At 41.1% G+C, this 72,089-nt stretch overlaps 2 protein-coding genes across 4 annotated transcripts in view; one reads left to right on the forward strand and one right to left on the reverse strand.

The window, feature by feature from the left end:
* The first annotated feature begins 19,462 nt into the window (after positions 1-19,462).
* LOC129095960 (glycine receptor subunit beta-like) lies at positions 19,463-54,723 on the forward strand. Its single transcript, XM_054604578.1, has 11 exons — positions 19,463-19,527; positions 23,856-23,979; positions 41,070-41,176; positions 42,839-42,906; positions 43,150-43,376; positions 44,026-44,108; positions 47,687-47,824; positions 48,400-48,552; positions 51,273-51,421; positions 53,263-53,421; positions 53,956-54,723. The coding sequence occupies exons 1-11, from the start codon at positions 19,509-19,511 to the stop codon at positions 54,247-54,249; spliced, it is 1,521 nt and encodes a 506-aa protein (XP_054460553.1). The 5' UTR covers positions 19,463-19,508; the 3' UTR covers positions 54,250-54,723.
* A 14,585-nt stretch (positions 54,724-69,308) lies between these two features.
* The window catches only part of si:dkey-117m1.4 (uncharacterized), a 17,470-nt gene continuing 14,689 nt past the window's right edge, over positions 69,309-72,089 (reverse strand). For 2 of the 3 annotated variants that reach the window (XM_054605090.1, XM_054605092.1), the window contains exons 7-9: positions 71,917-72,089; positions 71,466-71,726; positions 69,309-69,582 (exon numbers count right to left, since the gene is read on the reverse strand). The exon at positions 71,917-72,089 is cut by the window's right edge and continues 657 nt beyond it. In XM_054605090.1, coding sequence (XP_054461065.1) covers positions 69,329-69,582; positions 71,466-71,726; positions 71,917-72,089 — 688 coding nt within the window. In that variant the 3' untranslated portion in view covers positions 69,309-69,328. The remainder of the gene's footprint in view (positions 69,583-71,465; positions 71,727-71,916) is intronic. The other variant, XM_054605091.1, reaches the window with a different exon arrangement.

Here is a 72,089-nt window from a genome sequence, read left to right on the forward strand (position 1 = left end):
AAGAACGCCTTCACCTGCTTCTTAGTCCTGGGTTGCGGCCAGGCCCGTATGGCGGCTACCTTGCCTTCCTGCGGCCGCACTGTCCCTCTCCCGACCCGGTACCCCAGGTACGTCGTCTCCTCTCTCCCGAGGCGACATTTGGCCGGTTTAGCGGTGAGGCCCGCCTTCCGCAGCTCTCCCAGCACGGCCCTTAGCTGGCGGACGTGGATATCCCAGCTGGGGCTGTAAATAATAATGTCATCGATGTATGCCGCCGCGTAATCCTGGTGGGGCCTCAGGAGCTGGTCCATCATCCGCTGGAATGTGGCGGGGGCGCCGTGTACCCCGAAAGGGAGGACGGTGTACTGGTACAGTCCCCCGGGGTGGAGAACGCCGTCTTTTCCCGGGCCGCACGGGTCAACGGCACCTGCCAGTACCCCTTGGTCAGGTCCAGGGTCGACAGGTACCGCGCCGGGCCCAGGCGCTCGATAAGTTCGTCGACCCGGGGCATGGGGTAGGCGTCGAACTCCGATGCCTCGTTCAGCCGCCTGAAGTCGTTGCAGAACCTAAATGTACCATCTGGCTTGGGCACCAGGACCACCGGGCTGCACCAGGCGCTGCGTGACTCCTCTATCACGCCGAGCTGCAGCATTCGGCGCACCTCGGTCCGTATGGCCTCCCTCCGGGCCTCTGGGATCCTATAGGGCGGAACCCTTACCCTTATGCCGGGCGCCGTCCGGATGTCGTGGTGGGTGGCGGCAGTCCTCCCCGGCAGGTCGGAGAACACGTCCCGATGCTGGAGGATGATCTCGTCCAGGTCGTGCCTCTGGGCCGGGCTGAGGTCCTCCCCCACCGGGACCTCCGGGATCTCCTGCCGGGCCGCCAGGGACAAGGGAGCGGGGTCGGCGGGTGCCTGCTCCCCCTCCACTGCTTCAGGAGGTTGATGTGGTATAAGTTCGTCGGCTTCCGCCTCCCTGGCTGGCGGACCCGGTAGTTCACCTCGCCCACGCGTTCCACCACCTCGTAGGGCCCCTGCCACTTGGCCAGGAACCGGCACTCCGCCGTGGGGACCAGGACCAGGACCAGTTCCCCTGGCTGAAAGGTCCTCAGCTGGGCTCCTCGATTATAGACCCTCGCCTGGGCCTGCTGCGCTTGCTGGAGGTGCCCCCGGACGATGGGCCACACCCGGGCCATGCGGTCACGCACCTGCTCCACGTGGTCCACGGTGGTGCGGTGGGGGACGGCTGGCTCTCCCAGGCCTCCTTGGCGATGTCCAGGATCCCGCGGGGCCTCCGCCCGTACAGCAGCTCAAAGGGGAGAACCCGGTGGACGCCTGGGGGACCTCCCGTACTGCGAACAGTACGTGGGGTAGCAGTTGGTCCCAGTTCTTCCCGTCGGCTTGCATGGCCTTCTTGAGCATCTGCTTCAGGGTTTTGTTGAAACGCTCGACCAGGCCGTCCGTCTGGGGGTGGTACACCGAGGTCCGGAGCTGCTTCACCTGCAGGAGCCTGAGGACCTCCTTCATCACCCGGGACATGAAGCACGACCCCTGATCGGTGAGCACCTCCTTCGCTATCCCCACCCGGCTGAAGAGGAGCATGAGTTCACGGGCGACTGCCTTGGCGGTGGCGGCGCGCAGGGGAAGGGCCTCGGGGTACCGGGTGGCGTAGTCCACTAGCACCAGGATATAGCGGTGGCCCCGGCTGGTCTTGGGAAGGGGGCCCACGATGTCTAAGGCCAAACGCTCGAAGGGGGTCTCAATGATGGGCATGGGAATGAGGGGGTGTCTAGCGGTGGCCCGGGGGGCTACCCGCTGGCACTCGGGGCACCCCTGGCAGTGGCGCTCAACATCCCGCTTAACCCCCGGCCAATAGAACCTGGCTAGGACCCGCTCCCGGGTCTTGTCCATGCCCAGGTGGGCCCCCAGGAGGTGGGTGTGGGCCATAAAGCACTTTACTGACGTAGGACCGGGGCACCACTAGCTGTTCCCTCACTCCCCCCCCCCGGAGGCTACTCGATACAACAGACCCCCTGGTGCTGAAGTGCGGGTGTGGTGTGTGACTCACTGAGTCTCGGGCCTGCCCGTCATGAACCAGGACGTGGCTCCAGGCGTGCTTGAGGGCCTCATCCTGGAGCTGAGCGGTGGCGAACTGGCCGGGTCGGGACGAGCCTTCCCCTCCCTCTGGTAAGAAGTCCGAAAACTCAGTAAGGGGGGAGCTCTCCGGGTCTTCCGGTGGGTCTGGTTGCTCGGAGGCTGTGAGGGTCTCCGGGGTGTCGGGGGTAGGTTCCGGTGTCTCGCTCCGGACGGGTCCTCTCGCCGTGCGCGCCGGGGTCCCCGGTGGGGAAGGTCCGTTCCCCTCAGATCCCTCGTCCTCCGCCGTCAGCTCTCCCGGGGACGATGGACGCCGGGTGGCCCCGTAGGCCTGCCGAACCCCCGCGTCCCTCTGCGGGGAGGGCCTCTCCAGCTCCGTAGCTCCCGCGTCGGGTCCCACAACCGGTGGAAAATCGGGCAGTCCCTCCCGATTAACACGGGGACCGGTAGGTGGGGGACAATCCCCGCCCGGATCGTGAATACCCCGTGTGTGGTGCGGACTACCACGTGGCACGTGGGGTATATCCGGGTGTCCCCGTGGACGCAGGCCACCTCCATCGGGTCCCCTGCCTTCCCGCCCGCCAGGTCGGGGCGGAGGAGGGTAACCGCACTGCCGGTGTCCAAGAGGGCCTGCGTGTCCTGGTTCATCACCCGCACCGGGATGGTCGGACTACCCGACGTTCCCTGCGTCCAGCAGGTCGCCAACATGCACGTGTGGTCCGCCCCGGGTCCGCGTACGCTGACGGCATCGACACATCACGTCCCCTCGGGCAATAGCGAGCGATGTGGCCGGGCTGGCCGCACCCAAAGCAGCGCCGCACCTCCCGGTTCTCCGGTACTCCGCTCAGTGGGGTGACGCCGGGAGCTGGGTTGCCGATGGGGGTCCCCTCGGGGCTTGGCGGGTCTCGGCGCGCCGTGGGGCTGGGGCGGGTCTGGCGTTCAGGAGCTGGGCCACCTGCCAGTTCTCCAGCTGAAGGACCAGGTCGTCCACGGTGGCAGGATGATGGTGGGCCAGCACGCGGCGGGCGTCCAGCGGGAGTCGCCGCAGGGTGTGGTCAATAATCACCCGGTCGATCGGGCTGGGGCCCTCTCCCGTTGTCAGCCACCGCTTCACCAGCCGGCTGTGCTGGGCGATCTGGGTGCGCACAGCTCCCTGCGCGTCAAACCGCCAATCCTGCGCGCGTTGCGCGCGCGCGCGAGGTTGTGGCCATAGTAGGCCAGTATGGCCTGTTTGAGCGCCGGATACTGGCGGGCGACGTCCGCCGGCAGGTCCTGGCTCGCCTGCTGGGCGGGTCCGGTGAGGAACGGCGTCACTATGTGCGCCCACTGCTCCTCTGGCCAGCCTTCCCTCTGTGCGGTCCGCTCGAAGACCTCGAGGTACGCCTCCACGTCGTCTTCCGGTCCCATCTTCGTGAGGCGGCTGGTCGGGGCGGCGGTCGGCGCAGCGCGGATGGCGTGCTGAGTCAGCCGCAGAACAGCTTCGCGGAGCAGGGCGAGGCTCTCGGTGGTCTCCCGCTGGTGTTGCTGGGCAGCCAACGCCGCGGCTCCGTCCGGGTTCGGCATGGTGGGGTAGTAGTCGTGGGAACACTCAAAATGCCCGCCTTCTCCACCATATGTGGTATCCGGGAATGAAGAATGCGCCGGGATTCCGAGAAAACACGAGGCAATGGTTTGTTTAAGCCGACTTCGGCGTTTATTTTAGTAATCAGACAGGACAAGGGTATGCTTGGGTCTCCGTGAGCCTCTAGCCTCTGCAGTCCATGCGTGTCTCTGCCTCCTCGCTCCATGCGTGTCTCTGCCTCTCTTATAGTGGCTCCGGGCCTTCCTCCTCCCAGCCGCCAGGTGTTCCCCATCCCGCTGATTGGGGGGAAGGACCCGGTGCTCTCCGTCGCCGGCTGGTGGGTGGGGGTGGTACACCCCGTCCTTCACGGTCCCACGGGACCGTTCAGGCCGAGGCTTCAGGGGCTGCACAAGTGATGGAGAAACGGATCGCTTTATAAAGCAATAGCTCCAGCTGGCATCCCACCGAGATTGAGGGAGAAGAGAGCGAGACTTAAGGGAAACTGCCTGCGAGCCACATTCTCACCTTCAACCGTCAAATACCGCAGTCAGTGCTCTCTCTATGTTCCCCCTCCTGCAAAAAATGTATATGGAAAAGAAGCACAGAGAAGACATTTACAAAAAAAAAATATCTCCTCTGCTCTTTTACATTTTTTTGCCAAGTAAGACATACAAGGAATGTCTCTTGGTGATTTGGTGCATCACATAAAAACAGTAAAAAAGTATAAAGAAACAATATTAAATAGGTAATCTGAGATTGTTTCTTTCAAGGGAGCCAAGCTTCCCCTACCACCGGCCTGAGCAAGTTAGTGACTGGTGCTAACTAATCAAAGCTACTGTTACACAACCAAGCATAGGAATACGTTTGTTTTTTTGTTCTAAACTGGTTTTTTTCACTTCCTCATGTGTGCCCTCAGGGGAGTCCATCAAGTAAATCTACACAGACTCAATAGAGCATCAATGCACATAAACTCGTATGGATCATTGAGCTCAACAAGCTCAATAAGCTGGTGAGGAAAGCCAGCTCTGTGGTGGGTCTGGAGCTGGACAGTCTGGAGTCAGTGGGTGAGAGGAGGATGAAGGCCAAACTCGGAGCCATCCTGGACAATCCCTCTCACCCTCTCCATGAGGAACTGTGGCAGCTGGGCAGCTCTTTTAGCCATCGGCTGATTCTGCCAAAGAGCAGGACGGAGCTTCAGACGCTCATTTGTGCCCACTGCCATCAGACTGTACAACAACAGCGGAGACCACAGTCTGTCAACATGCTGACCAGCCCCCCCCATGTGGATATACTGTACATTTTTTATTTGTATTCTTATTTTTTATTTTATTCTATTTTTATTTTTATTTTATTGTATAATATGTGTATTTATTATCTGTTTCTGTGTAGTTGAGCTGCTGCAACACTTGAATTTCCCCCATGGGGATCAATAAAGGAATATAATAATAGTGCAGCATGCCAATGTTATCAGACAAATGGTGCTAAATAAGCAGTAACTTCAATAACATAAAAATGGCAGATCCCCCTGCTTCTAAGTTTAAAGTTGGGTCAGAGTCAGACGATAAAGATCAATCCTTTGCTTCAGCTTTGAAGAGACTCTTGCTGTGTAATGTTACTGATCCAAGTTGAGATTTTTTTTTTTCTGTTTTTGTGATCTTCAGTAAAGAATCCTTTATCCGTAAACACACAGTTTATCCACTGTGTGTTTACATCCTCGGATGACGGGAGTAAGTTGCTTAAAGACTTTTCTGTTGGTTCTTGCAGCCAACAACAGAACAAGCATTCTTTGCTTGGGATGTATTATCAGGGCCGTGATAGCAAGAGAATCACAGTGGCGGACAGTAGTGATTTCTTCAGCTTATCAAAATGGTTCTTCTATATCACCAGGAAACCCATGTATGGCATGGGTCTTCAAATGAAGTAAAAGCAGGACACTATTTTGAATCATCTCATCTTTACGCAGGTTTGTTCAAATAAATGGAGCAGGATAAAAAGATAGAGCATGGTGTTTTTGAAACTTTAGGGTTCTGTTGACACACAGAGGACACGCATTTATGTTTAAAAGTCATGAAAATATGCATTTTGCATTTTATGGGACCTTTTAAAGTAAAAAAAAAAAAAGTGTAACATTAAGGGGGATTTATTGGCAGAAAAGCAATGTTAAATTCATACTTGTTCATTAGTGCATAATGACCTGAAACTAAGAATCTTTTCTACGTTTTCTTTAACATAATTTATATCTACATGGGGAGCAGGCCCTCTTCCACAGGGTCCGCCATGTTGCACAGTAGCTCAGAACGGACAAATTGACCATTGGCTGTATCAAGTTACCTGCAGTGAACCAGGTGCAGTGACGATCAATCATACATCTGTTCAACCTATGGACGTATAAAACAAAAATTGAAACCTAATTAAATTGTCTCTGTCCCCAGTCTCTTATTCACTGCCACTATGTTTACACAGGCACAGCCGGCACTCAAACGTTTTTGTGTTTATTTTTACAAACAAGTTAAAACAAAAACTGTCTTTGTAGTATAACTGTTTAACTTTGTTTGTTCTTGTAAACTTGTAAATTATAAATAACTTTTGGATTTTTAAAAGCAATTACTTTATCATGAAAAAATTACTCAGTATTAATGAGAGTAGCTCCTTGTAATAATACAATGCTAAACAGTGCTCACACATTAAAACCTCATTATAAAAATGTTGTAACTGTAATAAACCTTGATTGACGCTGCCATGTTGGGTCCTTGTGCTTGTCCTGGAAAGTCTTCAAATTAGTTTTTTAAAAACTTCACAGTCAGAAGTAAGATTTTTATTTTTTTCACCTTAATGCATAAAATTTGAGTATACTTGTTTTTTAAATGATTTATTGTTTTGTTAAATTTGTATTTAGACATGTAAGTGTCATGTAATTTAAATTTAAGTTATTGGTGGCCACATACTTTCAGATGCTGCATGGGAAGGCATACTGCTCTGATGCAGCATGGGAATGCCAGTTTTGTACATATGAAGCCAACATTTTTTTCATTAAATGTAATCCTGTGTTTGCATGCATCCAGAGGGAGGACGCTCCTCAGGTTTCATAGAGACCCTTGGCGAGGATTGAGGTAGGGAATGATGCTCTGCCTTGGACACCCAATACAATCTGGTGTATGATCAATACAATCAGTGAAAAGATTTCACTGCTCATTCATAAATATGTTGAGTTGTTAGCCTTTTCATAGTCTAGGTTGCATGGAATTAACACATTTAAATGACACAGATGGCAATTTAGGTTAATTCAATCTGTGTGTGTGTTAATACTTAAAAAAACTAAACAAAAATTAATACACATGAGCAATGATTCTGTATCAATATGTAAATGTCTATTTCTGCTGCTGATGATTTAGTTGCTGAATGCCCTTTTCCCTTTATCGTTGGTTCCCTTAATTAATTAGTCAGGACTGCCTATATTATCTTTTCGGGGCAATATTTTTTGGAATTGTTTGTTTGTTTTACAGGCAGAATTTTTTTTCACGTTTGTAGAATTTAAATAATAATTGTTAATAATTGTGAAACAATGTAAAGACACATGGTTTTATTTTGTTTATGCAGTTACTTTTTTGCTTTTCTAGTTGGAGGCAGCACTCAGTGTGGAGGTGTCTGTAAGGTCATCATGAACCGATGCTTTGAAAGTGGCTGTGCAGGAGGGGTTGGTGATTTTCATTGTTAATGCATTATAAACAACAATTTAAAACCACATGTAGTTTGAGTTGGTAGCTTTTTAATAGTCTAGGTTGCATCACGTGTAATCATTTAAATGTTTATCTGCAGAGAAGCGCGATAAACATTTTATTGGTCAATATCTCTATTGGTCAACCATAAGAAGTTACAGCCTTGGAAAGTCAAACTTTTAATGCCTTCATGAACAAACCTCAAAGGTTGATTAATATCTTACCAAGATTGTGGCATTTTTTTTTGTTAATTTATACTTCATATTATGTACCTAAATTTACCTAAATTTACCAAAGTCCAGGTACAGCCACGATTTATGGAAACCTGCGAGGCGAGAAAGCAAAAGGCTCCAGGGTAGAAGCAAAGCCAATAAGCGTTATAGTACAGGAAATAATACTAGTAATGTGACTAATAATAATAGTGGTAGTAGCTGTGGGTGTCAGCAGGGCCACAGCAGGAGGCACTACGACAGTCCAGATATAACCCCGATTCATGGAAACCTGCGAGGCGAGAAAGCACTCCGGGGAAGAACATAAATCTGCATAAATAGGAGATTAATACATAAAGATGGAGGGAGAGAAGAGGAGAGAGGAGCTCAGCGTATCCTAGGTAGTACCCCGGCTGTCTAGGCATATAGCAGCATATCTAGGGGCTGGACCAAGGCGAACCTGAACCAGCCCTAACTATAAGCGCTATCAAAAAGGAAGGTCTTAAGCCTGCTCTTGAAAGTGGTGAGTGTGTCTGCCCCCCAGACTGAAACTGGAACCTGGTTCCACAGAAGAGGAGCCTGATAACTGCCTCTGGCTCCCATCCTACTTTTATATACTCTAGGAACCACAAGTAACCCTGCATTGATGGAGCGCAGCGTAGTTGGGTAGTATGGAACTATAAGTTCCTTAAGATAAGACGGTGCCTGGCCAGTTAGAGTTTTGTAGGTGAGTAGAAGAATTTTAAATTCTATTCTTGATTTAACAGGGAGCCAGTGCAGAGAAGCTAATAACGGAGTAATATGATCTCTTTTCTTGGTTTTTGTCAGAACACGTGCTGCAGCATTCTGGATCAACTGTAAAGATCTAAGAGACCTATTAGAGCAGCCTGATAGTAAGGAGTTACAGTAATCTAGTCTAGAGGTAACAAATGCATGATCTAGTTTTTCTGCATCGCTTTGAGACAGGATACAAACTGAGATCGGTCTGATAAATACGACTTAAACCAGCTAAGTGCGGTTCCTTTAATGCCTATTAGATGCTCCAGTCTCTGTAATAAGATTTGATGGTCAATGGTGTCGAACGCAGCACTAAGGTCTTACAATAAAAGTACAGCGACAAGTCCTTTGTCTGATGCAATTAGAAGGTCATTGGTAATTTTCACCAGTGTTGTCTTTGTGCTATGATTCACTCTAAATCCTGACTGAAAATCCTCAAATAAACTATTGTTATGCAGAAAGTCACACAGCTGATTTGCTACTGCTTTCTCAAGGATCTTAGAGAGGAACGGAAGGTTAGATATAGGTCTATAGTTAGCCAACACCTCTGGATCAAGAGTGGGTTTCTTAAGAAAAGGTTTAATTACAGCTAGTTTGAAGGCCTGTGGTACATGGCCCGTTAGTAAAGACAGATTGATAATTTCTAATAAAAACTCCTTTCTTTTATTATCTTCTTTTTTAGAGGAGCTATAGAGTCTAGTGTCATTCGCAGTGAGCATGCAGCACTATCGACAAGATGGTCAATCTGGGACGGACTAAAGTTAGCGTAGGAGTCCTCTGTTATATTGAGCAATGGTAATGAATTAAAAGCTAATGAAATCGCTTCTTTAAATTTAGCTACAGCACTATCAGATAGACATCTAGTGTAGAAAACTTTTGCCTAATGGTGTACACTCTGGTAGTAAAAATTCAAAAGTTTTTAGATAATGGTCTGATAAAAGAGAGTTCTGTTGAGAAACAATTACATTTTCTATTTCAATACCATATACCAGAACAAGGTCGAAGGTATGGTTAAAACAGTGAGTCGGTTTATGTACACACTGACAGAAGCCAATCAAATCTAATAATGAAATAAACACAGTACTAAGGCTATCATTTAGTGTGCCCACTAAACGCTGACAGCTTCCCCCTTCTGTGCGCTCCATACTCTTCGCTCACGTCATTTCCCCTTGCCCTAACCCCCCTGTCTTAATTGCCTCCATCCCTGAGGGCAACTAAGGGCCAAGTACAGCAGTGGGTGACCATGAGGAGTAGGAAGAAGAGGACAAGAGCGAGAAGGAGAGAGAGAAATGATGAGCTGCTGGAGCTAATGATGGAGGACATGAGGTTGCAGCAGAGGAGAGGATAGGAGAGGAGAGCACAGCTGTGCGGGGAGAGGCTGGACGGGGTCTTTTCTCTACTAGAGGAATTTATATATTTATATATATACTTTTCTTTTGAATAAAATAAAGTTATTGTTAAATACATAGGGTTCTTTATTTACGAGAAGTATGCAGGTAGAGTGGTCTGTGGTGGAGCCCGATGGAGACGATGAAGCGGCCCTGACGGTCATAAACAGCCTACAGGGTGATGGAAGCGAAGAGGCTCCTGTCCTTGTAGCAGATACCTTCAGGGCTGCTTGGTGGCTAGATTTGGACAAAGCAGCCGTTGATTTTTACAGCAGCTTTCCTGAAAGCTAGGTGTCTAGTCAGCCCTGCAAACCCAGGAGAGACTGCCTACAGGTCATATCGGGGGCATCCCAAACACTCTGGAGACCCCATCTCCAGATTGTGGCACCCCATCCTTGTCTCCGTTCCTGGTTGAGAAAGTCGATAAGCAGTGCCAAGGCCTCCCTGCTAAGGTGAAAGTCTGGCCTTTGGTGTCAGTTGCTTTAGCTGAATAATGACGGTCTGATTTTTAGTAAGTAAAGTGTCACAGCCCGACTCAGAGACTGCAACAAAACAGGGAGTCGGGTGAGCTGGCTGCCAAGAAAGGCATTTTTATTTTACAACTAACATAACGGAAACAATACAAAGTGCCGGTATCAGTTGTCAGTCCTGAGGTGCGTATGGGTGTGTGTAGCAGTGTATATTAATAAACAGAATACTAAATCCAAAAGAACACTGTCATGCAAATGGCAGAAAGGATGTCCTCTCCAGGAGCCCGAGCCTGCCAAATGAGGAAGGTATTTACGGCAGAGCCACAACGGCTCAGGTGTGGCTCATCCAGCTGATGACCCTCCAATCAGCACCTGCAATACACACACACACACACACACACACACACACACACACACACACACACACACACACACACACACACACACATATAAATATATATATATATATATATATATATCATGTCTATATGGTATATCAGTCTTTATCAGTTTGTATAATTAACCTTGGTTATGTGACGTTACCACCACAGGTCAGACGTCTAGCAAAAAGTGAGCTAATATTGACTGATACACCATTTCAATAACAAAGTTACAAAACTGTTGCTTGAATCACTCTCAATACTGGGACGTTTGTGGGTTTCCACTCATAGGTAGTGTAATGACTTGTATTTTATTTGAAGCAAATACTGCCACCTAGTGTAAAGTGTAGATGATGCAGTGTTCAACTACTAAAGTGTGGCGCATGTGACAGGAAGTAGTGTTATTTCCTTTTCCTCTTTTTGTGACAAGATGGCTCTGTTCTACGAGTGACTCCAATGTTATCAATATCCATCCTGCATTTTCTGGCCCTCTGAGTGGCAATGCCAGTAAGTATAATTTACTTTTATAGGTTAAGTTTATTTCTGAGAGTTTATTTTGTTAGTTTGTTTTAAATAGAAAGTCTTTGATGACATGTGCAACATGTAACTGATTGAATATGAGTCGATGGTACAGGAATGTATGTTTCATTATTTTGTATGACATATTGAAATTTAGTGATGATTTGTAAATCACAACACATTCTTTAGTGTGGTGAAAAGTAATTATTGTTTATATATCTTTTGCCTGTTTTCTAGTTTCACACAATACAGGACACAGAGTCGACATTAGGTCTGAGCAGAACAATGAAATGGCAGCACTCTGCGAGGGACTAGAAGTCAATAACAGTTAGCAACAGCTTAAGGTTAAATTAAGTTTTCCAAACAAATGCTTAATCTTCCTTTATGTCAGTTTATCCGACACCACAGAAAACATGGAGAGCACAGAGATTACAGAACAAGAAAGAGAGGAGACCAGGTCACTCGATGCTCACTCTACAAAATCTTCCAAATCTTCAGGAAAGCCAAGTACTAGATAATCAGTGAGGTCATCAGCATCAACCAGGGCTAGTATGGTAGCAGCCCAGGCAAGAGCAGAAGCACAAGCTGCTAAAACAAGAGTGGCATTCGTGCAGAAAGAAATGGAAGTTGAAGCTGCTAGTGCAAAAGCAGAGGTAATGGAATCTAGGTTTCGATCTTTTACCTATGGAAACAAACTCGATGCAGAAGGTTAGTGAATATGTAGCTCTGCACTCCAACATGGAGCCTGCTGATAAAAGGAGAGATATGCATGTGCCGCATGATGATGTTACAGCTTCACACCAGCATTGGAAGACAATGAGGCAGTTCACGCCAACTCATCCTAGTGGATTAGAGGGACAGTTTGACTTTTCACCAGCAGGGGATGTTAAAGCAATACTTAAGAATGATGATACAGGTAAACAGCAACACTGTTATTCACCTTATGGTTCACATCCTCAACAGATACACAATCCACAATTTACTGCCAATAACGCTACCACTGAGCTTGCAAGGTTTCTAACAAAGAGCCAACTGGTAACAGAAGTTCTAACTAAGTTTGATGACAAACCTGAAAACTATCTCAGCCGGAAGTCCACCTTTCAGAACATTGTAACAGAACTGGGTCACACAGCCAGCGAAGAAGTGAGTCTGCTTATTAAATGGCTGGGCCCAGAGTCAGTGGAGTATGCTCGGCGAATTAGGAGAGTCAACAGTCGTCAGCCATCTGTTGGGTTGAAAATGATCTGGTCCAGACTAGAAGAATGCTATGGTTCTCCTGAAACTGGAGAATTTCCCAAAACTAAGCAGCAAAGACCATCTTAAGCTCTGTGAACTGGGAGATTTGCTACTTGAAGATCTGAGTAAGATGTGCCCCATGAATCACAAGCCGCATCCACTGAAAAAATGCAAGGGTTTCAGAAACATGCTTCTGGAGGGCAGAAAGAAGTTTATTAAAGAAAATGACATCTGCTACCGCTGTCTTGCGTCTTCTACTCACCAGGCAAAAAAACTGTGACGCTACCATCAAGTGCCTTGAATGTGGGAGTGGCAGACACTTATCTGCTCTTCATCCAGGTCCGCCATTGCAGTCACTCAGCACCTTCTGCCCCCCTAAACAGTATGGCGGGGAGGCACGGAAGTCTGTGGAAGTCTGTGCACGGAAGTCTGTGGAAGTAGTTTCTCAGGAAAATCCTGCTCTAAGATATGCCTTGTTCAAGTTTTCCAGCAGGACCAGCGACAGAACATCAAAAGGGTGTATGTAATCTTGGATGAACAAAGCAATGTTTCACTCGCAAGAGCTGAGTTTTTTGACAATGTCGATAACACACCTGAACCATACACTCTGAAAACCTGTGCTGGAGTAGTGAAACATCAGGCAGAAGAGCACACGGCTTCATTGTAGAAGCCATTAATAAGACAATTAGTCTCTCTCTTCCCACACTTACTGAGTGCAGTGTTATTCCTAACAACCGGGAGGAAATACCTACTCCTGAAGCGACATGGCATCACCAACATCTGAGGCCTTTGGTTGAACAGATACCACCCTTAGACCCAGAAGCAGAAATCCTTCTGCTCATCGGGCGTGACCTACTGAGAGTTCACAAGGTGAGGAAGCAGATAAATGCGAAACACAATGAACCATATGCACAGAAACTGGACTTGGGTTGGGTCATTGTAGGTGACGTGTGTCTTGGTAGCGGAAGTTAATGAAAACACACATCTTAGACAGTGGACGCCCTAGCCTTGCTGTAATTTCTCTGTTACAAAGACAACAACCTCAGCAAGGATGTGGTTGACTACCGCATGAGAGTGCATGTCTTCGGTAACCGACCTTCTCCAGCTGTAGCAATTTTTGGACTGAGAAAGGCAGCAAGGGAAACAGAAGGGCAGTATGGTAGTGATGCAGTGCAGTTCATAGAAAGGATAGAACATAGATTTCTATGTTGACGATGCTCTGAAGTCTTTTCCGACTGAAGCTGAAGCAGTTGATGTTTTGCAAAGAGCTCAAAAAATGCTTGCCCAATCCAACATTCGTCTTCACAAGATGGCATCCAACCGACTGGAGGTGATGAATGCCTTCTCTGTTGAAAATCATGCTAAGGACATTAAAGACTTGGATCTGTCGGAGGATGAGATCCCAGTACAGCGTAGCTTGGGAGCCAGCTGGAATGTCAGTTCTGACACATTCAACTTCCAAGTTCCACAGAATCAGAAGCCCTTCACACGTCGTGGAGTGCTTTCGGCAATCAATAGCCTGTTTGACACGTTAGGTTTCCTGGCCCCTGTGACAATAAAAGGAAGACTTCTTCTCAGGGAGCTCAGCAGCAGTGCCCTTGGGTGGGACAGCCCCTTGCCTCAGGACATGTACAGCGAATGGTGAAGATGGCAAGATTCTCTGCAAGATCTTAAAGAGCAGTTTGTGCCTCGTACATATGTATCATTCTCCATAACACAAGCCAAGTACAGCGAGCTCTCAGACGCTTCTGTAAAAGCAATAGCTGCTGTAGCTTACCTGAAGGTCACCCACGAGAGTGGTCGCAGTGAAGTTGGTTTTGTTTTGGGTAAGGCCAAGCTAGCTCCTGCACCAGAGCCTACTGTTCCCAGACTCAAACTCTGTGCTGCAGTACTTGCTGTGGAGATGTCTGAGATTATTGTGCGAGAACTTGACATGCATATTGACAGAGTCACCTTCTACACTGACAGCAAGGTTGTGCTCCGATACATTCATAATAAAAACAGACAATTCTATGTATACGTGAACAGAGCAGAGACTAAAACAGTCTTCTCAGGCAGAGCAGTGGAAGCACATTCCCAGTGAGCACAATCCAGCTGACCATGGTTCTCGAGCAGTGGCTGCATGTAACCTACCTAGTACTAATTGGCTGTCTGGTCTTGCCTTCCTGCTGAAAAATGAGAATACTACAAATGAAGAAGGGGCTCAATTCAAGCTCATCAACCCAGAGTCGGACGTTGAAATAAGCCCTAAAGTGACCACGCTGACTTTGTTGCTCATTTGTCACCACCACACATCAATACAGCATCAAGGAAGGCACATCACTGAGGGAGCAGTGAGATCTAGTGCCTTATGGATTGTAGGAGGCAAGAGAAGTATCGGTAGCGTAATACATAAATGTGTATTTTGCAAAATTCACTCTCAATACTGGGACGTTTGTGGGTTTCCACTCATAGGTAGTGTAATGACTTGTATTTTATTTGAAGCAAATACTGCCACCTAGTGTAAAGTGTAGATGATGCAGTGTTCAATTACTAAATGTGTGGCGCATGTGACAGGAAGTAGTGTTATTTCCTTTTCCTGTTTTTGTGACAAGATAGCTCTGTTCTACGAGTGACTCCAATGTTATCAATATCTGTCTGTGCAACAAAGTGGCAACCACTGGTTTTGAAGTAAACGCAATAGAATGGGGGAAAGAGAGTGTGATCTAGTGGCTATTTGTAATCAATGTTATCAATTGCGCCTTTACTAATATTCAGTAGTGCTAATGTTAGCCAGCTATTTTGATATTGTTTCCTTTTATTGTCAGGAGATGGTCGCTTATTGACAAATTTTATATGCATCTATAAATATTGACCTTTAAACCGGTACTTAGAAAATTACAAAATTGAAATAACCATTACTCCTTTTTTCCTTCTTTGCACTGCTTTCCGTATTCCCCCCAAAAAAATGTCCAGAAGAGTGAGTTTAGCCTAAACATCTCTCCCTTGCTCACCTCCTTCATCAAGACAAAACAGTATAGGCCATCACCGTCGCCACAGTTCTGCTACTCCATTGCCTCCGAGGATATTTGCAGTCTCCTGCCCTCGACCGGACCACTCTGGCATCGCAATCATAACATGGTCGCAGCATCACCAGGCTCTGGCAAGGTCTGCAGACTCAAATATATTCCAAACAGGCTGTTGCTACCCTTAAAGAGTCACAAAGATAAAGTAATTCCATTTCTCAGAACAGAAAACAAAGCAAAAGTTTTCAGCGCTCTCATCTAGCTCCTCAGGTTCACCACCTGTCAACAACAGCTCTCTTCCATGTGCGTCATCACAAACACACCAACAACACAGCGACATCAGCGCACCTGTTAGGACTATTCACTAATTAAACTCATGAGTTTAATGTCAATATTGATGGGCCGACTGATTCTTTTACAGAATCTGGTTGATACATGTTAACTTTGCGGCAACTTCCAGTTCTGAACTGTGAAGCCAATGTTGAAGTGCCTTAAAGGATTGTATAAGAAATGAATACTTCTCACTGTATTTATTACCTCAGTAAACATTGCCACGTACGACATCTCTGCCACGGCAACAGCCAAAATGCCGAACTAGAGGTTTCAAAACCGAAATCTACAAACCAATGGGTGATGTCACGACAACTATATCCCCTTCCTATACACAGTCTATGATGTTATTGAACAACCCTATGAAGTTTTGTTACTTTAGCTATTACGACGCCAGTTACTCCATTACACTCAGATATAATACATGCACGTTAGCTCATGAACAAACAGAAGTCAGAAGAACGACTTCCCAACTCCAGAAATGGGTACATTTTACGAGCACATGAATGCACCTTTCACCTGTTATACCATCTTACTCAACTCAAGTTTCGATTCAGTTGGTCCTCGCTTCAATCAGGACAATTGTTGCAATACCTAACAATATCAACATGTCATCGAAACACTCACTTCAAGCTCATAAATTTACCAAAGTCAAAGGCAGCCTTAGAATACAAACTCAGATCCAGGGTGCCCCCCACAGCAACAAGTTGCCCTAGCCGGGGCACCTGGCACTTGGATGGAAACGCCCCTCCGATGTCTTCTTCTAGCAACCACAGCAGGTTACTGAAGCCGGGGCACCTGGAAGCGGGGCGCTAGTTCCCCAGCTGAGTACTTCCAGCAACAGCACCAGCTTGATCTAGCCAGGGCGCCTTACACCAGGATGCCAGCCCCTGCAGACTACTTCCAGTAACAACAGCAGGTCGCCCTAGCACCTAGCACCGGGATGCCAGTGCCACCGGGATGCCAGTGCCACCGGGATGCCAGTGCCACCGGGATGCCAGTGCCATCTGTCAGCGATTTCCAGCAACTGCTTGCTCTATCCGGGGCTCCTGGCAGTGGGATATTAGCGCCACCTGCTGTTACTTTCAGCAACAGCAGCAGCTTGCTCTAGCCAGCGCACCTAGCACCGGGAAGCGAGTGCCCCCAGCTGAAAACTCCCAGCAAGCACAGCAAGTTTCCCTAGCCGGGGCACCTGTAAGCCAGATGCCATTGTCCCCCCTATGCCTACTTTCCAGCAACAGCAGCAGGTTGCTCTAGCCCTGGCACCAGGATGCCAGTTACCCCTGTCAGCAGTTTCCAGGAATCGCAGCAGCTTGCATTAGCCAGGGCTCCTCTGTCTCCCACCTTCACCAGTGCCCACAGCTTATGTCAGCTTAAGCTACTGGCTCTGGGGTGAGGGTACCCTACTCTCCACCACAGCCCCCACAGCAGCTAGTTCCACCCATACTTTACTCTAGTCTTCTCTCTAGAGTAAATTTTATCCCAGAGGGCTACCATCAACCTCATCCCGGACACCTCAAGTTCTCTCCTTCCTGGGCCACCTCAACTTTGCCCTTGGCATAATTTCCCAATAGCCAGCCTTTATTTATCTCTTGCTATCAATCCTTTCTTCCAATACATCACTCTTGGACTATTTCTCACCGGACAGTACAAGCCACGCTGATCTCACTAACCGGAATGGGATTACTGTCTGCTAAAATGATTAACTGACGCAAGGAAAATTGGTCCCCACGTTAAATCGCCCCTTCTGTTGGCTTTGGGAGTTTCCATGATGGAAGATGGATCCCTGTAGATCAGCTCCTGGGGGTCGCAAGACATTTCCTATTTGCTCTACAAAATTCACTTCAATTCAGTTTATTTTGTATAGCCCAGAATCACAAATTACAAATTTGCCTCAGAGGGCTTTACAATCTGTGCACATGTCTATCCCACAGTAGCCTCAGCCATTCCGTGGGACCATGAATGGTTCAGCAGGTTCATCCCTTTACTCTTGACCTTGTAGCCGTTAATCTAATCATCGAAGGACACCGCTACGCCCCATCAATCATGCCATTCACTCTATTACACACCAGTACGTTCATCGTGCAGGACATGTCCGGGCTACTGCTGCTTTTTCAATTCTCATTATAGAAGTTTAGAAGATCGACCCACTTGCAGACACCCATCCAACATTGATTCCTCCATTTTTTGAACGTCGTTCAATTTATAAATTATGCCCTACTTTCACTGATTGATTTTTAGAACTAATTCTCCCTCAACTTTTTCATTTTACTTGTCAACTTGGAAGAGTTTGCAATATGTCCACAAGACCAGTACATCACGTCACCATTACCTGTACTCATTACTGTTGCCCCTTCTGTGATGGCCATTGAAAACTCTTACCATCAAAATTGACCTTAGTGGAATAAGCTTCTTCTCTAAGCTGTTATGATTTAGCCAGAGTCTGGTCTCCAGCCTTCCTGCTGTCTAACCTAATTCATACCATCATCCAAAGGTCTTCTATGCAAAGAGCCTGCTCAAAATCCTAGGGGCAATCATTTACTGTTAACTTGCTGTCATTATGCAGCCACACCATCCACTCGGGATATAATGATCCTCACATTGCTCGCAGAAGCAATATTCATGCCTGCTATTTCAGGGTGCCTCAGATTTTCTGAGTTCTCCCCCCAACCCAACACCTCGACCCATGCCATCCCCTTTCATCGTAGTTTCTGGAGAAATGGCTCCCTCCACTACATTCGCTCAGATCGTACATGAATCTCAATTGTGCTCAATCTAGTCTCAAGTAACCAGGGTTTTGGGGGTGTTCGTCGTACCTGGGTGCTACGGATTCCCTATCCAAGCTACCTAGCAGAATTTCAAGAGCAGGACCACAACTCAACCGCGCCACTTCCTGCATCCCCATATATACCTGCCAACAGCCCACTCCTCCTGTTCTGCTCTCGTATTCAGCGCCCCTCCCTCCCTGTTCTTTTCTTCCTCTCTCTTCCTCTCTCCTCCTCCTCTTCTCTACGTAGGGTCCTGAGGTGATTGATCGTTCACGGGTGCTACAGCGGTTCCCTATCAAAGCTTCCACACAAAACGAATAGTGATACAAAGTTTAAGCCTCACATCTCAATCACCTATTTTATGGGGTGGTCCTTGGTTCACAATTAAACATCATATAGTAATAAATAGCAACAAGGAGAACTAAATATATTAGCAGCTAGTTTGTGACATTAAATCAGTAGTTTTCAATAGCCAACAATCAGTTGCTATGTAACCTGATGCTAAGTTATGCAGTAAAGCCGGCAACAGTGTATTCTGCTCAGTGATGGATGATGGATATTGTGAAGAACTTTGGCTTGTTCAAAATAACATACAACTATTTTCGTGCTACAGTAATGCGTTCTTCTCAGGTGTAGGCTATGCTGACGCCACAGTATGTTTGACATTTTTATTTAAGTTTTCTTCTTTTATTTTCTCCTAATTATCACTCACTCTGTAGTCTCTCTAATGGGAGAGAACATACAACAATATATTGTTTTAGTTTTTGACGTAGCACCTCGAGTTAAACATATATATAAAAAGCAGCCTATTAATAAAGAAATTTCCGTATTTCTGTTCAGAAGAGAGAGGAGTCAATAATTGCACTGTGCTACTTTCCTCTAGGCAGGCATATAGGAGGTTGGAATAGGACAATAAATCAGTGCACATAAAGGAACACACACAGGACAGCACAGCACAGCAGAGGGGGAGAGAGAGAGAGAGAGAGGGGGAGAGAGAGAAAACGAGAGACAGAGAGAGTCAGTCAGGCTACAGCGTCTCAGTGACTAACCACGGACTCCCTGTTCTGCAGCAGAAATAATGATTCAACACTCTAGAGGTAAGAATCATAGAAATATGCAATATCACTTTCTGTCTCATACTCTTCTATGCAGGTGCAGTCATGCAGCAGTGTGTGTGTGCAAGAAAGAGAGAAAGAGAGCAATACAGATCTTGTTACCTCAGACTGAAGGACAATTCCTAGGGTTTTGTTGTCCTGTCCTTGTGTGAATGTAATTGTAAGAGCCTATTTTTTTAACCTATGCGTGTTGAGTACATTACATTCTAATGACTTGTCACAGTTTTCCTGCTATAAGAAACAGTCTGAACGTTTGTATGCGCGCATGTTACAATAACTGCTTCATTAAGCTGTGTCGTCGCTTTTCGACAGTGAAGTCTAATGCCGCAGTCCAGCCCCCCTCCTCCTCCAACCCACACACTCTCTAGTCCCCTCTCTGTCCCTCTCTGTATGCCGCTAGCTTCCCTCACTATTATTCTGCATGCTGGGCTAATAGGCTTTACAAACATCTTGTGCCCAAACCATATATAACGTGAAAAGTCCTAGGTTCATATCGTAAAAAAGCCCTTATTTATGTTAAACCCCCATCTAGAGGTTAGATGCGCAACATAAAAGTTAAAAAAGGCATTTCCTCCTCGCTCCACAAACCAAAGTCTGAATACCAAATTGCAGTAGCATTTGTAGGAAGAAATATTTATTATTCGACTCAAATAAGTTGCACTGACGATCAACTGAAACACACATTACTCAGGTTGACCCAAGGCCATAACATCAACAAATATAATCTATCTACTGGCTAACCCTAAATGACACTTTTCTGGAGGCCAAGGACAGTACAACGCTGCCGTCAAACTGCTGTCCCCGGACTGCAGGAAACCCAAGCATTTTTCAAAGTCAGAATGTGATGGATGGACCAGTCAGCAGCAGACACACCCCAGGCTGAACCCATGACCCCAGCCAGTCAGAAAGAGGCACCTAAATTGAAGACATATCCTCCAAAAAAGACGAGGCACTCACTCTCACACAAAACACAGCCACACAAAACACAATCACATTTTAATATCCCGCTGGGGCCATAACAGGCAGCCTCTCTCTGTAGGTGTTGAGTCCTGGATGGTATGTGGTCTGTTCCTGTCCTGTTTGGCAGCTGAACCAAACAACACATTGATAGATGCAGCAGAGAACACTGGATTATTGTGGTGTAGAATTGCATTAGCAGCTCTTGTCTCAGGTTGAACTTCCTAAGTTGGCGCACGAAGAACATCCTCTGCTGGGCACTTTTTCTGATGGTATCTATGCTGGAAACTCCACTTGAGGTCCTTGGAGATGGTGGATCCCAGCAACTTGAAAGCCTCCCTGAGCAGAGACATTGTTAGTTGGAATGGGTATGGGGGAAGTGTAGGGGAACTGGTCCTGAAGTCCACCCTCACCTCAGTCTTAAGACTGTTCAGCTCCAGGTTGTTCTGACCACACCAGAGGGCCAGCTGTTCAACCTGTCTGTAGCAGATTCGTCTCTGTTCCAGATAAGGTCAATGACCGTAATGTGCAAAATTCATGAATCAGGGTTTCCTGAGGTGCAGTCATCCGAGGGAGAAAAGCAGTGAGGAGAGTACACATCCCTGGGGGACTTTTGGTGTGGGCTGGATGTGTCTGATGCAGTTGTGATTTTGGTATATAAATTATGGTTTGGCCACACAATATCCATGCAAGAAAATGTAATGAAGCAACAAAAGGTGCACTTTTCATTTTTCAGACAAATTTTGGATTTTTGGCTGAACAAAATGATTGAATTAAATTGAATTGAATGGATTTGCAACATTAAAATCAACCAATGGGATGCTCTTAGGGTCCCTGGCCATCAGGCCCCACTCTGATCTGAAAGTTAATGTTGAACGCACTCATACATGTGCATATGGTTTGTCAGTCTAAGAGCTAAGAGCAAGCAGCATCAGGCACAAAGACAATTTTACACAATGTAGTGTCGTTTCTGGTAGTAGATTTAATAATAATCAATTAATATCAAGATATGTAAAGATTATTAATAATTCAATTGTAATTTATAAACCCCAAAATAAATATAAAAGAAAGATTGTACTCAGCTTATGCCAGTATTAGTTTAACTAACAGAATTGAAGATCAGACTCAATTTTGGATGCAACTTCAAAGTTTAATATTAATCAACTAAATCTAAATCTCAGGGTTGCAATGTTGTACAGGGATCTATTATTTCATATACACACAAATCAAATTATCAAGTTCATTATAAATATAATATTTATTAGACTAACTACACAACAAAACAGAAAATAAATGAATTAAAGATAAAATAAACAAAATGAATGGAATGAACAGTACAATGAATAACAATGAACCACAACCAGATGAAAATGATTGCATGTGACCAGGTAGAATTAGTGACTGATATTATTGATTCATTTGTTTCAATTAAATCTATTTTTTGACATTTATACCTTAAGTTTAGATCAAAACATGCAGCAGTTGAGGTTATGAAGCACCAGGAACATTGTGAAGCACCTTTTTGTATTAGTTCTAATTTAAATTTAATTTAGATCTTAAGGTCGAAAGCTTGTTGATCTGTTTTATTAATATTTCAAATTGTCTTTCATTTTAAAGAGTGTCTTGCTCTCAATAATTGCTGGAATAAATCTTCAGCACGTTGGTGCATCGCAGGTCGAAGCTGCGTGGCACATTAGACAGCACTGTATTTTTGACAAAAGTCAAACTACAATGAAACACAAACACTTGCGTTTGGCTGCACAGCAAGCTGAGGCTTGCATAAACTGGGAGCTGGACAGCTTGACCTTGGTGGCTGCTAGCTTCCTCCGCAGCATAGCCATCTTCCTCTCCTCCTGTCGCAAACATGCCACAACACCGCTGATCAAGGCACGCGCACTGCAAATACAAAATAACCAATGAACATATCAATCATAGAACACGAACAAGCATTTTAGACAACTTGCTCTTGAGACATGGGACAAAACACATCTAGCAACTGAAACAGCAAGGTTTAAAAATACATTTTTTTCCAATTGTGTCTGTTATGAGGGATTAGAATAGAATGTGTTTGACATAAATATCCCCTCAATTTAATTAAATTGTTATTGCATCGAATCTATGACACTTATCGTCTTCTTACTACTGTACATTTAGGAATACATTGTAATAGGTTACAATAACATGATACAAATGTGTATACTGAAGGATTTCTGTCAAAGGCTAACTTGCAATATTGTTTTAATAATTACAACCCGTCCCTGGTTAGAACACATAATGAATAGTGACATTCTTATACATGTGAAATGAGAAGATGAATTACAACATTTACATTACCTTATGATTATTTCACATAAATTGGGGAAGAAGAGTCAGATGCAGACTAACAGCACAAACACCCCCACATGTAATACTTGCTCTCAGGAGCTGGCATTCCTGACTCTAAACCTCCCCTCCTCATTGTTTATTGCAACAAATGTTGTGGGGTAACTTGCTATGGTCTGACGGACAACATAACAGTACACAACACACAAATGAACTACACGCAACTTTAACACCCACTAATATGTTATTTGATTGGCCAAGTCAGATTGTCTTCAATTTCGTCACAAATGTCCAGCTCAATGTGCTAACAAAACAAATGTTGGCATAAAATAAATGAAAAACACATTAAATAAAAAAATGTCTGACTTCTGGTTGAGTGGAGCTGATGACAGCCAATGGGACGGTAACGAATCCAATAAACCCTGTAAGAGGAGTTGGAAAAAGGTTGCAAAAAATAAAAATGTCAGAAACAAAATTAAAAAGGGGAGACTTCTGGTTGGGCCCCACCAATGAAAAACAATTAAGAATATGTTGAATGATTACTACTATTACTATTATATTACCTACCCATTACAGGTTTTCTTATCAATATTATTCTCTCTCTATATATATATACTACTGCTACTACTGTGTACAGATTGTAAAGCCCTCTGAGGCAAATGTGTGATTTGTGATTTTGGGCTTTAAAAAATAAATTAAATTGATGAAAAGCTGTGAGCAATGTGGGTACCAAATTTCGTCAATATTTAAGCAACTATGTCAAAACTAATACCTTCCACACATTAGGGGGCGCTATGGAGCCAGCTTAATGAGCATAAACCAATCACTGTATATTCTCATCTAATGTTGACAGGTTTTATGTGTTTGGAGCATCCGTTTGACCATGGCACTTTCATGCTCGGGCCTTAACACGTCAGTAATAGGGTCTTAAAAGTTGCCAGGGTTGTCAAGGTTGGCCCCATTGTTAAGGTTATTGTTGATTAGTATTTCACAGGTACATGTGTTAAGGGCAGCATTTTGCTCTGTTTTAGGTACCATGGCTGCAGGATTGAGGTCGATGATCTTGCTACTGTTGCTGCTGTGTTGTTGGAAGCTGACCCTAGGCAAAGAAGGGAAATCCAAGGGAAAGAAAGGCAAGCAAGTCGTCTGTCCATCGTAAGTAAATATATTGTATTCTCCAAATTCATGCTTTCTCAAGATGTTGCCATTACTAGCAACATTATTCTCCCAATTAGTCATCGTTCCTGACCCCACCAGGTCCCATTCACTATTTATTATTATTTTGAAAGATGTGCTAGTATATCATATATGCTCTGTTATTTTTTGTGCACAATAATAACAATTCTACCAATCTACCAGAAATGTGTTTAACGATTTTTATTAATTTGCTTTTTGTTACTGCTTTTCATTCATTTTCATTTTAATCCTGTTTTTCTGCTCGATGATAATATGCATAACGTTGTAGTGTTTTTGCTGTAGACACATAGTGTTTGTGTTGCATCAGGCTCTATAACACCCTGCACTCACTTTACATTTTTTATTGGAAAGTAGATAATAAAATATGGTTCAAAAATGGAATGTGAACAGTTACAACAACAACAGACATGTCAATACCAATTTGGGGTTACATGTTTGGCGATACCAAATGGATATTGTCAACTCGCCATACCAGATGGATAGTACTTGGGTAGGAATTGTGCTGGAAAAAATGTGAATGAATGTTGGAGTTGGGTGGGAGAGTCTGAGCACCTCTGGTGGATGAATGGGGAATGGAAATGCAGGAGCCTGGGGTAAGTGGTAATGTGGCTGGAGAGAGGAACAGGAAGGCCTAGGTTGAGACAAATTTGTAGAAATCAGACCTTAGGTTTAGGAGGTGATTTCAGAAATCTTTTTTTCCAAAAATTCAGTATATTGGATAATGTAGTTAATTGAACATTAGTGGTCCTTGCAACTTTTTTGCAGAGCAGATAGAGCTTAACATGTGTTTTATGTCAACCGTATGGTGTAAGTGGCTTTTCCAAAATCTTGCACATTATTTCCAGTTATAGGTCAAAGTTTCATGTTTCTAGCTCATTCAAGCTCACAGGAATTTGAGCCGGCAATGCAGACAACGAGGGCCCGTTAATCGCTGCCTCCAATGAACAGGCCATCTCACTTCTCCGGGCGTCAGGGGTAGTGGCAGGATGCAGGGCATCGCAGTTACAGTGAAGAGGAGTGTTATGATGCCTCTCACAAGAGACTGCAACAAACGCTTCATGAATTCTGAAAGGGAGTGGGTCAAAGTGCAGGGGCGATGTAAACGTCACTAATGAAAGTGGATGTCTCTGTTAACTGTAATGATATCTTCCATAAGTGTCTATTGACAAGTCATGGGTTATCTAAGGGTATGGGAATAACTTGTAGGGTAGCAGTTTCAATACCAATGAAAACAGGAACTCTCTCTGCCGAGTGGAATGATGTGTCACTCTAGTATGTACGACAGATGGATAATGGGGTATAAAAGGGGGCGAGGATAACCAACACCGATGAAACAGGATCTCTCTCCAGAGTGGAATGATGCCTCCCAAAAACGGATCATTGATTACAAAGGGGGGGACTAAAGAATAGGGGGCTGTACTATGAGTGAATATTGGAATGTAGATATATTCAGGCCTGGACTCTAGTGAAGCCTCCCAAATGTGAGAAATATAGGAGAGATTGGACGATGTACATTCCAGTTATAACAACATTGTGTTTCATGGCGAATTGTGTAAAATGGCCACTCCAAAGGTCCTTTCACGAAAACTCAAGATTTTGAGTACTTTTAATCATACATGTCATTAAAATGTATTGATTTATTTTGAAGTTGGTGGGATTTATTCTGTAGGATAAGTTCCTTAAAGTATACCGAATGTGAAAGGCAAACAATTGCCTAAATTTGCCCCTTATATTAAAAATGGACAACCTCCCGTTGGGTTAATGGTATATCTACAAGAGGCTTTTTTAACGTCTCCATATGTTACATGCCTACCAAATTTCACACAGCTACGTGAAAGTTAAAGAAGGCTTTTATTTTGAAAACTTTGAGCGGTTGCTTTTGAGTCATTTTGTCACAATCAAGCACGAGACCCATAAAATATCAAATTTTCAGCAGTGTCGATAGATTTGCCATGTTTGGTGAGTTTTGGAGCACCTTTTGGGGAACATAAGATTAAGAAAAAATGATCACTATAGTTTCAATATGGCCTTTGTTGAGGCAGTCTGTGCTCGGGCCCCAATTAAAGCTGGAAGCAGGGATGATCGGACCCTCGCCGCTTTGGGCTCGCCCAAGGATCTGCGAAAAATTAAGAACGAGGCGATGAAGATTGGCGAGGAAGAGCAGGTAATACTGCTATTACAACATAAATATATGTTCTTTGGGTTATACAATGGAACCCTTTAGGCTCAACAGAACAAACCTCCAGCATAGTTTTACTGTAATGTAATTTAATGTAATATTGTATACAAATGTAACTGTAAACACACATTTTGCTTAGAAATATGTGCTGTATGAAACATATTTCAATAACTCAAATCAATAATGTTGCAGACTTAAACACAAAGATGAAATAAAGAAGCTGTATATCATTTTCTTTCAAATTATTTTTAATGCACATTGGCATGAGAAACAAGTGAGAAGTCACAGAGAATGGGACAAGCAGTGAATACAGAGGGTGAGAGAGAACTAATGCCCACTGACATTGTTTTGAAGCCATTGTTATTCAGTTTTTGTTCTCCAAACATCATACTATACACAGATATTTAGATAAGGGAAAACAAATTATTTTCAGGGGTGTGGTCCCGAAACCGAGCTCCCTTTCCTGCACAAGAACCATATCATATAACAAGTTTCCTTCATTTTCAAGCAACCCTAGTCCCTCAACAAGAGTTTTCTGTTAAATGGCAAATAATGTGTTCCCTGATATCTCAAAACCCTCAATATTGAGTATTGTCACGGGCTTAACATTACAATAACAAAATTTAAACACAACGAAATCCGTCGCGCTCCCGTGGCAACCCAGTTTACCAAAAAGGTAAAAGTTTCATAACACAGCTTGATGGAGGTCTTAAAGGTTATCTATTAAGCAAAATGCACTTTTTCATGGCTTATAAACACAAATACGGGTCCCCAGTGTCTACTGACCCCCAAAGTGTCTCAAGCAAAGAATGCTACTTGTTCTGTTGTTGGCTGCATGAACCAACCAAGAACAGACTTCAAGTAACTTACTTCTACCATCTGAGGATGTGAATCTTGTGGATTAAATTTAGTTTTAGTTTTTAGGATGTTTTACAAAAATGTACTCACAACAACAGGAAAACTCAACAAGGGTCAGTAACATCTTCCAAACTGAAGCTGTGGATGAACCTGTCATGGCTGTCTGTGATCAAATTTCAAACTTGGAAGCTGTAAGTTTTGCCATTTTTATGTTATTTTAGTAACTGTTTATTTAACTGACTGTTTGCCTGTTAGCGTTAGCATGCTGCTCTGCTAATGCGGCTAGCTTCAATTGTAGGTCCACATGCTGGAGTAATGAAGTTGTACGTAATAAGAGACTGTGTTGACGTTACAGTATTAGGTACGATGGGGGTATCTGTTTTTTTCCACGTTGCCTTTTTGTGAAACAGTGCACTGGAATGCAGCTAAACTGACTTTGTAAGCGTCAAGGCCCGCCTGCGTAATCCAGACTGCTGTGGGCGCGTTGCTGCTCTGTTGAGTGTTTAGATTTACTTGGCTGACCGTCCTGAAGGCGCAGATGTGAGAAAACAATTATCAAACCGTATTGAATTAAGAAAAACTGTTTCAATTCCGATTCCTTGGTTGTATACCGTTAGCTTTGATTAGTTAGCACGAGTCACTAACTTGCTCAGGCCAGTGGTACGGGGAAGCTCGGCTCCCCTGAAAGAGACACCAGTTGAAATAACCTAATTGATATTATGTCATAAGACTTTGGCACTGTGTGTTCATTGCTATGCAGCAATTCACCAGGACAAATTTAAACAGGCCCTATTATGCTATTTTCCAGGTATACTGTGTTTACAAGCTTTTGGTATACACAGCATCAGTAACACTCTTAGTCAAATGCTCTAAGTAATTAATTTCTTCCGCTGTACTGGATACAACTAATATATATCCTTTTTTACACTGTTTGTAGCTGTTGCCATAACTACATATGTGAGATGCTGATGTTGTAGTAAACTATAACGTTCCTCTTGTAACACTTACTGTCATAAACCTTGATGTACATAACAGTATAATGTTAGCTAAATCTGCCATGATTCACAGGTGATCTGAGTGACCTAATGCTTGGTTCTGAAGCTCCTGTCCGATGAGGTGCTCCTGAACCAAGCAGACTGTCCTCATAGAAGGAGAAACCATTAGAAAAGACACGCTAGGATGACCATTGACCTGAGAGCTCCATCAGGTATTATCTTGTGATATTAGACAAATATAACATGATCTTTTACAAAGGTTTTATGTAATTACTCTGTTTAAACAGGTGATATTAAAAACATATTTAAATTCATGCATGCAGAAGGGTTAAAAAAAACCTAGTCAGTTTAACATCCTGACTATGAATATGTAATGCTTTAATACAGGTAGTAAATACTGACCGTAAGCAACACACCACATTCATCCGTTTCAAACTTTATTTGAGTACACAGATGACACTTATGCTCTACATGGGTCACTTATAGGCAGACCGCAGTGTGGGTCCGGACCCAGACATCGTTGTATCAGGACCTGGACATATGACAGATATACTTGAGTATAGTGTTCAAAGTGTTCAATTTTGAAGAAGAGCTTCTATTTTAACCTTTGCAGCTTTGTCTCGCTGAATGGCTCTCCAGGAAACACACAGACCAATTGCATGCATTGTCTCATGTGATGCTACTCAGCCAATCAAATATGTGTATTCCGATCAGCATCGCGACTTGAGTGAGATATACACCCACGGGGGAGACACAGATTGTCGTGGAAGGACATGAGTCAGAGAAGTTATTTCACATGGCGTGCTTGAAAAAGAGAAAAGTGGACAGCAATACCAGAGCCTTTATCCAAGAATGGAGAGACTCTTATATGTTCATTCTTCCCCAGGCAATTCAAAACCAGTGTGTCTCTTATGTTCAGAGACTGGCAATTATTAAAAGTCTCATAGTGAATACGAGACAATGCACAAATCTTTTGAGCAGACTTACCCACTCAAATAAAAATATGTAGGCACTGAAAATAAACAATCCAATAGCCCAATATGATCGATCCATTAGAATCCTAACACATCAATTGGTTTCCAAAATCACATATAGTCCCTGCTCTCAGTGTTATCTCTTTTTAGATTATGATAAGAATATGGATATCGTGGCTTTTTTTGCTTGACATAATTTTAGACTTGAATGAAATTAATTTAAAACCACAGGGCAAGGACGATTCAGTTCTTTATTTTAAAATGCACAAATCTTCAAAAGCTTTCTTTAATGTATTTTATTTTTAAATCCAGCCCTTATTTTATTGTTATGTTTCAGATTTTTGTATTAGGAAATTTTCTTGTGTGTTTGAAACATAATTTGCAGCTTTGAAACATTCCACAGTATAAATAAGGCAATAACTCTCTGCCAAGTAAAAACATCTCACGTAAGATTGGTATTTCCACCTTCAATTCTGTTGACATGCTGCCTCACTTCCGTAAGAGTAACTGGTCTGATATAGTGTATAGTCATGATTACATGGAGACCCTACACTAATCAATATTCCATCAATAACACACACATGAGGGGCGCAAATGGGTTGCACCTGGGCTGATATATGGTGCCCGTATGAGCAACCCAACTGGGGCCAAGACAATTTTTGTCTTTGGTTTCCATGGGTTAGTCCAGATGGGTTGATAAAAGGCCCTTGATTGGCTTCATACAGGCCCCACATGAATAAGCCCGGTTTCTTCCATTTGGGGCCTACAGGAGTCAATTTATACGGGTTGATGATTGGCCCTTGACGTGCTTCACACGGTACAACCAGACTCTCACATTTGGGGACCCTGCTAGGTCCCATCTAGTGCTCCTATGGGCCACAGCAGGTTAATACAGTATATGGGCTACCATATTTGTCTGCTTGGGTTACCGTATTTTACAGTAAACCCCTAAATTCAATTGAACCTACTCAGGGTATCTATACATTTTTAAGTCTAAATGTGATGAATTTCAAGACCCTTTTAATAACTCTCAAAGGAAAAATATTTAAATATCCGCTTTTAAATTCCGGATTTTCAGTAGATTTTACCATATGTTGACATAGGGAAAAACTCACCATAGACGAAGTTTAATGCCTCCGCCTTTTACAATTCCAGACTTTAAGACATTTCCAGACTTTAAGACATTTTTTCTGTAGAGCTAGGGGAACTGTAGTCATGTGATCTATTGTCGATATAACCGACACATGGCTGAGTTGCCAATTCATTCCCTGACTCCGCTAATTCATGTCGATGTGTCCTCGGGCTAAACACTGAACCCTAACTTGGTTAACTCTAGTAAGCTGTGCACTATACTAGTACAAGTCTATTTAACATTCATTTACAATACAAATATTGATTATAGCTGCTTTAAAGCACGGAAATGAGACTCATTGATATTCTCATTTCACTCCTAAACTTTTTAATGGGAATAAGTTGAACTGTTATTGAATCTTAAATATAGTATTCCCAAAAAAGAAAAATGCTAAATGCCATGCAGCTCCTCACTCCTCCATCCTCACTCTCCCAACTTCCCTTTGAAAAGAGAAAATGATTGAATCAACCTTTTGCCGATTTCCAAAAGGTTCAGTTAATGTTCTTTCTTTACAATTAATTCAGGTAAGCCTTAAGAGTTTGGTGCCTCACATCAACATGATAAATTCACAGTGAAACTGCACTAAGGCGAGAGTTATACTGAAAATAGCGAAGTGGGCGCAATAAGCGTGACACACCGCCCAAATGGTAATACATTTTTACCCTGTCATTTATTTGTTTAACATGGACCTGTTATAAAAACTATTATTAAAAATCAGTATATATTTTAGCCAAATCTTAAAATTGTCCTATGGTGTGATAAATTATAACTTTCATAAATTTCATAAAACTTGATTTTAAATGGGCCAATTGCAGGACAAAAGGTACCCATTCAAGGTCACGTTTCTGAAGCCCCCTGTACAGTGACACGTCATCCCTGTCTCTCATCCCAACCAGTTCACACTCGGCTGCAAAACGCTTCGGTGCATGTTGTGAAGGAGCAAACAGAACCACATCATCTGCAAATAGCAGAGATGCATTTCGGAGCTCCCCAAAATCGGATACTCCTCCAAGGTTCCCATTTTCAAAATGGGAACCACAATACTGGTTTCCCACTCCACAGGCACTGTCCTCGATCTCCATGCGGCACTGAAGATGAGGGCCAACCAAGACAGCCCAAAAATGTCCAGATCCTTCAGCATCTCAGGGTGAATCTCATCTAACCCTGACTCCTTACCACCAAGGAGCTTTCGGACTACCTCAACAACCTCTGCTAGGGATATATATGGGTCTTTCCCTTGAGCCTTCAAATTCTGCCTCCTCCACGGAGGAGCTCAACTATATCATGTTGGTACCGATCCACCTCTTGCACCAGCTCCAGTTCCTTCCCTGGCAGAAGGTTGACTTTCCACGTCCCTAGAGCCAGTCTGCCACGCCAGGGATTGGCATGCCTTGGTCCCCGCCATTTACTGGCACCTGGAACACCCTGCACCTGACACTTATGCCTATCCCTGTGAGTGACGAGCCCACATGGTGTTTTTTCGGGCTATGCTTGGTCTGGCCCCTCTCCTGAGCCCACTTTGGATTGAGAGACCCTACCAGGAGCTATTGCCTCCGACAACACAGCTCACAGGGTGCAAACAAACTCCCCCACCATGGTAAGTGGACATTTCATTTGAGGGGCCTGCCCTGCAATGACATGTCAAAAGGGCAGTTTTGGCTAGTCTTAGCTTCCCTACATTGGCTAGGTAGCCAATGTAGGGAAGCTAACCATGTTACGTAGATCAGACTTTAAATTGTTAGTGGACACACCCCTTCCTGCCTGCTCAACTTAAACCTTCTACTCCAATCAGGAATCATCACTCTCAGAATGCAGGGCTCCTGAGAGGGCCCAGAGTGTAAAAGTTTAATTAAATTAAATTTAAATTAAAATGATTAATAGAATTATCAAAATTGAGACCGCTGCGCCAGCGAAGTATGAATGTGTATGAATTATTAGTTAGATCCTGATGGGCAGGTGACACCTTGCATGGTAGCCCCTGCCGTCAGTATATGAATGGGTGTGAATGGGTGAATGACGACATGTTAAAGCGCTTTGAGTGGTTGGAAGACTAGAAAAGCGTTATACACCATTTACCATTTAAATGGTGAACTCAAGGGCTGTGTTGTTGTAAATGATGAGATCGGGAGCCTAGATGGTCTGTGTAGCTTGATAAATAGTACATTTGATCAATTGGACAGTTCATTGAATAGTAAAATCGAGGAATTTTTGACTTGGCGAGTAATAATTAAAAATAATAATAAAATTGACAAATTGCAGCATTGTAGCAAAATCTTATTAAACTTGGTCATTGCACTAAGTAAATCTGCTGCTTTGTATAGATGTAGTCATGCTCACCACACTAATTTCTGACAGCTGCAGATGGATGCATTCAGTTTTCTACTCCTGCGTCTGTCAGAAACACCTGCTGCATTAGGGTTTTAGGATATAGAGAAGGGCTATTTTTCAACACTTAAGAAGTTCAACACTTAAGAATGAATACTTCACAAGCAATTACCCAGATCCTGCCTTCTACGGGTATGATAGGATGAGTAACAGTGAGAAAAAAACTTTCATGAAGTGGTATGACAGTCTGCAGAGAAACCTATGTTTTTCCAACTGAATTTAATTAAGTAATTTGAATTTGGAAATTATACATGGTATTATTATTATTATATTATATAGATGTTCTAACAGTATTTTTCTACTATATCAATCTGCTGTTGAAGTCCTTGTTCGGTGAGAGACAGTAGAACCAGGTCATCAGCATAAAACAGACACTTAAGATAATTTATATTCACATAACATAAAGTCAGACTTAAATTGCAACCTTGACGAACACCTCCTCTCTGGGTGAAGAATTCAGTTTGTATGTAATAATATTTATTTTTTAAATACATGATTTATGTATTGTAATAGAGCATGTATGTAATAGAGCCCTTCATGCCAAATAGAGTTGAAAGCTTTTAATAAAAAGTAAAGATTTAACATTTTTTTTGTTTTATGTTTGTGTTTGTTAAGTGTGTGCAGGGTATATGGTAGGTGGTGCAGTGTTTTGCTAGAAAGCCAATTTGATTTTTACTCAAGATGGAGTGTTTACAAAGGAAATCTAGTATTCTCGTATGTAGAGAATAGTTACCCAGACAACTGCTGACACATATACCATGGTAGTTACCAGGGTCGCATTTATCCCCACTCATATGAATGGGGGAAATTTGCCCTATGCACCACATCCTGACTATAATACAATACTGAACAACTCTAACACTGCAACCTGCATCTATGGGGTGCTGCATTTGAACATTTCATTTTAATGTTGTCTGGGCAACAAACTTTCATTGGCTGCAGAGATTTTGTCTGTGTGGTCAATTCTTCCCAAATAAATGGGGCTTTGGTTGTCTTTAATTGTCTTCTAATGTTTGAATTTTTTCATTAATAAAACATTGATCTGGATTAATTAGATTTATTGGTTTGTCTTTGTACAGATTTTGATAAATGTGCTTTCCAGATGTCACCATGTCGGATTGGTAATGTTTGTGATTGTTTTGTGTTAAAGCTGCTCCACATATACCATAATTGATTTTAATTAATAGCATTCTCAATATCTTCAAGTTACATGTGGGTTTATTTTTTTGTTTTTGTTCATAATTGTTTGTTTATATTTGTCTTATATGTCATAATATGGTATGCATAGGCCTGGGTTGTTTGCTTGCCAGTGTTTATCATTTGCTAATTTTCTCAGGTCTTTTCTGATGGTCTTGCATTCTTGATCTGACCATTAGTCAGCGTTTTGTCTTTTAACAGGCTCTGTTTTTGTTTCATAAGAATAGCATTAATAGCTGCCTAATGAAATATCATATTGGTATCATCAATGGCCTTGTTTACACCATCCCTGGTAGGGACATATTGATATTGGTCATATATTGACATGTCTTTCATTAGATCATGTGAGTTTAAGGCCATGATGAATTTGTCTTTGTTGTCTGGAGCACATCTGTAAGTAGGATCTATTTATACAACTTACTGGGTTCTCTTTTTGTGTTACTCATTTGGCCTGAGAGTTTGAAGAACACATTTATTTGGTTGTGGTCTGAACGGGGGAATGTCATCTGACCGTAAATTCACTCATAGTGAAAGGGTCCATGTCAGTGACTACTTCACTAGACCCAAGAACTGAGGAGTATGTGAATTCCTCTAAAGAGTCACCTCTTAACCTACCATAAACTACGTACAATTGAAGGGGGTGTTAGGCAGCCTCCTCTGATCGTGTTTCACCGTGGTGCGGTGGTGGGGGGATGGGGAGTGGCAGGTCCACTTTTGTCTCACCTCATAACAGGGGGGTTGATCATGGGGTCATGATGGAGGGGAGTCGGTTTGGGATGGTCTCTAATGCTTCTTGTTGAGGAGGGGTTGGAAGGACTGCATCCCAGGACTGCGTCTTTGAGGGGCTTGGCAAATATCCCCACCCTTTCTTTGAGTAGAGGGAGTCCATCACACAGGTCCCAGGTGTCAATGGTGGAGTAGAAGATCCTCTTCTGATCTCCAAATTTGAGGATGGATGACATGAGTATAGGTGTATGTCCTAGGCAGCAGGGTGGAGACCACAATGCGGGTTTTGGGGAATTCCTTACTGGCTTACTCTACCATCCTCCTCACCATGAGGAGGCTGTGCACGTCATTTGTTCTTGTGTGGATCACCCGGTTCTGAGGGCTCCTGGAGTCTCCATTTTTAACAGCTCCATTGTTTGGCCTGTGGTGCCGTAGCATTTAGTCAGCATTATTTTACCAGGATAAAGCTTGTTTGTGTCCAAGAATGACCCATTAGAGTATGCAAGCAGGACAACTTGTGGGCCTTGTTCTTCAGGCTGTGTGGAGACAAACTGGTATGGCAGAGCTGGCTGCTGGCATCTGGCTGTGTGGATGTATCACCAGGTGCCACGGGGTTGTTGGGCTGGGTGCGGGGTGTGGCAGAGACAATGCTGGGGTTTGGGACGATGGCAGGGAGAGTCTGTGTCTCTGTACTTGTTAATGTGGGGACTGAGGAGACTTGGTCTGTCAGGTCAAGGACTCGCCTGGGAAGCTCATTTCTTTATTCTCAGCATCCTCTTTCACTTTGGCTTATTGAGCACCACCTTAGTGATATTGACAGGTTGCTGCCGATACCAGACCCGTATATGGTGTGTCTACGTCCCGTTTGTTCACTGGTTGCAAAAAAAAATGCTGGCAGATGGGGGAGGTGCAGAGATCGATAAGGTGGTAGGGTTCTACATTAAGCTATTGTCATCTTCACTGTTGGAAGGGTAGGCTAGCTATTTGCTTTTGTAGCCCATAAACACTTTTTTTCCTTTTCTTGTCTTCATAAAATAAATCACAAATAACAATCTTCTGCTACCTTCTTTAGTGCAGCTACTTCCCCGAGCGCATGTAACATTGGCTGGTTTAAATGTACTGCTATCTTCTATCGCAAACACTCTGTTGGATGATGACAGACACACTATTGAAATAAGTGTAATGAGTTTTATGACCCATGACAAATCAGACACCAGAAATAGTAGAATACAGTCTTTGAATGCCTCGGACAGGTGTAGTACACCTCTTAGGATACCTACATAAAAAGGGGTTCAAGTCAGATAGGATAGACACTGCTGCATGGCGAGATTTTTGATAGCTTTTTTCTTTTTCTGTGTACCACTGACAGAATTAATGTATTTTTTGATGTATTTATGAACAGTGTAGATTAAATTAGTTCTCAATTGTTTGATTTGTGGCATTATTGATTGTATCAAATGTATTTATTAATTAATATCCAAACATGTACAGATAATCAACACTCAGCCTCAGCTATAAGACATATTTAGTTTGAACAACAGAATTGATCATTTTATTTTAGAACCCCACCCATTTTGGAAAAACAGGGAAAACTTCAATATTTGATATTAATCAATGAAGTCTACAGTGACTTATGATTTCATATACACACACAAGTGAAATGATCAAGTTCTTTATAAAACAAATATTTATTGATCACCCTAAACTAAGGGAGAGCCGGAACAAAAGTAACACTGGACTTATGTAATGCGTGACCATAGGAGTTTGACTCACTAAGTCAACACGTGCAGCACGCAATACTAAACAGAACTGAAAAATCAAGTGGCTTTGTCATACTGTCATGGTGTTTTACTCGGAAAGTTCACTCAATCTGTCTTTTTTTTTTCATGAATTTTTCATGATTTACCAATTATTTAGTACTTTAATAGATGATTTCCATGTCTTAGTTTATCATTATTTCAGCAAGTCAGGTTTAAATCTCAGGAGTCATTCAGGCTACGAAAGTAATGGATGTTTCTTTAGTCCCTCTGCAATAAGAACTAGTGTTTATTTTGCACTGCCCCTACGGTGGTCAAACTGTATGTTACAGCATTTAGCAACACATGTGGATGCCATATTTCATATTGTGTCTTTTGCCTGCACTGGTCCCATCTTTTGAACCATCTGTGTGTTGCTTTTGTCCTACCTGACAGTGTCAACCGCAACAATGTCCGTTCAAAATAAAAATTATATCAAAGTTGTTGTTTTTTTATGTATTAATCTTTATCAATTAAATTTGGTTCAAAAGATTAACACAAAAGTTAAGAGTTTAAGAAGCACCGGGGAAGATTGTTAAGCAATTTATATTATATTATATTTATATTAGTTAAAATGTAAGGGTGATCCAACTTGTGGTCTAAAGCTCATTGATTAATGTTTATTAATTCCCAATAAGTCTAGCATCTAGTAGACTATATGAAGTTAACCTACTAACTATCATTAACTAATGTTACTTATTGACTTGTTGTCACCTGACAGTTAATTCTGATGGGCAGATGGGAGGTTGCTCTGTATGGAGTGGCCACTCTTTGGCAACTTGGCATTTTGGATCTTGTGGGATTAGTAGTTTGCTTGTATTGTATTCTTTCATCTCTCATTCTTGTAACAGTTTTCTTTGGCTCCTCCGGTATCTTTGGACCTGGTTGTCTCCAACTTTTTCTTCATCTCCCTCTCTCTCCTGCTGAGAGAGAGCTGCAGGGGTCACCATGGCATCCTTGCCAGTCTCAAAATCTCTTTTCATTTATGAGTTTTTTCTTTATTTCTTTATAATCTTCTTATAAAGGGGTGCAGTGTTTAGTTGGGGCGAACAGCTAAACACTCCCATCTAATTGACCTATCTTGATTCTCCAAAATTATTTAATTTCACCTTCTTTTACAGAATAAATAGGAGTTAACTTGCAAAATCTATTAACACTGTCACCTCACAGCAAGAGGAGCAAGGGTTTGATCCTGAGCTGGCCAACGGTTCTATGTGGAGTTTGCATGTTGTCCCTGTGTTAGTGTTAGTTTTCACTGGGTTTACCAGCTTTCTCCCACGGTTCAAATGCATGCAGCCTTGGTTAATTGTTGATTCTTAATTGCCCATAGGTGTGAATTTGGCTTTGCTAATTTTGCCCGCCATATCATTTAATTTTCATTTAGAAAAGCCTCTGCAACACCATGGACATGCGCCTCGTTGGCGAGTCTTTTCATAAGCAGGTCCAAGATTGTTCTGATAGCTGTTGCAGATCTCCTCCCAATACTTAGAAAAAACTATTTAGAGGAACAGGAGAACGATGGTTTTAACGGTGTTTAGGGACACAATCATCAGCACACTGCGTGCTTTGTCTCTGATCAAGTCAGCTATTGTAAGTCGCTAGGAGGTGGAGTTGTCGACGGTGTCCGGACCAACAGAGAGGAATGAGGATGATGGAGGTGTCCAGACAGGAGGAGATAAACGGATGACCTCTGCAAAGCTAAACAATTTATTAGAAAGCCAGGTCTTCTTTCAATCAGAGGATCGGTGGTTTAATCACTGGCTCCATCTGTCTATGTCGATGTGTCCTTTGGCAATACACTTACACAGACACGTCGACCAAATTGCTCTCGAAGGCTAGGCCATCGGTTGGAATTATTTCACGAGAGTGTCCTTTTCAGGTGATTCTCACACTTGGTGTGACATCAATCAGCAGTAAGAACCCCTCACTCTCACTTTAAACAGTTTAAATAATTTAATATTCAGCTATTTGAGGTTTAATTCAGAAGTTATCTCTATATTTTCGTCTGTGTCTATACCTCTTTGTGTGTTATTGTATTTTCAACAATGACAGACACAGAAACACACAGGTAATTGAGATTGCCTGATAAATGCCATCTTAGTTTCTGCTTTTTCTGATTGGTGAATTGCTCTTAAGCTCGTTTTCGGACCTTTCTTTGTATTTTTAACAGATTCAAACCTCCCGAAGTTTCAGATTTATAACTTCCTCTGCCTTTCTCTTCCTCTCTGTCACACACACACACACACACACACACACACACACACACACACACACACACACACACACACACACACACACACACACACACACACACACACACAGACATAAGGACAGTCATGCTTTCATTCAACTTTATAATATTAGACTTCTATCAGTTTTTGCTGTCTCTGATAAGCAGTGGAGGAATGTAGCTAAGCTAAATGTAAAGTTTACATCTCTCTTATGCTTGTATTTAACTTATAATGATCAAACTTAGTTTTTTTTCTTATTATCCTGTAGTTGCAGTGCATGGGAAAAATCTTCAAATCAACTTAACCTCATTTTGAAATTCTACTACTTCAGCAGACTTTAAATCTACATACTTCATTTAAGCTTTAAACAAGTAATAAAGTAATTGTACTTCTTCCGTACATCTTTGATCGCCTACCACCACATATTTATACTTTCAGCTAAAGAAACCATTTACATTTCCAAACATTAGGCTCTTTAAGGACATTCATGCTTGTATAAAAAAAAGAAATCTAAATTGTATGAATTTTGAAGTACAAAGTATATTTTTTTTCATTTACCCTGTTCAGTAAATTAATTTCAAATTCCACCTTTTGACAGGATCACAGTTCTAGCCTTACAAGCATAACATTTTGCTCTTAGCTATTTTAGGTTTAGTAGTTGAGCAACTATTTTATCATTTATCCTCAGTTTCCAATTTTTTTTTGTAAAACAAATTCCAGCAATGCAGTGCCTATGCGCTTCACTACTTCTTTATTTTCATCAATTTATTGCGACTTACTTTAGCTTTCAGCATTCACACAAATTTCCTGCAGAAAATGCATTTTTTAGTTATGGTTGTTATCCTAATCTTTATTAATTGTGCCTGATCCACTACAAGGCTGTTAACCTAGTACACAGCACACTGACTTTAATCCTGCAGGCTTCGTATTAATTTAATTATATTTCTTCCTTATGGATTTTCCGCACACTTACTCCTCTCGGAGTAGGAACAGCGTTGCCATTGCAGCGATTTTACATAACTACAATAAACAACAAGCTACTGTTACTCGACTGTAGTTGGTCAAATCTGCCCCAAATTGGACATGCTTCATAACAGTCCAGGCCTGAGGACACCTACAAGCCAATGTTGACTCATGTCAATATTATATGTCAATATGTCAATATTACCATTTACTGGCAACAGGAAATCAGCGTTATGGGACAAACTTAATCCAATTCATATTCAATTTGTATTGTGTGATCTCCTTTTGATACAGAGCAACATCATTTATGTTAAGCGCATGTTGTCTGGCACCACATAGTGGGCACAATGAATATATATAAAAAAAGAAAGGGTCATTAAGTCAAGGAACTCACATTGGTGTGACGCCTGTACTGTTTTACAAGCTTTTGATTGTCATAGAGCATCCCTGTTATCAACATCTAACCAACTTTGTAACCAAAACATTGATTCAGTCTCAAAAACGGGTGTTCACTCAGAATGTCAGTATTTATAAAATATTTTACATTAATGAGGTGCACACAGAAGGATTGATTGCAAGCACAGAAAAGCTTAGAGCACAATAAGGCGTACAGTAAACACACTTTCATTAATGTATCCCAGCACAGACAGGAAGTCTACTGAGTGGACCTCGTCCAACAGGAAGCCAGGATCTGAATTCAAACTAAATCTCACACGCAAAATCTGACAGGGTTTTGACGTTGTCCAATTGTTTCGGCTTCTAGCTTTCCATGGTGGCCTCTAGGCTTTTAATTCCACATGATCCCAACATAATTTAAAAAACACTGAAGGCTAAATAGGTAAACTCTGCCCTGGCTTAAACTAAATTAATAAAAATTCAACCATTTCATAAGGCAGCTCTGGATAAAAGGACTCAAACTTAGTAGAATCAGAGGTATGGTTAACCCAATCTTCTTCTACTAACTATGTTTTTGAGATATTTCATTTGAAAAAATCTGACCCATTTTAATACCAAAAGTCAAAATATAGTGGGTCTTAGCACTCCTTCTGGAGGGAGTTTGGGATGTCCATATGTACTTGTTTGTACCTTGGAGAAAAAAAAACATACTTTGAAGACTTTATGGCCAATAGTAAAAACAATTTTTAAAAGGCTGGGTCCAAAGGAATTATTCTTTCACTGCCCTTCTTGTCAATTTAACTCTATTCACTCATTTGAAAAAATGGCTTTTACTCTTTGACCTCATTCTGACAAATAATATAGTTTATTTAAAAAGATAGTCTTGATGATGTCAAGTGGTAATGTCCTTTTTTGGAAGCCACTATGGTATTTATATAATTATCTGATTCTGGCTTCTTTCTTTTCTTTTTTTTTCTGTTTGCCAGATTTAGCTATTTTTCCCCTTCAGTTTTTTTAGAGCCAAGCAAAAAATAGGATAGTTAGTGCTTTGCCATGATATAAGGCACTTTATGGCAATATTTTGTAAATGCACTTGACTGTTCGTTTTCTTGTTTGCAGTAGGTAACAAACCCAGCATTTTTGTCAGAAAAAAAGCTTCTTATACTTCCAGTTCTTCCAATTTGGATATTAATAAATTTTCATTCTGATTTAACAGCCAGTTGTCCCCAGAAGACTTGGCCCAAGTCCCTCCTAACTCCACCTCCAACATCTTGAACCGTCTGATGGTCAGTTATGACGCAAGAATAAGGCCTAACTTTCAAGGTAATGCCACACACTAAACAGGTAAGTAATGACAAACATTTTGTTCTTGGAAAGATGGTGGCCACACAGGACCAAATAGTATTTTTCTGTGTGCTCATTGAGAATCATAATATATTTTCCATTAAAGGATGGGCACTCAGTTTTTTCAAATCTAGGTACATGATTGTTGATTTTAGACAGACTTGAAATTCATGAGTAAATTATTCCGTGAAAATGTCTTTCCCCGCACCCCTAGTGCTGTAATCCAATTTGCCAAATGGCACTTTCACAAATGGAAAAAAAAGGGGAGTGTCAAAGTCAATATCAATCACTGCTCATGAATAAGCGGGACAGCCCCTTTCCCAGCTCAGCCCAGCAGGGGCTCCGGCAGTGAGGAGCCCACCGCAGATAGACCCAAATTCGTATTTGCACCTCTTCGGCGGTGGAGCGCAACACCAGTATCGGGAATTGTGTCCGAATCCATGCTCGTACTCTTACTCTTACTTAAAACTACCCGATACCTCTTTATAGCAATGTGAAGTTGACCTCTTGCCAGTTGAGCCTGACAGGGTACCTAGCTACAACCATAACCCGATGCACACACAGGTTCAACCAATCATTTAACGCCAGCTACGTGAATTGCAGGCCTGGTGTAATGATGGTGATTGTCCACTCTAGCGAGACTGGGTGTCGATGAGTATGAAGTTAGCAGTAATGTTATAGCAAGTTGTGAATGTAGCAGCGCAGTCTGTGTTCAGTTTACATTTCGGTGAATAAATTCTACCAGTCATCAAGAACCGTAAGGAGACCCAAGATAAGTGTCCGTGCATTGCTAGTCAGCCAGTGTTTTGCTGAGCTTTTTTTATTCTTAAACTTTCTTTTGACGGTTATTAATTAACATCCCCACTGCAGACTCTGCTGTGTTTGTATACAGAAAAACAATAGGTTACAATGATAAAATTTCAGCAACAGCATATTGTTCTATATTCAATTTGCTACAGTCACAAAAATGTTTCCAAAATCATTGTAAGAACTGTAATGGTATAATTTAGTACTTATATCGGTAACGGCAAGTACCCAAAGTATTTGTACTTGGTCTGAAAAAATAATTATTGGTGCATCCCTACTAACAGGTAGCATATGCATAAATATATATAGTTTACACATATGGTTGCAACTTATAATAATACAATATATACAGTACATTCATCATATAGATATTTTATATTTATATAAACATTTACTATGGATATATTTCATATATGTTATGAACTCATATCTTCATATATCCAGATAATGTATGTATATGATAACAATACATATCCTTATATGTAACATATCAGTTTGGGCTAATAGATTTAGGGACAAGACATGTCATTATTTTTACGGAATACTTTGCCACTCCTTGTGGCAGAAAAGAGAACTCAATGTTGGAGTTTATGGGGCTGGAGGATAGCGTGTGTTTCCAAACCCTGTAAGCTCCCCATCGGAAAAGTGGGGCACTCTCAAGTGCTGCCACTGTATGTACTTTCAGTGTATCCATGAGGAATTTCCTACTGGAGAAGGTGTTTCCCCAAACGTATACAGAAACTCAGCAGCATCTGATCAGGAAATATATGTCTGTTTTTCATGGAATAGAACAGTCTGGTTTCATATTACTCTGTTTGTCTATGTGTGTTTCAGGTATCCCAGTTGAGTCCCGGGTGAACATCTTCATAAACAGCTTTGGGTCCATCCAGGAGACCACTATGGTGACACAGACATCACAAACACACTTAGTGTTCATTTTTTGAAAAATTCTATTTGTTTTAAAATTATGAACAATGTTTTCTTAATTTGGGTGAACCGAACCTTTCACAGTGGTCAAAAAATGGTAATATTATTACTAGTAATATTAACACTGTGGTAATAGCAGAAGAGTAGAACAAGTAGGAGTGGCAGCAGAATAATTAGCAGGAGCAGCAATTTTCAATGCAACATTCGTCTCTCTACAGGACTACAGAGTGAACATATTTCTCCGTCAGAGATGGAATGACCCTCGCCTACGACTTCCTACTGACTTTAAGAGTGACTCCCTTACAATTGACCCCAACATGTTCCAGTGTTTGTGGAAACCAGACCTTTTCTTTGCTAATGAGAAAAACGCAAACTTCCATGATGTCACACAGGACAACATTCTGCTCTTCATCTTCAGGAACGGAGATATCTTAATCAGTATGAGGTACGCACACATATTTTTCATATTTTGTATCAATCCCCATGACTCCACTTGTATTTTTGCTTGTAGCAGATTTGATTTAAAATTGTTAAAATAAGTATTGTCAAAATATGTAACAGTTATTAAATACTCAATTATGAATCAATCATAAACCCACGGATTAGAATAAAAAGGGGGTCTTATTCTTCATAAATTGGTTTGAGTGTCAAGATTGACGCCAGTTGTTGTATCTCATCTGCTGTGAGTCTGTAAGGCACATGGTAAATTCAGTCAAACCACTTAGTGACCTGGAGGTCCTGAGGAAAGTTTATCAGGTTTTCGTCATCATGTTATAATCACATTTCAGTTTCTATCATCTTTCCGTCGTAATCCACAACATCCTTCACGCTTTAAATAGCATTCACTCGCAGCCACCGAGCCGCTGCTTTTGCATTCAACCGCTGGTGTCTTTCATAGTTACCACAAGTACATGTTAGTTTGTTGTGACGTGGGTCCACAACCTTGCTCCAGAATAAAATATCTATACCTAAAACAACTTTTGGAAGGACTGCCATTGAATTTGACTCATACATTTTCCTGACTTTTCAACTAGTGCTATCATCAGGTCAAAAGGTGTGTGTGTGTGTGTGTGTGTGTGTGTTTCTGTGTGCAGGCTGTCAGTGACTCTGTCTTGTCCCTTGGATCTTCAACTCTTCCCAATGGACACACAGCTGTGTAAAATGCAGCTGGAAAGCTGTGAGTACACACACACACACACACACACACACACACACACACACACACACACACACACACACACACACACACACACACATATACAATGTTTGATATTTACAGGTGAAACAGCTTTTAGGTATTAAAGTCAACTGTAACTATTCTTAAAGTCAGGATAAGGGCATTTGATTACATTTAAGCTGAACAAATAACAGAAACCTGGCTGATGTAAGTCAAGTTAGATTTCCTGTTGTAGAGAAAAACTAGCAATTTTTATAGTCATCCTCCAATAAATCACCATCACTTAATTGTCTCTCTGGAAATGAGTTTGTGTTTCATGAACAGTGAATTTATCCTAAAAGGTAGTTGTTACAGTAGTCACTCATTTCTTTCTACCACTTTGCTGCTGCAGGGCACTTTATACCTTGCATGAATGCTGCAAAGCTAGATCATTTTTGCAAAGATCAAAGCTAGCATAACTCTCTTCTCTTCTCCAGTCTACTCGTTTATGATATTAAATACAAAAAGTCTCTTTGGGTCATGCTCTTATTGCAACGGGAAGTTGGCCATTTTAAATTATTATTTTCCATTTTCAGGCGCTGTACTTTAATGAACTACTCCAAGGTAGTTTATCAGATTGACTTCAGATTTTGTTAGTACTATCTAAAGACCTTTTTAATAAAAGTTTATTTAAAGTGAGAGGTTTCATGGTATGTGGTTTCCGTGGCACTGCAGCCATTTAACTTGATTTGCAATTTTAAAACAATCTGTCAATCGACCGTACCTGGTCAAATCTGCACCACACTTAACATGTTTGGTAAGACTCATGAAATAGAAATACAGATGTCCAAAAACTGAGCTTATTCAAGGGTCTGGGGGCATACCCCCTGATAAATATTGGTTTTCTTGTGTGGATCAGAATAATGCTAATCCGATCATCTGCATCACCTTCTCTTTCTTTTTCTCTCAGTCTCCTCATCTTTACTCTTCCCAAAGCTGAGCAATAATTGACAGTTTCGTCTGTCTCAGTGAAAAAGTAAACACATGTAGGCTGTATAGGGATGAAAGGTAAACTAAGTAGCGGCAACCACACGGAAGCTATTGGTCAGATGATGTCTGTCTGTGGACGAATTGCGTTGAAATACATTATTAAAGTACTTGAGTTTTACGTTTTCAGCAACTTTATAGTTCTACTCCACTACATATCAGAGGGGATTTTGTACTTTTTACTAAACTACATTTATCTGACAGCTTTAAGTACTTTACAAATTTAGATTAATAGAACAAAATATGATCAACTAATACCTGATGAGTAAATTACCCAGCAGTATATAAAGTAATAAAAATCAGCTCCACCTTAACCAGCTGCCACATTAAAGTGCTGTACATTTCCTTGGGTAACATTTTGAATGCAGGTTTTTTGCTTGTAACAGAGTATTCTATACTTGAGTATTGCTACTTTTCCTTAAGTGGAAATCGGAATACTGCTACCACCACTGTTTGTTAAAATTTGTTTATTGAATTATAAAAAAGGGTTTTCTTTCACTGACACACAATTTTTTTGAGATACAGTTTATGTATTGTAGTGTGTGCAGTATTTCCTCTCAATCATCTTCTATTCAATTCAATTCAATTCAATTCAATTCATTTCAATTCAATTCAGTTTATTTTGTATAGCCCAAAATCACAAATTACAAATTTGCCTCAGAGGGCTTTACAATCTGTACACATTCTGCCCTCTCTTTCGCTTCTCTTACTCCATCATCAGCTGTTGATCTTTCTGTCTCTGTATTTCTTTATATTTGCACATGGAATTTTTAATAAATGCTAAAATGAGTCATTGACCTTTAAGTTTGTTTTAGAGACAAGCAATGACATAGAGTATGGATTGTGAGGTTTTTAAAATATAATCAATCTGCAAGTTGCAAACTTTATGTTATAAATCATACTACATATCTCATTTGTAAGCCAAAACCTCCTTTCTACAGTTTCACCTGGAACTGACGCAATGCCATTTCTCCTGTACTCTTCCACTGGGAGTCACTCAGGGCTCTCTGTCAGACACCCGCTGACACAAAGTTGATTAAGAGACCTGCTTTTACTTTGACAGTCTGTTAAATTACAAACACCATCTTGCATTCACACATATTATGTCTTCACATGCTTACATTTTGAATGATATGCAAAGCTGCACTCAAATTATTTGGGCTTGAGCCCCAGGAAAATTAAAATGGAAGGGCTCTGCTACACATTGGAAATACCTCCTAATTTGTGCACGAACGAAAGTGCACAACTGCCTGCAATTACCTTCAATGTGAAAGAAGGTGTTTGGTGCTACAGATTTTTTTTTAAGTTAGCACATGCAATATGGGTCTTGGGTTCTGGTGTGGCAAATTAGCTCCATAGCATTTACTATGTATCTTGTGTGCACTTTACCCTATGCTGCTGTAATCCTGCAAATTTCCCCGCTGCGGGACTAATAAAGGATTATCTTATTTTATCTTATTTTAGCACTCCAAAAAGTTTCAAAGTTGAAGCCTTCCCCTTAAAGTTTCACCTAAATGTTTGAAATGTTGTACCCTAAATCCAACAGGATGTCAGCCGTTTTGAATTTCAGTAGATGTACTGGCAACAGGAAGTTACACTTACACGCTTTTGTACTTTAATGACCTCTTCCTGGCAAATTAATCAGATCCCTCCACCTTGATTACTCTTTGTGGTGAAAATTGTGACTTTTCGTAAAAAATGCGTTGCATAGGCGGTGGCCTGAATTTCAATGCTTCTGCATGAAAATTAAAACCGTCAGATCTTTTTCAGATTTCACATACATAATGCATGTTTAGCGCATGTTCTATAACGCGACATAGTGGAAACAGGTACTGGTGAAAAAATGGCTTCACATCATTTCCAGCAGCAGGCACTCCACACAGTAAACACCGTCAAACTCATGCGTGCAGTGTCCGATGGTCACACAAGTACACGGCCGTGTCAAACACGTTTCCCACTAATAAAGATATTGAGCGTTATTACAATAGTTTACTGTTGAATGCAATATTACATGGAAAGTGTACTTTGAAAAATCAACATGCATTGGCCTCTGAAAGAATGGTGCTTTAAGTAGGGAAGATGTCATGAGGTCTCAGTTAATTGTGCTGTACCAGTTTCCTGTTATTAATAAACACACCTTGTGCCTTCAACAAGCTATAAATGGCTTTTCGCAGACTTATATACAGTCAAGTACATTTATTAAATGACATATATCCAAGGTGAAATCATAATTTTGGTGGACTTCCAGTAGGGTGGTCAGTTAAATTGGCATGCCCATTTTCCAAGCCCACGTCATGGTTTATGGTCATAACTGAAGGGGTGAAAGTTGGAGTGGTTGAAGACACAGAATCTGTTATAAAGTCTGTCACCAATATGCAGCCTTGGAAAAAAGGTTACACAAAACTGAGAAAAGGGCAAAACAGCCATCCATTATCTGTTACCACTTATCCTATTCAGGGTCGTGGGGGGCTGAGTTTTGATACTAATGTCTTGAGTGGAAAAGGTGTTGATGCTGAACATAAAGATTATGAATTTTCATTTTTATGTTTTAGTTGGCTATACCACCAGTGATCTTGTGTTCATGTGGCAGTCTGACCCAGTTCAGATGGAGGAAATCGCTCTCCCTCAGTTCGACATTAAACAAGAGGACATCAAATATGGAAACTGCACAAAATACTATCAAGGAACAGGTCAGTATATTTTAATCATATTATTTTAAATTTAAAAAGTATATATATTATATATTGTATTAGATCAACTGTTTTTTGGTATATAACTCGAAGGTTATACGGTAATATTCAAGCATTATAATTTAACTTTAAACGCAGTATTAAAAAAATTGTGTGCAAAACTAATGCCCCTTTATAAATGCATTCATAGTGCTGAATTAAAAAAAGTATATATTATTTGACTCATTCAAATGACATTATAATCAAATGTGCTTTATAATCTCTATCTTGATTGGCTCAGTGGGTAATAAAGGGGACTTAACAGGAGATATGAGGTTATTCTTCTACATGCTACATTGTCTAGTAGTTCAGCTTTTGGCTAATCCACCAAAGCCTCTACGTCAGAACCCAAAGTTTGCTGCACCTACGAACCCCACAAGTATCCCGTTCTAAGAATTTTGCACGATCACACTAAATAAGTGGAAACTGTTCTTCGTTCAATTGTAACTGAGTAAGCTCGACTTTATTTTTTAAGTGAAGATAAAGCTTTATCTAAACAAATTTTTTTTGATAACTCCTTCTCTGTCTGTTTCCAGGATACTACACCTGCGTTGAAGTGATTTTTACATTGCGTCGGCAGGTCGGTTTCTACCTGATGGGTGTTTATGCCCCAACTCTGTTGATTGTCGTTTTGTCCTGGTTATCCTTCTGGATCAACCCTGATGCCTCAGCTGCGAGGGTGCCATTGGGTAGGTACCACAAATAACTATTTACATGCTGTATTTATATCAATTATACACACTCTCAGGTAGATGAACCAAACACTGGAGAATTCTGACACTGTCTATATATATTTATTTTTTTTGCCAAATATCAGTATCACTGACCTTGCTCACTGATATTTGCAACCAGGGACTGATATTTAATGTTTTTTCATGAAACACAGCTGTGTCTTAATCCAAGAATTGAGGCAGGTTGCTGTATCTGTACTAGATAGACCTCATATAGAGGGACTTTCTACAGGAGTTAAAACGACAAGCCAGAGGAGATAATGAGGGGAAAAAACAGCTGGAATAGTATCCTGAAGAGAAAGAGCCACACATTTAGCTGGTTGGATACAGTTTTGCTTACCTAACCTAATCATCAGTAACAATAATCAGTTCTAACCAAAGTCTCACATCCGGCTCTGCTCCATAGACTCTCATGAAAGTGTTTCAGATTTTCTCCATTTTCAGGATGGTTTTTAGGATTTCAAGCTATAGTAGTGATAAAACGTTGTTAAAAAGTGAAACTCGTGACCAGAGAGGTTGGAAGGAGATATACTATTCTAAAATGTAACTTTTCTATGTTAAAAGATGTTGAGCTAACATAAGCAGAGCATGTTAGCACATCATAAACTGGCATAAGACCTTGTATGCTACACAAGCAACTGGCGGTATACCAAATGTATGCAAATGCTGCTTTGGCTTTTTAATGATTGTAATAGTGAATACAGACCTACCCGGTTTTACAGGAACAGTGTTGTCCCTGAATTTCATTGTCTTCAGTCTTGATGGACAAGTGATTCGATGGTTCACTTTACACTGTAATCTGTAGGCTTTAACCTCAACTATAATAATAGCATTTATTCAGGCGAGTGCAATAAGTGAGAGTGTGGGCTCTGTGGTAGCCCTTACAGCTTGGGCCCTCATAAAAAAGAATGAAATGTCTGTGTTGCTGGAGACAAAGATGACCTAATGATAGGTAAAGACATGACGAATTTAGGCTACAGTGGTGCAGAGATTGTCCACGCTCCTTTTACTGGTTGCCAAAGGTAGAACCTCTGTCTTCTTCTGTCAGGGCTGGTAGTCTTAACGTTTAAGTGGAGGTGTGCCAAGTCCAATTTCCCATCTGCAAATACAGCTAGTGTGCCACTCTATTTCTGGGGCGAACATAAGCTCTTTTCAGACATAGAATAACTAAAGTGAGTTACACACCGCATCAGTGATGGCTTTTACTTATTTTGCTGTCAATTACAGGTGAACACAAGTGATGCTACCCAGACTTCTCAGTGAATTTTCAAATCCATTTTTGCGTCAGTTTCATCATTATGTTATTCCAGAACAAATTCTGCTGCCTGTTTTATAAAGTGCAACGGTGGATAAGCATTTAATGACAGAATCTTAAAGATTAATTCCAAATTGTTCACATACTGTATTCACATGCTGCATCTTGATGGATTCATTTATTCATCGTTGGCAGGAGTGAAAAAAAATAAAAAATAGAGGAAGAAGTGAATGTTGATGCATAGAAATGAGTGTGCAATGAACGGTTCTGTGCGGTGAATCACGGTACCTGCCAAGAGGAAGAAAAAAAACTTTTCGGACACAGAAATCAAGGCGCTTGTGGAACCTGAACATTTGTTCCCTCCTCAATCATGCATTCATGTAGGGCCGCAATTTAATTATTTATTTAAGTTTTGTTTTGGTGCCTTGGGCCTGCATCATGATCAGGACTGAAATTGAGGATATGGATTGTAATGTTTTTGCGAGAGCAGTTTGTTTTTATAGATTACAACTTTTTTTTGTGGGAAGTGGTGTATGCCTATTACAGGCCCTATTTTGTGTGTACACAGCAGTTATAAATGAGACCCCTGGTTATCAATGTGGTTGTAGAAGTTTTTTGTTTTTTTTTACCTCTGCTATCCCTGTCCTAACACAAGGGTAAACTATTTTTTTTTACAGATTAATATGATATGCAATTCAATTTACTTATTTTGTATAGCCCAAAATCACAAATTTGACTCAGAGGGCTTTACAATCTGTACACGTATGACGTCCTCTGTCCCGGGACCCTCACATCAGCCGCAGCGTCCATTCAAAAACTTTTATTTTACGGCCCTTACGTGAGTGCTGCTCCTGTGTATTCTTGCTCATGGGTCCTTGGAAGTCCTTCTTCGCTCACAGAAATAAGAGCTTTGGGACGGCCTTCAAGATGGCGGACCAGAACAATTTACCATTCAAGAGACTTGGGATGTACCCTGTATCTTGGATTCCTGCTTTATTGGATAGCAAGATAGACAGACAGGGAAGGCTGGGGAGAGAGAGGGGATGACATGCCCTGGGCTGCTGTGATAAGGATTCAGCCATAATGGTATGTGTTCTACCCGGTGAGCTTCCAGGGCACCCCAGACTAAAATGGTTGATACTGGTCTTCACAGCAGATTATCATTTTTTTTAGAAGACTCCCCAAGAGAGAATGTGTTCTTATAGATAAATTATTGCAAATATCTAATTTATTATTGATTTTCTCAATTTTCTCAGGAATCCAATTGGGCCATAAATGCATCGATTCATCAAACCACTCTACCCTCCTTTAATCACCCTTTGGCCTCCCATCTAAGCAGATTTATTTTGACACAAATGTCAATTATCTGGAAATAATGTTCCCATGTGGTGGCACTAATGTGTTAACATCTGTGTGTTTCTAGGTATTCTATCAGTACTCTCTCTTTCCAGTGAGAGTATGCTCTTGGCATCAGAGCTACCAAAGGTTTCCTATGTAAAAGCCATTGATATCTGGCTCATTACCTGTCTTCTTTTTGGTTTTTCATCACTGGTGGAATACGCTGTGGTGCAGGTCAGTTCTTACACACAAACACACAGCTGTACATATACAGTACATCTCCATACCCATCGCTGAGTTAAATAATCTGGGATTATGTAAGAAGAATCAAGCAACAGTAGTGGTACACCAGGGGGGGAAGTCATCTATGACTCAGCATAAGGAGCTCCAGACTGGTTGGTGAAATTAGATCAGTTTCAAACAAATACTTTGTAGATGAGAATTTAAAATATCAATAACAGAAACTAGTACAGTACAAGGACTGTTGTCAGGTTTAAATGTGGTGTCCCTTGAGTTAGGCCTCAATACAGCCAATGCATTCGAGTGGCAAAGTGACAAATTACTGGCAGCAATCACAATGATATTACAGGCATCAACAGCCACCCCAAGGGCAATTTAAAAAAGAAAAAGTATTCACTATGGTATGTAAACAGAAAGGAGTGGAAAATATTCTGAAGATCTTTCCTGTAGTGTTAGAGTAAAGGGAGCTTGATTTAAAATTGTGTTTTTCCATATCCATATGTAAGAATACATGTGATGTGCTGTATAAAGTATTTGAAGTTACAGGAATCATGAAAAAATGACAAGTGATTATCATTCTGTATTCTCATGTAGATTCACTTTTTTTTCATTGAATGTTATCTCTGCTGAGTCCACACACATGAAATACACAGAAATAACTCAATGTGGTTACCAAGTTTTGTGGATATCAAAGCAACTTTGTCACAACTAAGGCCTTCCAAATGCTTAAAAAAGACTTATTGGAACTATTGTAGCACTTCATCTGTCCACTATGTGTTGCTAGGGAACACATATTAATTATTAGCAATTGTTTCTGTATATCATATGTACAGCCCACCGTGTAAATGTCATGTAAATTGCATGATCTTTCTCTCATAAGGCTGTTGGCGGACGGTGGCGCTATGGCTATGACTGTATATGGGCATATAGATCTCTTAATGCCTGGACTTTTATCCAGCATATGAAATGTTGGGAGGTTGGACTATTTAAAGTCTATTGATCCATGTAAAGAAATGTATCATCATATAAGCTGGAGGGTTAGTGTGCATCCTAAAGTCCTCAAACCTGTGTTTGTAACACACAAAATCCAACATTTCTGACTTTCTGTTTGTATTAAAACATATATATGAATAAGTTCCTAAATATGAGATCAATGGTTCCACCAATGAACATCAAAATAACTTATCCCAACCCTGGAGTGTTCTTGGGCCGGCCACTCCCATGCCAAATCACTGCACAACTTTGCAATTTCCACTTGTTCTGAAGCATGTGGTCATTTTTGTTGAGGTTGAAGCATCACAAGCCTCTCAAAAATATTATTGCAGGGCAAAAAAAAAATGTGCTCAGGTGTTAAATTATATTTCCTGGGTAGCGCTGGAAAGTTTAAAGTCTTTTTAGTGAAAGCTGTTTTAATACGAGATGCATTTGTTTAAACGGTGTGTGTTAACGTTAAGACAGCTGACCTGGCTTTCATCATTTGATCATCACTAGCTAATAGCGAAATTCAATTGTAATAGTGGCGGTTAGACAAGTGGAGGGCAGTTGCTACGCATATTTAGAACACAAGATGTAGAATTCTAAAATGTTGTACTAAGATGTCAATATTATGACCTGAATCAATCATCATGTCAATCATCAAAGTGGTGTTTTTGAGTTACTCTTAAAATTAAGGGTTGTTTTGAAAGTTATGTCACCACTGTACCCACGGTGGCAAGTTATCAAATGTCATAAGTATCTCTGTAGGCAAGCTGTGCCCATGAAATTCACAAAAATCCATTAATTCTCACTCTGTCTTTCTTTCTCATTGTGTTTCCCTCTTTTTCTCTTTTCTCTAGGTGATGCTGAACAGTCCCAGACGGATTGAGGAGGAGAAAGCCAGAATGGCAAAGAAAGAGAAAGAGTTGCAAGAGAAAGAAGGAAAGATGGCTTCAAATAAAGCTAACAACACAGTGAATGGGACGGGTGGAACACCCATACATGTCAACACTCTGCAGGTAAACACAACTTGACCATTGGCGTGCATGAATATATTTATGTTGCTTACATTATTTTTGGTTGGTCTCACATCAGTAGGATGCTATTATTAATATCAGAATAAATAATAATAATAAATGTAATAAAAAAAACAAGCTCATTTGGAATAATGTTAAACTTGTAACAGGAGTTAACAAGTAAGAATGGCATACAACCAATGCCCAAGCTATACATCTTAATGTCTGTCTTCTTCTTTTAAGCCTATTTTGAGTATAAAAAACAATGGCTTAAGTTTTCCCTTAATTAAATGCTCAACAGACTGTCTGCTGAGACTGTGTGTTGTTGGGAATGCAGCATCATACCCATAAACAAAGACATCCCATAAGCAGGCACATTTCCAATCATTAATGTATAATAAAAATGATAATGGTTCCAGCATTCTCCCCTGGCAATGGGCGTGGACTAGAAAACTGTGAGAACAAGACTCAAACCATTTGACGACACTCTTTAAAGTGAAATGACTTCACTCAGTCTCTGTCTCTGTCTTTGACCAGGTGGTAGAAACACGCTGTAAGAAAGTTTGCACCTCAAAGTCTGACCTTCGCTCCAATGACTTCAGCATCGTGGGATCCTTACCACGAGACTTTGAACTTTCCAACTTTGACTGTTATGGTAAAGCAGTTGAAGTGTCAGGAGCCCACAAGTCCAAGAACAAAGCAAACAAGAAACCACCGCCACCCAAACCTGTCATACCTGCTGCCGCCAAACGCGTTGACCTCTATGCAAGAGCCCTCTTCCCCTTCTCCTTCCTCTTCTTCAATGTTGTCTACTGGTCTGTCTATCTGTGAGAGGGAGAAGAAGTTTTGTGGAAATTAAGTGGTTTGTATCCCATAGTGTGTCACCATACTGATATTGAAACTTCATTGACCTTAAGAATGACAGAAAATATTAAATTGAACATGTACTATTTCAGAGCCATGTTTGCAGATTCGGAGACCGCTGTGTTCCCTGGGAGTAACTGTAATCGCCAAACCTACCAAACCTTGGGGATGTTTGCTTGAATCCCCTTTAAACCCAGGCCTTAAGTAGGCACTGCATGTGTGTCTCTGTGTGATACAGCACAATGTATTTAACGTTAACTAAACCCTTCTGTGGTGGAACCAAGACACCTACGCTGTGCATTAGAAATACATGCTTTTTACTGGAAACACTTATGTCAAAGGTCTAAAGCTCCAAAATGCCCAACACTAATTAAACACATGTAAGACATTCCAAAAATATGTAAGAATATACAAAGAGTAAATGAATAAGTATATTGTAAAACAGAGTAAAGCAATTCAATAAATCATTACAAACATATAAAGTTGATGTTATTTCATCATCACAACAGTCTAGGGTTTCATTTTTATTTCATGTATAATTTCTTATTTTAAAAAATGATTGGTGCCACATGAGGTATATCCTTCTAGATCTGTGCATGAAGTATAATTCTTGCAATTGTTCACTTTGTTTAATGAAATATGACAGTTAGGGGTATTGGCTAATTTCATTGTCCTACTTTTGCTAATGCAAATGTTCTCCATAGCCGATGCTGTCGTAACGCTGTTAACGCTTTGCCTGTGTCATTGTCACATAGAATGAAGACATGCAATGTAATTCAGAGCACCACGGCGTCCGCTTCTTCCGTTATCCAATTTGTACAATAAAAATTAAGCTAGGACACTGACAGCCGGAAAGAAGAAATAGCTTCCCATAAAAGTAAAAGTTGTGCATTTATAACACGTTAAGAAATGAAACTAGGAGGAAGAGGAGGCGGATCCAGCTCCAGGTATTTCAAAAGCAAACGTACTACAAACCCCAACAGTCTGAGGCGCAGCTGCATTCTTAAAGTAAGTCAAACTTTTACGTGTGTTTGTGGTCTTGATGCATGCATGACCGAGGTAACGTTTAAAACCAAACACAGTTTAAATTGTTTACCTGCATATCAGCTTGGCTTACTGGTAGTTACGTTAGCAATGCTATTGTTGTAGCTAGCAAACTGCTGTTGTATAAAGAAATTGAAGTACAGGTGAAGCCGTTCTGTAAATTGTAAGCAGGGTGCAAATAGTTTAAAAATAAATATGAAATTGGTAGAAGAATGCTATTGTCGTAGTATGGTTATGTACAGTATATAACCTACTCAAATATACAGTAGTCAATGTGATGTACACATATTGCTTTTTTTGTATTTTAGCAAACATAAATATGTTTAGCTGTTGTATGCCGCTGTTGAACGTTATTCTGTTATTATTATTAGCTGTTGTCTACAAATTTAGCCAACTAAATTTCAGTCATTGTCTCATGTACATGTCAGTCCCCGATCCGTTCTGCGCATGTGCGTACTTATTCCTACCCGATTTGTACCACGCATGTGTGAACATTTGAAGGATTTATTCTTCTGAGTTGTTTTACGGTAATCGGCATCCCTAATTCCTGACAAGGATCACCGCTATTTCCTGAACTGAAATTGAAATGCCAATTTACACATATGTGCTGGATGTATATATATATATATATATATATATATAGCTCTGGAAAAATATAAGAGGCCACTTCAAAATTATCAGTTTCTCTGGTTTTACTATGTATTGGTATGTGTTTAAGTAAAATGACCATTTTTTGTTTTATTCTATAAACTACTGACAACATTTCTCACAAATTAAAAAAATATATATTGTCATTTAGAGCATTTATTTGCAGAAAATGGCAACTGGTCAAAATAACAAAAAAGATGCAGTGTTTTCAGATCTCAAATAATGCAAAGAAAACAAATTCATATTCATTTTCAAACAACACAATACTAATGTGTTAACTTCAATATCAATATTTGGTGGAACAACCTTGATTTACAATCACAGCTTTCAACAGTGTCTGTCAATTGCATGATAATCATGCATACAAGCTATTTAAATTGAGGTTTTTATTTTAAACATAAATGTGGAAATGAAAATGAGTGATGGCCTATTAGTGCCACTGCCATGCATAAACATACCTGTTATCTTGCATACAATACTGAACTATTAAAATAATGGACAGATTCATGTTGTTATATATATAACTAGTACAAAAAAGAATCAAAAACAAACAAACCCAGTTGGTTTAACAATGTAAATATCACTGATATCTCTTAAATGTCTAATGTGAGGAGTAAGGAGCCCTTGATGAACAAATTATGTGAAAGTTGTGAGTGTTGTGTCAAAAATGTAAGCCTGGGAGCGGGTTAGAAAACTGGTAGAGGTTGCTCTCCTCCACATTTTTTTTTTGGCCTGAGATATAAATGACCTTTAAAGTAGAGCGAGAGAGAGAGGATCCAAAAAGAGCACAAAAGTGACGCAGCATCCAAAAAAAATGCAGAAAGTGTTTGGTGTCACCTGTGTATCTGTGTCTGAAAGTGTTGAGTCACTGCCAGCCGAACTGGTGATGACACAGAGGACATACTACCTGAACAAGGTCTCACAATGACTCACTAATCACAGTCACGGCCATTCATATGATTAATGGCCGTGACTGTGATTTACCTTTACTAATACTACTGTTTAATCTCTTACTTCTACTACTGCTATTAATACTGGTATTACTACCGTTGATACTACTCATCTTCTACTATTAATACGACTACTACTACAACTTCTACCCTTAATACTACTGCTACTACTGCTTCAGCTACTGCTACTATTGCTGCGGATAAATATTGTACTACTACCGCTGCTACTTCTGCTACTACTAATACCACTACTACAACAACAAATACTCCTACTACTGTTGTTGATACTACTCCTACTACAACTATTGATACTATAACTACTACACCTGCTGCTGCTACAACTACAGCTACTATCGCAACTTCCGGTATTACTACTGTTACTACTACTGTTGCAGCTGTTACTACTAGTGTAAGTACTACTACCACTGCTTCTGATTCTACCACAACTACTACTAATGGTGCTTCTGCTACTTTTAATTGCTCCTACTACTGCTGCAACTGCTGCTCCTGCTGATACTATTACTATTAATTAAAACCTCCTTGTCCTGGTACTGCAGTTGAGCGCAACGCAAAAAAAAAAAGAAAACAGATAAGTAAATGATTAACATGTAGCAACATATTCATCCTGCACACCCACATAATGCAAATAAGCTGTCATTAGCTGTGTCCCAATCCAGCGGCCGCATCCTTTGGTGGCTGCATTTAGTATACATTTATTATATAAACAATAGTTTGGAGCCTGAGTACTCCAGAGCCAATTGGTTTCCCATCAATAGCTTGGACTCTAAACTTGGACTGGCACCTGACTAAGGGTATGGATAAACATTTAGCTAGGGAAAAATCCAAAAAATGACCTGCTGCACCAGAATCTACAAGCCCCTTCAGGTGGCCCTTCATTCTTCGGTCTCTCTCCACACGAGAGAGTCTTGTGCGTCCCAGCTGCATGGGCTCCTCGACGTGAACTGAGAAACGCTCTGGAGTGAAGCTTGAGGCAGGAGCTGCTTTTTCTCGCAGTTAGGTGACTTTAACTCCCACCGAGCAGTGGCCCATGAAAGTGCTTTGCCTGATAGAAGGGAGATCACATAAGCCACCTTTGCACGGTCAGTGCTGAAGGAGGATGGTTGTAGTTCGAACACTAGAGAACATTGTGTGAGGAAGCTTCTGCAGAGTCCTGGGTCTCCGTCATACCTTAGTGGCGCTGGCATGTGAGGCTTTCGAGCTGAAGGAAGGGGTGGCTGGTCTAGAGCAGGCGAATGGTTTGGAGCTGAATCAGGTTGCGGGTGAGTATGGAGCTGTTGCAGGGAAGCAAGCACCTGTTCCAATAGCTGCTGGTGTCGACCGATCATAGCTCCCTGATTAGAAACAGCTGCTCGGTATCGCGCAGTCTCTTCTGGGTCCATATTAATTGCTTGATCTTGCTGTAACGTTTCACTGAGATTGCTGGACCCACTTAGCAAAAGGTGTTTAAACTGAGGCTTTACTTGAGAAATGAAAATACACTCAAAGGTAGAAAGAAAACAGAGACAAGGCTCTTAAAAGCTGAGAATAATAAACACTGAAACCACATAGGGTATCCATAGAATGTCGAGATCAAGCAAGAAACACAAACAAGGCAGGGTTTAAATACTCTACTGAATGAGGGTAACGAGGCACGGGTGTGGCACAGGCTTCTTCGCTGGTGCACTATCTAGGATGAACTGCACTCTGCTGCCATCCGTCTCCTGGGATGTCTTGTGACACCCTTGTCCGCCTTTCAGGTTTAAGACCAATGAAGTGCCTAAAATGTAATAAAAAAATACAAATTCTAAGTTGTTTTCATTATAATGACCTCCGTGTGTACTAATAATGAGAATAACCTTATTTTGAGATACAATTTTTCGCGCATAGAAAAAAACACCTGTGTTCTTTATTTGAATCACAGATTTAGTTTTTTACAAATGTGTAGATTGATATTTACTGCACTGTGTGATGCTAGACAGCACATCTGTGAAGTTGGTGACCAATTTGAGATTGGTTATACTAGAAAATGGACGCAATGTATAAACATTAATATGAGTAATTCTGGTTCTATGAGTTTGATTACAAATTTGCAACTCTCACTGTATTTATGCAAATAGCTTTCTACATAATTATTTAGAATTATTTTTACTTCATATTGAACAGAGGTGTGTGAACATTTTCTATTAGTGAAAATGTGTGTGGTGGCAACGTCTCAAAAATATCAATAAATATTTTTCTGTGATTCACATTCAGAACACAGTTGTTTTTTCTATGATTGAAAATTTCAACACACAAGTTCACATTTTGTTCTACAACTTGTTCTGTGTTTTGTTTTTGTCTGTGACTTCAATTTTGGCTAACATGTGAATATTTTATGCAATCACAAATGTAAAGATAAGATAAGTTAAACATCGTAGGTATGATTTTTTCTACACATTCTCAAATCAAGGCTACAAGCTATATTTATAGCACAACATACTTGCCTTCATAGAAATATCAAAACAATATTTGAACAAACTCCAGTGTCCTTGCAGCTGCCTCTTGGTATTGCTAGTTGAACACATAGTAGCTGACGAAAACTGCCGCAAGCCCTGTAATGAAGTTTCACAGACGACGTGGCTTTTGATCATCCAACATCCAATGGGGATTTCATCACCAGCAACTAATGAAGACAACAATTATAGTTAATGTTTTGAAACCATATCAAATATAGGAATTGGGGCCCTATCCAGTCATTTTTAAAGTTTTGGGATTAACCAAAATATATCTGATGGAGTTTTGAGCAATATATTTCCCCTCAACTACTTTATTTACATAAAGTATCGTAAGTAACACTGCTAGAAATCATTATTTTCCAGGACTTGGGATGGCAAAATGAGGGAACAACATTCATGGGAGAGCACAGCAAAACATACATTTATGAGACAGATACATGAAAAATAAATTAGACAGACAGGCATGGAGTATAGATATTAAGTCATTCTGTCTAACTTATGTGATATTTATCCAGCAGTATCAGTCATGGATTGGCTGGATGGCAGACATCTGTAAAACCTGGACAACGGTATCCAAATTAAGAATGGAATTGTGTTTACAGTAATTGTAGACATGAAAAACAGAACTTTCATAAGCAAGGAGTATCAGTCCCTCTGTTCTATTATTAGTCACATTACTAAATTATTAGAAACATTACTATTACTATTATCTGTACCATAATGCATATTAGCTTTGCTTCCACCCTGAAGCCCTTTTTGCTTTCTCGCTTCGCAGGTTTCCACACATCGTTGTGGTACCTGGACCGTGGTCGTGCCTCCTGCTGTGACCCAGCTGACACCCACTGTTATTTCGATTATTATTATTAATCACATTACTATCCCTATTTCATAATTATAATTCTACTATAATAATTGCTGCTGTTATTATAAGTAGTCTCATTATATGAATCATTTATGTCATATACGTTGAATGTGTTGTAACTCTGTTATGCTGTTAACAGCATAACAGAGTTTTTCCTGTGAATGTGAGGGTTCCGGTACAGAGGATGTCGCATGTGTACAGATTGTAAAGCCCTCTGAGGCAAATTTGTAATTTGTGATTCTGGGCTATACAAAATAAACTGAATTTAATTGTTCTCTCATCAAATTAGGCCATCAGCAGCTGGATGATGCAAAGAGTCAACTCCCCATCTTCACCCTGGGTGACGACAGACTGTCCATCTGTGTTCTTTGCTTTTATCCTTAAATCTTCTCCATTCCTTTCCCACATTCTCCAATGGACAGCTCCAAGGTATGCAGAACATAGATGTCAATTAGTAACTCGAAGTGCCAGTAAATACCCCTTTGGGTAAATAGGTAAGGCCACTACATTCTGAAATCTCCAATAGAACGTGCTGGAGACTGATTTGGCTACGTTGAAGACCGAATGTTGTTTTCATGAGGTTTATCACTTCTGCCTTTTCACCACGGGGAATACCTTCCTGGCTGTAGATGTACACCAATTGTTGCCGCTTCTACTTCACTGTCTCAGTTGTTTCTTCTGGTGGCAGTTCTGGCTTAAATTGTGAGCATATGTAGGAATCAGTTGTCCTTCAGTCTTGATGATCTGAGTCGTTTCAATGTCCCTGAATGGTTCATGTTCCCAATTTGTGTTTTTACTTAAGAAAGGGGTCAAGTAAAACCAACACCAATGATGACACCCCCATGTGTCATATCGGCAAAACTATCTGGGTACTGCTTAACAATGTTTTGGCAGATTAGCCTCGTACTTTCTAAATTAATCCACAGTGATCATGATCATCTGGCATCGCTTGTCAGGAGCAGGTCTCTGGCTGTTGGCAATGGCTGCCTGCACTTCCTCTAGCATTTGAACCAATGGAACTTCAAAAGGTTTTGTTCCATTTACTGGATAAACTGGCTTATTGGCTTACCCTGCTCAAAGTACAAGGTGATGATGCTTGTGAAGAGCTTGACAGGGGTGAAAAATTGGACAGTGAAGATGACGTGGAACAAGGAAATGGACTGGAGAGCGAAGACAGACAGACAGTATGTGTTGAGTCAACTGGCAAGATTTGGACATCAACGGTGACTGCAGTAGTTTCTGAAACGCATACAAAAATAAAGTATATGACATACTTTTTCTAACAATCTTTGTCCCATATAGATGGATATCATGAACACTAGTCATTGTGCATTTGTATGGCAATTCGATTTATTGTTTTGACTTAATTCTGTGCTCACTGCCTATGTCAGCGCAGTGTCCCATATAGATGGATATCATGAACACTAGTCATTGTGCATTTGTATGGCAATTCGATTTATTGTTTTGACTTAATTCTGTGCTCACTGCCTATGTCAGCGCAGTGTAAACAGTCGTGTTTTTGACTAATTGCTGTAGCTTTAACTGGACAGGAAAACTACTAACTAACTTGCTTACTAACTTGGTTGATAATAATTGTCCATTTCGATGGTTCAGGAAGTTTTCTTTGCTGTATATCAGGCAAAAGGTCTATTTGAGGTCTAATATTGATTCCACACTAGGGCTTACAAGTGCAGCGATAACCTGTTGTTGAGTATCTTCTAAATGTAGCAAAGCTCCAAAGCTACTATACTACAACGCAGGAATAAGGAATAAAATAATTAAATAAGGACACTAGGTTGGAGAGCAGTAAATCGTCTTTTATTGTACAAACATTCTGCAACAATAGGCTGTTCTGTTTTCAAGCAGGACTTATTGAACTAGGGACCATTGATATACAACTTAAAATACCTAACAAGAAACTTTTATAAAATAGGTAACTAAAAAAATCTCCGTGGAGGTAAATAACATGCAATTGAATAAATAATAAATAATGACATCCAGATCATTGGGGCCTGGCTTGAAAATTATAAAAAAAACTTTGTGCTTTGGCTCCAGTTTACAAAAGGGAAATGTGGAAAATGCCGATGGCTATGTGATAAAAGGCTCCCAATTAGTTGGCCGGTGGGCCCTTTGTCTCACCTATGTTGCAGTCTCCCACAGTCTGAACCAAAAGGCTGCAGGCTGAACAAAATGCTAAATTGATTAAATGATAACATGTAAAAGCTGTGAATACAATCTAAACATATGAAACCTGTTTAAAGCTACCAGTTTTAGTTGTTAAGTTAAAGCCCAACAGTACATACCTGCCACGTCTTTTTTTTTTTTTTTGCGAACATACTGCAAACAGGAAATGGTAGGACCCCAGACAACAAGAGCTGGCCATGACTAGGCCTGTGTTTATATGTCCTGTTATGTGGGTGGAGACTTGCATCAATAATTGGCTACACCTGCCCTACTCACGAGTCCCAGGTGGCTGCATAAACCCTGAGGATGATGAGCTTTATTTCCGATTATGAAGGACTTGAACAGAGTATTAAGCTTACGAGGAGCTGAACAAACACGAGACAGAGATTTTGTTTGGAGAAGTCATATCGGCGGATTGTGCATAAACTGATCTGTGACTGGACTAAGAATGGCGGGGAATAGTGATGGAGAGGGAGGGAGTGTGGATATGGATTTCAATAACTGGACTGAGGTACGGAAAACGAAACAAGTCAGGAATCGCAGTAGTATCTCTGATAGTAGTTTGGAGGGGAGAGAGGAAGGTAGGGTGATGAGGAGGAGGATTGTCGAAAACGAGGGGCTCAAATTGATTTGAGATTCAAGGAAGGAAATGATATAAGGAAAGTTAGTCCGGTGGCACTGACTTGTGGGTTGAAGGAGAAAGTTGGCAAAATTTTGATGGCGAAGGTGTTGGGTGATGACGGCTTGTTAATCAAGTGTAAAGACGAGGAGCAGAGAGAGAAAGCAATGAAGCTGAAAAAAGTGTGCCAATGAAGGAACAGTCTCAACAGTCAACTGAACAACTTGTGACAAAGCGTCAGATGGGAGATAGAAATGTATTTCTAGTAAATAAGGAGAGTTTTGTGTATTTCATAGCTGAAGTTGTTAACTGCACATTCCAAGCAAAGGGGGAATCTGAGAAGATTGAAATAATAGTAAAGAGTGCAGCAACATATTTAAATATTCATGACATGACTGGGATGTCTGTTCAGGAAGAGCTTAAAAAACAGTTAAGCAAAGAATCATGTTCACAGGATTAATTATCATGTTATTCTGCAGTGGAATGCAAGGAGTTATTGGCAAATGGCCAAGAATTTAAAGGTTTTCTTAATAGTTTAGAAGATAAACCAGATGTAGTATGTGTTGAAGAAACATGCCTTTAACCAAATTTAGATTTTGTGATCCAGGGATATGTGTCCTTAAGAAGGGATAGAGAAGGGGGTAATTGGTGAGGATGTGCTACCTTTGTTAGGCAAGAAATTTCTTATAGAGAAATAGAAAAAGGAAAAGACCTAGAGTATGTAGTTCAAGTGTGGTTAGGGGATGAAAGTTTGGTTATGGTGACTTTCCACAATCCACACCAAAGACTGGAATCAGAAGCATTGGAGGCCATAAAGGGACTAACAGGAAAAGGGTAATTGGTGTGGTGATTTTAATGCTCATAGTACTCTCTTGGGAGGGGAAAGGACTGATTGAAACGAATGTGATGGACTCCTTGGGACTTGTATTTTTAAATGGTGGGAGTTTCACAAGAATTAATTGCAATTCAGGCAATGAGTCTAGTTTAGACTTGACATTATCATCACGGTTCTTGGGGAGGTTATGTGGGAGGTATGGAAGCATTCTACTGTTGGAAGTGATCATTACCCCATTTTTGTAGAGTAGGAAGTGGAAGCAGGGCGGGTTCAGAAGATACAGCGGAAAAGTGGGTATTTGGAAAGGATCAGTGGGATAAATTCAGAGAAATTAGTGAGTTTTAAAAATATAGACAGAGAAAAAGATGTAGAAATATTTAATGAAAATGTGAGAGATGCTATAATTGGGGCTGCCAATCAGACAATTATAAGGAAAACTGGAACAAAGAGGCAGAAGTTAGTTCCATGGTGGAATGATGAGTGCAGTGAGGTAATAAAGAAACGGAATAAGCCTTTTAAGGTATTAAAAAACACCCACAATTTCCAAAATGTCATACAGTACAAAAGAATGCAAGCAGTAGTTCGAAAAACTATCAAAGAAGCTAAAAGGAAGTATTGGAGTTCATTTTGTAATACTATAGGGAGAAGCACTTCAATTAACCAAGTTTGGGGAATAATAAAGAAAATGAGTGGGGTAAAGCGGGAGTGGGGGTACCCAATATTGTTATTTGGCGGGGTATTGGCTAATGATGATGAAACACTCTGCACACAACAACATGAATTTCTAACCTTTTGATAGGCAAGTCGCCGTTCTTTAACTCGAAACACACTCATACTGCTCTTCAAAACAAACTTGGAATAAAGGCAGAAATATTTGCTAAAGCATTGTTTGAGGTCCATAGCTCTCGGAATATGTCAGAAGAGGCTTTAAGTGGGAGACATAGAACAAGTGAAGCAAATAGAGAATTGTTGGAAACAGATGAAGAAAGGGAAGATGCAATTAATGCTCCATTCACTTTGGAAATAAAGCGAACAATATTTAAATCAGGTCTAACTGCTCCAGGTTAAGATCAGATTTGCTACACAATGTTGAACCATCTGACTGATGTAGCATTGGAGGTAATTTTGCATTTATATAACAAAGTTTGGCAGGAAGGAAAATTACCAGAAAGTTGGAAACAAGCAGTTATAGTACCCATCAGGAAACCAGGAACAGATTGAACCGGACTGAAACTGGAACCTGGTTCCACAGAAGAGGAGCCTGATAACTGAAGGCTCTGGCTCCCATCCTACTTTTATATACTCTAGGAACCACAAGTAACCCTGCATTGATTGAGCGCAGCTTTCTAGTTGGGTAATATGGAACTATAAGTTCCTTAAGATAAGACGGTGCCTGACCAGTTAGAGCTTCGTAGGTAAGTAAAAGAATTTTAAATTCTATTCTTGATTTAACAGGGAGCCAGTGCAGAGAAGCTAATACTGGAGTAATATGATCTCTTTTCTTAGTTTTTGTTAGAACACGTGCTGCAGCATTCTGGATCAACTGTAAAGATCTAAGAGACCTATTAGAGCAGCCTGATAATAAGGAGTTACAGTAATCTAGTCTAGAGGTAACAAATGCATGAACTAGTTTTTCTGCATCGCTCTGAGACAGGATTTGTTCGCAATGTTACGTAAATGAAAAAAGGCTGTCCTTGAGATCTGTTTTATATAAGAGTTAAAAGACAGATCCTGGTCAAAGATAACTCCAAGGTTCTTAACGGTAGTGCTGGATGCTAGAGCAATGCCATCTAGAGAAACTATAGCGTTAGATAAGTTTAACATCAAGAAGTTACGGGTCATCCAGGTTTTTATGTCCTTAAGAGATGCTTGAAGTTTAGAGAACTGGTTGGTTTCGTCTGGCTTAATATTGGCACAATAGAAGGCTTAATGTAACTGATATACCTCAGTGATAAAGTACACTGCTGAATTGTTATGAATGACAGCCTTTTTGATATTTACTTTCAAATCGTATTGTCCACAGATGAGTGGCCCAAAGTGAACATGAGTTCTGCATAATGATTTAGGTAGTGATGCTTAGGCTTAAGTGGATGACCCCAAAAGTCTGCTTTCTGGTATTTAGATACTCATCTAGCAGAACCCTTAAAAATGCTACCTGGCCTGTGGAAATGGTTGGAGCATTAACAAGCTTGACAATCTTGATAAGATAAGCTGCCACACCTTTCTGTCTCCGGGGCTTTTTATTTGATCACCAATCAATACTGGCAACATTCTCAGGAAACACCAATTCTGAACTGCATGTGCAGATAGTTTTCCAGCCCCTGGGTTTACCTTACAAGGTTTGTAGTTGGCACCATTACCCAGATATTTAAACTGGTTTATGCGACAGTTCATTTCAACATTAGTGAACTCTTTTTCCTTTGAAACAAGATGGTTGAGGTATATTGCCAAATCAGTTGAGACAATGCCATCAAAAGGTCATGACCAATACAAGGCTGTAATCCTGGCTGACGTACATTACAACTAGTGAGCTCATTAAAGAGTCAAATTTAAAGCCACAACAGACATTATGACTCTGAGCCTCAGCATGTGTCTGATCCATATATATCCCAATAAGGCAGAAAAAACTTATAAAAAGCTATCGTATATTGAGGTAATCCACACTTAAAAGATGCATTAGGCATACAACTATGAGTTTGCATGTGCCTGATATGTGCAAATAGTACATTTGCACGCACATGTCAGGCACGTTATCGGGCAAAAATCAATACAATTCAATGTAAATTCAACACAAAATGACTAAACACGGTAATGCTGACTTTGTTAACATTCAAATAACCTTATTAAGTTATCCACAGGGGCAGGATGGGCTACGGTGTGGAAAGCAGCAGTTGGGGCTCTCTGTCAACTTCTGTGCGCTCAGGGTCAGAATCTGTTGAACATTGTCTTCCCAAATATCCTCTACTTATTATTTTTGCTTCTATCTTGAATAAAAACACAGATCCAAGATAGCCAACGTTTACTTTTTACTTTCTTTATGTTGACTGTGTGCCAAATAAGGAGTAAAGACTTGAAGCAATGTGATTTGCATCAAGTCTCACAAGAGTAATGTGCGAAACAATGTAGTATACTGCAAGATAGGACAGTTGCGTGCTGTTAATACTTTTTTTGTATATTCAATTGTATTAATGAAGAACAGTGCAATTCTGTACAGAATTTACTGTATTTTTTACAGCAATTTGTTACAGTATCTCTGAATCATCAATTCTGCACGTCTCTATTCAGAGGAAGCCTTTCCTCAGCCCAGCATGTGAAAACAAGGGGTATGTCTCCATCTGCTGGATGAAATGTGTTACTACACAAATTCTAGAAGAATTACAAAAAAATCATACTTAAACTTTTGAGCTTATATCCTTACAATCACTAGGACATTATCGACCCTCTCTTCACATAAAGCTAAGACTTGTCTGCACATTTTGATATGGAACACTTGGGTGTCAGGTTATAATTAAGAACATTAAAAGGTGAATTTAAGAAAATGTGCAAAAATTGAGAAAATGGCCTTAGACCTCAGAGGGTTAGCTGATCACAGTTGGAGAGATGTGTACTCTCAGAACCTGTCTTTCCTTTATTCTTGGTTTATGAACCAACACCTCTATCTTGAGTCTTTGACAGTGAACTGAATGTGGGAGTAAAAATACATACTGGGGTTTCTGGCCATTATTGCTGCTAATATTCCAACATAAATCCTAAACATTTAAGTTATACATTACAAAAACGTTTTCAACGGAGAAAATAGTTTCACTTATGGCGTAATAAGTTGTTGAATGAAAAACCACACAACACAATCATGGAGCTTTACATTTTTATAAGACTTATAAAAAAAGAAAAAACATAACACAATAACCAAGGCATGTCATACATTGTGTTTTTTCTTTGTTTCTCTGATGAGTATTTACAAACAGGCTTATTTACAGATAGCAATAGCTCAGAAATGAAACAATAAAGGCTACATATAGTCTAGCACAAACAACCAGTTAGCCATAATGATAATATATTTGTTATGTACAATGTAACTGGCAAGAAAGAACATAAAGATCTGCAAAAAGGTTTAAATAACTTCAAGTATCTGTCTTGAGGTTTCATGGAGGATTTTAGTCCGATGGACGCAGATTTGTCGGCGTCACCGAAGAGGAACCGAAAATGTGGTAGAGCTGCATGTAGTGTGGCCGGGACAGGACTGGAGGAGCTCTAGCCGTTGAAAGGACAAGACAGACTATGCAACAAATGTGTCAACGGAACAATCACTTCTCTGATAAATGCCTACTTTTAATTCAACTTTTAAACACAACCGAGGGAAATCTCCTCTCCACATATAAAGTGATATCCTGCTTGTTGGCCTATAGCATTTTTATTTATTTAAATGCTTTGAATAACAAATGTGCAACATGCTGTTCTGGTAGTTGTTGACATCTTGGGTCCAATGCACTACGTATCCGGAACAGTTCTCATGTTTCAGTGTTTAACCAAACATCTTAGGTGTCCAAAAGGAACTTGACTACATTCTGCGACCGTTTAATTGTCTCATGAAACCCACACTCTGGAGTTTGGCGAAAAAAGAAAAAAAAATTCCATCGTAATCTTTAAATTAAAGTCCTCACTTAGTACCTTACATGTTAATATGATGGTCCAAATATAGCAAAACCATTGTCAGAGTTGCACAGTCAGCAGTATGAAAACGAAGAACTAGCTTGCTTGAAAGATCGGGTTATTCTTCTAGGTTCGAAGTAGTTAGGCCTACTCTAATTATAAAGCCACTAATAAGAAAAGTATGGCCCGAGCACGGGCCATTTGTCCTATTTAAGTCTCCAAGTGCATAAAACACTAATGCTACTTCACGACGTTCAACAACACTGTAGGGCTCCAACGCCTCCCTTGTTTACATTTCAGTTTAGTGTATCCGTTTTGGAAGGAGAGAGAATTTAAAAAAAGTCCCAGTGCCATGGTCCCTGACCCCCCACTAGGCATGTCTCAAACAGCACCCGTCTAAGTGACCTACTTTTGACAAGAATTGCACTGTGACCCTTGAACCAGGAGCACCATCAAGACTCTATAGTGTAATTTTTTAAGACCTTTAAAGTAGAGCAGCAAAAAGTTCATTCAGATTTCTTTTGTCGTACGGCTCAAAATGAAACTGCCATCAGGTGTCAAAATTAGAAGCCATGTTAAAAATGTACTACCAGACCAGTGAAATTTAGGACCGTTTTTTAGACGAAAACTAGTGCATTTCCTGGGCCCCTGGGTACCATTTGAGAATCTGCCCTGATCTACTGCACCACACCAGACCTCCCCCTCCAGCACCTCCCTCCATCCCTCACTGGATGGGGGGGGGACCTCCCCCTCCTCTCTTCAGCAGACAGTGAGCGACAGGGGCTCACATTCCCGCCGCTGGTTTTTCTTCAACAGCTGAATGCGATTGTGGCAGTAGAACTTGATGGCTCTCCAGTCGCGGTGGTTGCTGACCAGAAGGGGGCACTGCTGCAGGCAGCGCTCGCAGTCGGCCTTTGCGGGGACGCGGAGCTCTGTGATGTTTTGGGTAAGGTGCTCCTCAACAGCCGCGCGCTCCGCCTCTGACCAGGGCCGCTTCAGGACGCCACGCTTTCCTACAAAAAAGGAAAAGGAGAGATAGGTGAGGATTACATGTGTTTTAACAGCTCCTCTCATTCGACGTGAGGGTGTCCTGATGATCTCCTCCTACTCTACTTGTCTTTTTGATTCCTCAGAGTTCATTTTGTTTGTATGCCCTCTGTTGCTTCGGAGTATAATGCAGCGCACAGGGCATAAAGTTTAAAGGCCTCCGTTCATGCTCGGAGCTTGCGTCGGCTAAAGCTATATAAAATAAACAAAGCTTCAATTTTGGCTATTAACTCCAAATTCAGTGGTTCTGGTTGCAGCCTTCTTGTTCCTTGATGCATGTTACAGTACCAGAAAAAAGGGTCAAAGAGGAATCTTACTACCCTCATTTTTCTTGCGGGTTGCCTAACAACAGTGTTGTCATGAGTTTAAACTTTTTTGATTAAGTTACATTTAAAGGTAGAAAATGTTCCACACAGGCTCCATGTCTTTGTCGCCTGAAGTTCAGGTTAGTTTGGCATCAGCAGTCAGAAAGCGAGCGAGTGCTGACTGTCTATGACATCAATACTAGAACAAGGGATGGCAGTTTCTTCTACTGTTGACATTTAAATGACACAGTTCCAACACTTCATAGATTGATGAAGATCTAGGCCACTTCCAATTAGATCTAGGTCATTTTCAATCAAACACAAGTCCCTAGCATTCCTCACTTCATTTGTATGTGTGTGTATATATCCTATATCCTTTATGTGTGTGTGTATATATCCTATATCCTTTATGTGTGTGTGTGTATATATCCTTTATCCTTTATGTGTGTGTGTGTGTGTGTGTGTGTGTGTATATATCCTTTATCCTTTATGTGTGTGTGTGTATATATCCTTTTTCCTTTATGTGTGTGTGTATATATCCTTTATCCTTTATGTTGTGTGTGTATATATCCTTTATCCTTTATGTTTGTGTGTGTATATATCCTTTATCCTTTATGTGTGTGTGTATATATCCTTTATCCTTTATGTGTGTGTGTATATATCCTTTATCCTTTATGTGTGTGTGTGTATATATCCTTTATGTTTGTGTGTGTGTGTGTGTGTATATCCTTTATCCTTTATGTGTGTGTGTATCCTTTATCCTTTATGTGTGTGTGTGTGTGTGTATATATCCTTTATGTGTGTGTGTGTGTATATATCCTTTATCCTTATCCTGTGAACTCATTGACTAGTTAATCTACAGAAAATGAACTGGTTCCAGCTTCGACAATTTGTAAACTAAACAACTGATCAATTAATTGGCAGATTAATTTATAATGACGATAAACACTCAGTAATTTGCATTAAAGATTTAGATAACTTTATCCCACTGTTTTGTTTTTTGTTTGTCAGTTGTGTTTTAATTGTTAAATTATTATTCTTGGGCTATGCATCTATAATAGTATACCTATAATACCTATAATGTTTTACTTAAAACTATGCAATCAAATAAACTGAATCATTTTTCTCACTAATAAATAAATAAAACTTATGTTTTACACACATCACAGCCGTTGTCTCATTTCATTATTCTGGAAATGTTTGCCCTGTAAAATCATATTCTGTAAACCAAAGAGAATCAGATAACTTTAAAGGAATGTTTCGATTTGGACAAATTTAAACAGAAAGTTATGACCAACAGTTAACCGATTATTATACAAAAAAGGCATGGACATCGTATCAATAAGTTACAGCAGCCTCCTCTCCAAGAGATTCTGATGTGGAGAGGGCCAAAAAGAGTACGCGAGTGCGAGAAGCGGCTCACTTCAAGCACTGGGTGCAAGTGCAGTGTTTTTTTGTTTTTTAAATCTCACCTGCACAATCGTATTTATTCATCTTCCTCTGTTTTGTTAAATTGTGCCATCACACTTCTACTCATAACAAACCTGATTTGGGCTGACCTGAGCCTCTCCTGCGGTTTGCAGATGGAGGTGGAGGAGGCTGAGGGGGTGGCTGCGCGCTCTTGAGCTTCTTGGGTCGCCCCACCCGCCCGTTGTTCTTGCCCTTTCTGACATACAGCAGGGTGGGTGTGGGACTGGGAGCGGGAGCTGGGGCAGCAGCAGGGACGGGCGTCTCAGGCTTCTCCTTCATCTGCTCCCCGTCGGACTCTCCCTCTGAGTAGGAGTCGGCAGAGTTACCCGACATAACTGGAAAGAGGAGGCGAGAAAGTGGAGAGACAGAGAGAGGAAGGCTTAATCAGTCTCATCCGTCACTACTAACCATGCTCTACAATCAAACACAACTTTTCCAGCCATGGGATGTCTGACACCACAAAGGGAGCGACGTCACAGCTCGTCCTGGACAACAGAGAGACACCAGACACACATTCATTCTCACCATCCAGCTCCAGGCAGATGTGGTTCAGGCTCATTCCTCTGAACAGCACTCCATCTCTCTCCCCGCAGAGCACCACTCGGCCCACTCTGCCCATCAGGCCTGGGTCTTGGCCAATACCGGCACAGTTCTGTGTCACATGGTATTCCCTCTCCAGGAAGTGCTCCAGCCTCTCC

The sequence above is a fragment of the Anoplopoma fimbria genome, chromosome 9 (assembly GCF_027596085.1).
Source record: "Anoplopoma fimbria isolate UVic2021 breed Golden Eagle Sablefish chromosome 9, Afim_UVic_2022, whole genome shotgun sequence".
NCBI classification, from domain to species: Eukaryota; Metazoa; Chordata; class Actinopteri; order Perciformes; family Anoplopomatidae; genus Anoplopoma; species Anoplopoma fimbria.

Bases quoted from the DNA above. Each gene is read 5' to 3' on its own strand.
- LOC129095960 (XM_054604578.1), top strand. The intron at 47,825-48,399 runs GTCAGTATATTT...GTCTGTTTCCAG, and splicing joins AAAATACTATCAAGGAACAG to GATACTACACCTGCGTTGAA. The intron at 51,422-53,262 runs GTCAGTTCTTAC...TCTTTTCTCTAG, and splicing joins TGGAATACGCTGTGGTGCAG to GTGATGCTGAACAGTCCCAG.